Source organism: Procambarus clarkii, chromosome 12 (genome assembly GCF_040958095.1).
Source record: "Procambarus clarkii isolate CNS0578487 chromosome 12, FALCON_Pclarkii_2.0, whole genome shotgun sequence".
Taxonomy (NCBI): Eukaryota; Metazoa; Arthropoda; class Malacostraca; order Decapoda; family Cambaridae; genus Procambarus; species Procambarus clarkii.
The window spans coordinates 43288069-43341724 of record NC_091161.1 but is presented as its reverse complement, the minus strand read 5'-3'; the positions used below and the strand labels follow the sequence as shown (position 1 = coordinate 43341724).

Genomic DNA, 53656 nt, shown 5'->3' with positions numbered 1-53656 from the left:
TGCGTGACGGGAGATGTCTCCCAGACCAAGTGGTGACCAGATGGTGTGCCATGTTTAGGATGGAGGCGTATTTATTAGTGTCCTAGAGAAGAGGGTAGGAGTCAGGTGTCAGTGAGGGATAGAAGACGGGTGGGGAGGAGGAGCAAGATTATGAGAGCATATGAATATAAAAACAAAGATAACTGCAGAAGGCCTATTGGCCCGTACGAGGCAGCTCCTATTTATAACCACCCAATCCCACTCATAAACATGTCCAACCCGCGCTTGAAACAATCGAGGGACACCACCTCCACCACGTTATGCGGTAATTGGTTCCACAAATCAACAACCCTGTTACTGAACCAGTATTTACCCAAGTCTTTCCTAAATCTAAATTTATCCAATTTATACCCATTGTTTCGTGTTCTGTCTTGTGTTGATACTTTTAATACCCTATTATTATCCCGTTTGTTGTGTCCATCAATCCACTTGTAAACATAAGAACATAGAACAAAGGCAACTGCAGAAGGCCTATTGGCCCATACGAGACAGCTCCAATTTATAACCACCCAATCCCACTCATATACATGTCCAACCCATGCTTGAAACAATCGAGAGACCCCACCTCCACAATGTTACGTGGCAATTGGTTCCACAAATCAACAACCCTGTTACAGAACCAGTATTTACCCAAGTCTTTCCTAAATACAGATTTTTAAAAGTTTCCCAAAAACGTATGCAATAAAATGAAGTGTATCATTATTTATAAAATCAATAAATCTACGTAGATAAGAATAATGACGTAAGTTTTTAGAGGCGTAAACTCTACATATAGTGTGCAAGTTTCATGTAAATTGAATAATAAATAAAGGCTGTGAAACCAGATCTAGTTGTAAAAGTTGGAGTTGCGTAGCGCGCGCGACAAGTTACTCTACTCGCGGTCACTCGTGACAATGCGTGATTTACGCATTTGCGGCCAGCTCGTACCTTCTATGGAGAGCTCGCATGCATCTAGCTTTCAATGCTTGTCTCTTGTTCGTTTGGTAAGTCATATTGCAGTACAAATAACAATAATAGCATGATTTCTGGGAGATATTGTGAGAGCGCGTCAGCGATAGAACCACTCCCCACGAGAGACATACAGTCACTGAGGGCCTGAGCCACGTACCACCCTCTCTCTCACACAATACTGTTGCCAATGAGTGCGTTTATATTCATTTTATGCATAACATGTTATTTTCAACGCTATTACGAAAAATAAGACTTCTACAACATAAGATAGAATACCCCGCGGCGCACTCACGCTGCGAGGACCAGTTTCACGAAAGTTGCTGCGGGAAATTTGACTCTAATTACGTTATTTTTCAAGATATCATTAAACGGTTTGGACCACAGTGTTGCCAGAACGTTGTAGTATTTTTCGTAAATATTCCATTTTTCTTCAGGTTTTCGGTTACCATGGCTCCTTAAGCTCTTTCAGTTTAGCATCATCATAGTACTGGTTGTGTCTGACCTGTTTACCAGTACTTCTTTTTGTTTGGCGTGACTCACTATTTTTGATGGCCTCATAGGTATTATTTATGAGGTCATCATAAAACTGTTGTACATTCTCAGGCCCATAATTGTTATACCAATGTTCTATGCTGTCTATAAAGAATTTTTCTTGCTCTTTCCTTACTGTTAGCCTGCGTCTACTCAGCTTAAATTCTTACTAATCATAACTCCCAGATCCCTTTCGCAATCTCAACACCATCTAGCTCGTATCTTGTAACTCTATCATCATTACCTAACCTCAGAACTTTACATTTATCAGCATTAAACTGCATCTGCTAATCCTTTGACCGTTTCAAAACCCTATCTAGATCAACTTGAAGTGATAGTAAGTCTTCTTCCGAATTAATTTCCCTACCGATTTTCGTATCATCGGCAAATTTGCAAATGTTGCTACTCAAACCTGAATCTAAATTATTTATATATATATTAAACAACAGAGGTCCCAGGACCAACCCGTCCTCGACTCAAGTCCATTACATTCAGCGGTCAACCCCACAGACGCATTCATAAATTTTAACATGCTGTTCATTCAAAACGGGCTAACCATCCAGTGTGATGGGGAATTTTTAGCATCACGTAACTAGCTTTTTGACACTGTACTCCCCTTCATGTAGTCTAGGGTAGCTGCACAAATGCAGATGTACCTAATGTATTAATAAAAAAAGGAATACCTCCATACACCTATTCTTGTAATGGTAGTGCTTACATATTTGCACTTTAACATACACATCAAAAGTACACGCACACACACAGACCAGCACAACCCCACACATGCACAAAACCACCCACATACATTAAGCATTTTTACTTAATTTAAAATAGAAACGTTTAAAAACATTAGTTATACGTTTGCACCAAAGGTCCATGAATTGAGTGACTGAAATTAACGTATTTTATATGTTAAAAACGACTTTATATAAATACCTTATATAAATGTCACCTTTCTGCGACCAACGTCAAAAACATCAAAAAACACATTTAAGATGGTTTTCACATTTTTCATCCAGATGAAGACCCTAATTACAGCTACTCTCCAAGCACCAGGCGCTAAGATATTTAAATATTTTATTTGAACTTGAATAAAGGTACATATTATTCTTTGGGATGGTAAATAATGAGATGTAAATAATAGCATTCATTTATTACAACAGTGTTTATTAATACATAGTTCTTATAAGACAGAAACGTGAATACAGGTCTTCAAATACGTACATGAGTCCAAAGAAGGCTTCGTGTATAATTATATATATAATGATAACACAGGAAGCTTGAGGTTCATATCATGAGGCGGCAGTCAAGTGTGAGGTCAACTCATGAGAGGGCAGTGAGATATTAGTGAGGTTGCAGGTCAAATGGAGCACTGTCAGCTCCTACCACATCCTCAAAAAGGTATCTCATTTACTACGTCCACTGCGATATTGTTTTCCTTTGCGTTCACAACGATTCCAATCCCTTCCTCTCTCTCTATTTGATTCTCTTTCTCCACGATTTTTTCGGTGATGGGGATGATGGGCTGGAGATCCTCGTCGCTGACGTTGTTCTGATCTGCTGCGATGTCTCTTTCTCGACCTTTCCTTGCCTCTTTCATGATCTGTCTTCTGTGAGTGACTTCTGCGAAGCTTTTCTCTTTCTCTGTCACATGGAAGGCCTCGGTGTGGGGAGCTAGAGTGGCCTCTGCCATCCTGGTCGTCACAGAGTGTTGTTCAGAATGGCTGTACTGGATCATTTCTTGGTCTTGGTGGAGGAAAGATGTCCTCCTCATCACTTTCCCTCTCGTGGTTGTCCAAATCATCATTTAATACGGATACTCGACCTTTAAGCTCGTTGTTGGCTTCAGGAATCGGTCTCTTTTGGATCCTCGGTAAAATTATATCACATGAACATTCATCTCTTAATAAACAATCAATATATTCATCCATGTGAGTAAACTGGAACTGGCCGGAACGGTCAATAACGCGTAGTTTCCTAAAGTCATTAAGGAGAGGTTCCAGGAACTTGTAACAATTCAGTGATCCACATACAAGTCTCAAGTAAAATGCCCCCAAAGCACGAGCATACTTAAAATCCTCTTGTGTGATGAATTCTATAATTATGTCAGTCTCAGGTTGGATCTGGAGCATCTTTAGCACGAGACATAGGAATGGCGTGGGTATGCTGTTGGCTCCGTGAACACCACCAATACACCTGAGGGCTATTGCTTTGTCGACTAGTAATTCCGCCGAGAGGGCAAAGCATTCTTCTTTCCAGTATCTAGAGTCGTATATCCTAGTTCTTATAATTTTCTCAACTAAATACTGGGGGTTTGTGCCGTGAGTGGCCCGGGCTTCCCTGATCGTGCGGTTGGCCATGTCGCCTACTGATTACAGAGGCCATGTTTAATTTGATTGATGAGAGAGAGAGAGAGAAGATTAAGACACCCAAAAGGTGGCACGGGCATGAATAGCCCGTAAGTGGTGGCCCTTTTGAGCCATTTCCAGTATCAATAGATGATACTGGAGATCTGTGGAGGTACGACTGCACCCTGCGTGACGGGAGATGTCTCCCGGACCAAGTGGTGACCAGATGGTGTGCCATGTTTAGGATGGAGGCGTATTTATTAGTGTCCTAGAGAAGAGGGTAGGAGTCAGTGAGGGATAGAAGACGGGTGGGGAGGAGGAGCAAGATAATGAGAGCATATGAATATATAAACAAAGATAACTGCAGAAGGCCTATTGGCCCGTACGAGGCAGCTCCTATTTATAACCACCCAATCCCACTCATAAACATGTCCAACCCGCGCTTGAAACAATCGAGGGACACCACCTCCACCACGTTATGCGGTAATTGGTTCCACAAATCAACAACCCTGTTACCGAACCAGTATTTACCCAAGTCTTTCCTAAATCTAAATTTATCCAATTTATACCCATTGTTTCGTGTTCTGTCTTGTGTTGATACTTTTAATACCCTATTATTATCCCGTTTGTTGTGTCCATCAATCCACTTGTAAACATAAGAACATAGAACAAAGGCAACTGCAGAAGGCCTATTGGCCCATACGAGACAGCTCCTATTTATAACCACCCAATCCCACTCATATAAATGTCCAACCCATGCTTGAAACAATCGAGAGATCCCACCTCCACAATGTTACGTGGCAATTGGTTCCACAAATCAACAACCCTGTTACTGAACCAGTATTTACCCAAGTCTTTCCTAAATACAGATTTTTAAAAGTTTCCCAAAAACGTATGCAACAAAATGAAGTGTATCATTATTCATAAAATCAATATATCTATGTAGATAAGAATAATGACGTAAGTTTTTAGAGGCGTAAACTACATATTGTGTGCAAGTTTCATGTTAATTGAATAATAAATAAAGGCTGTGAAACCAGATCTAGTTGTAAAAGTTGGAGTTGAGTAGCGCGCGCGACAAGTTACTCTACTCGCGATCACTCGTGACAATGCGTGATTTATGCATTTGCGGCCAGCTCGTACCTTCTATGGAGAGCTCGCATGCATCTAGCTTTCAATGCTTGTCTCTTGTTCGTTTGGTAAGTCATATTGCAGTACAAATAACAATAATAGCATGAGTTCTGGGAGATATTGTGAGAGCGCGTCAGCGATAGAACCAGTCCCCACGAGAGACATACAGTCACTGAGGGCCTGAGCCACGTACCACCCTCTCTCTCACACAATACTGTTGCCAATGAGTGAGTTTATATTCATTTTATGCATAACATGTTATTTTCAACGCTATTACGAAAAATAAGACTTCTACAACGTAAGATACAATACCCCGCGGCGCACTCACGCCGCGAGGACCAGATTCACGAAAGTTGCAGCGCGAAATTTGACTCGAATTACGTTATTTTTCAAGATATCATTAAACGGTTTGGACCACAGTGTTGCCAGAACGTTGTAGTATTTTTCGTAAATATTCCATTTTTCTTCAGGTTTTCGGTTACCATAGCTCCTTAAGCTCTTTCAGTTTAGCATCATCATAGTACTGGTTGTGTCTGACCTGTTTACCAGTACTTCTTTTTGTTTGGCGTGACTCACTATTTTTGATGGCCTCATAGGTATTATTTATGAGGTCATCATAAAACTGTTGTACATTCTCAGGCCCATAATTGTTATACCAATGTTCTATGCTGTCTATAAAGAATTTTTCTTGCTCTTTCCTTACTGTTAGCCTGCGTCTACTCAGCTTAAATTCTTACTAATCATAACTCCCAGATCCCTTTCGCAATCTCAACACCATCTAGCTCGTATCTTGTAACTCTATCATCATTACCTAACCTCAGAACTTTACATTTATCAGCATTAAACTGCATCTGCTAATCCTTTGACCGTTTCAAAACCCTATCTAGATCAACTTGAAGTGATAGTAAGTCTTCTTCCGAATTAATTTCCCTACCGATTTTCGTATCATCGGCAAATTTGCAAATGTTGCTACTCAAACCTGAATCTAAATTATTTATATATATATTAAACAACAGAGGTCCCAGGACCAACCCGTCCTCGACTCAAGTCCATTACATTCAGCGGTCAACCCCACAGACGCATTCATAAATTTTAACATGCTGTTCATTCAAAACGGGCTAACCATCCAGTGTGATGGGGAATTTTTAGCATCACGTAACTAGCTTTTTGACACTGTACTCCCCTTCATGTAGTCTAGGGTAGCTGCACAAATGCAGATGTACCTAATGTATTAATAAAAAAAGGAATACCTCCATACACCTATTCTTGTAATGGTAGTGCTTACATATTTGCACTTTAACATACACATCAAAAGTACACGCACACACACAGACCAGCACAACCCCACACATGCACAAAACCACCCACATACATTAAGCATTTTTACTTAATTTAAAATAGAAACGTTTAAAAACATTAGTTATACGTTTGCACCAAAGGTCCATGAATTGAGTGACTGAAATTAACGTATTTTATATGTTAAAAACGACTTTATATAAATACCTTATATAAATGTCACCTTTCTGCGACCAACGTCAAAAACATCAAAAAACACATTTAAGATGGTTTTCACATTTTTCATCCAGATGAAGACCCTAATTACAGCTACTCTCCAAGCACCAGGCGCTAAGATATTTAAATATTTTATTTGAACTTGAATAAAGGTACATATTATTCTTTGGGATGGTAAATAATGAGATGTAAATAATAGCATTCATTTATTACAACAGTGTTTATTAATACATAGTTCTTATAAGACAGAAACGTGAATACAGGTCTTCAAATACGTACATGAGTCCAAAGAAGGCTTCGTGTATAATTATATATATAATGATAACACAGGAAGCTTGAGGTTCATATCATGAGGCGGCAGTCAAGTGTGAGGTCAACTCATGAGAGGGCAGTGAGATATTAGTGAGGTTGCAGGTCAAATGGAGCACTGTCAGCTCCTACCACATCCTCAAAAAGGTATCTCATTTACTACGTCCACTGCGATATTGTTTTCCTTTGCGTTCACAACGATTCCAATCCCTTCCTCTCTCTCTATTTGATTCTCTTTCTCCACGATTTTTTCGGTGATGGGGACGATGGGCTGGAGATCCTCGTCGCTGACGTTGTTCTGATCTGCTGCGATGTCTCTTTCTCGACCTTTCCTTGCCTCTTTCATGATCTGTCTCCTGTGAGTGACTTCTGCGAAGCTTTTCTCTTTCTCTGTCACATGGAAGGCCTCGGTGTGGGGAGCTAGAGTGGCCTCTGCCATCCTGGTCGTCACAGAGTGTTGTTCGGGATGGCTCTACTGGATCATTTCTTGGTCTTGGTGGAGGAAAGATGTCCTCCTCATCACTTTCCCTCTCGTGGTTGTCCAAATCATCATTTAATACGGATACTCGACCTTTAAGCTCGTTGTTGGCTTCAGGAATCGGTCTCTTTTGGATCCTCGGTAAAATTATATCACATGAACATTCATCTCTTAATAAACAATCAATATATTCATCCATGTGAGTAAACTGGAACTGGCCGGAACGGTCAATAACGCGTAGTTTCCTAAAGTCATTAAGGAGAGGTTCCAGGAACTTGTAACAATTCAGTGATCCACATACAAGTCTCAAGTAAAATGCCCCCAAAGCACGAGCATACTTAAAATCCTCTTGTGTGATGAATTCTATAATTATGTCAGTCTCAGGTTGGATCTGGAGCATCTTTAGCACGAGACATAGGAATGGCGTGGGTATGCTGTTGGCTCCGTGAACACCACCAATACACCTGAGGGCTATTGCTTTGTCGACTAGTAATTCCGCCGAGAGGGCAAAGCATTCTTCTTTCCAGTATCTAGAGTCGTATATCCTAGTTCTTATAATTTTCTCAACTAAATACTGGGGGTTTGTGCCGTGAGTGGCCCGGGCTTCCCTGATCGTGCGGTTGGCCATGTCGCCTACTGATTACAGAGGCCATGTTTAGATTGATTGATGAGAGAGAGAGAGAGAGAAGATTAAGCCACCCAAAAGGTGGCACGGGCATGAATAGCCCGTAAGTGGTGGCCCTTTTGAACCATTTCCAGTATCAATAGATGATACTGGAGATCTGTGGAGGTGCGACTGCACCCTGCGTGACGGGAGATGTCTCCCAGACCAAGTGGTGACCAGATGGTGTGCCATGTTTAGGATGGAGGCGTATTTATTAGTGTCCTAGAGAAGAGGGTAGGAGTCAGGTGTCAGTGAGGGATAGAAGACGGGTGGGGAGGAGGAGCAAGATAATGAGAGCATATGAATATATAAACAAAGATAACTGCAGAAGGCCTATTGGCCCGTACGAGGCAGCTCCTATTTATAACCACCCAATCCCACTCATAAACATGTCCAACCCGCGCTTGAAACAATCGAGGGACACCACCTCCACCACGTTATGCGGTAATTGGTTCCACAAATCAACAACCCTGTTACCGAACCAGTATTTACCCAAGTCTTTCCTAAATCTAAATTTATCCAATTTATACCCATTGTTTCGTGTTCTGTCTTGTGTTGATACTTTTAATACCCTATTATTATCCCGTTTGTTGTGTCCATCAATCCACTTGTAAACATAAGAACATAGAACAAAGGCAACTGCAGAAGGCCTATTGGCCCATACGAGACAGCTCCTATTTATAACCACCCAATCCCACTCATATACATGTCCAACCCATGCTTGAAACAATCGAGAGATCCCACCTCCACAATGTTACGTGGCAATTGGTTCCACAAATCAACAACCCTGTTACTGAACCAGTATTTACCCAAGTCTTTCCTAAATACAGATTTTTAAAAGTTTCCCAAAAACGTATGCAACAAAATGAAGTGTATCATTATTCATAAAATCAATATATCTATGTAGATAAGAATAATGACGTAAGTTTTTAGAGGCGTAAACTCTACATATTGTGTGCAAGTTTCATGTTAATTGAATAATAAATAAAGGCTGTGAAACCAGATCTAGTTGTAAAAGTTGGAGTTGAGTAGCGCGCGCGACAAGTTACTCTACTCGCGATCACTCGTGACAATGCGTGATTTATGCATTTGCGGCCAGCTCGTACCTTCTATGGAGAGCTCGCATGCATCTAGCTTTCAAGGCTTGTCTCTTGTTCGTTTGGTAAGTCATATTGCAGTACAAATAACAATAATAGCATGAGTTCTGGGAGATATTGTGAGAGCGCGTCAGCGATAGAACCAGTCCCCACGAGAGACATACAGTCACTGAGGGCCTGAGCCACGTACCACCCTCTCTCTCACACAATACTGTTGCCAATGAGTGAGTTTATATTCATTTTATGCATAACATGTTATTTTCAACGCTATTACGAAAAATAAGACTTCTACAACGTAAGATACAATACCCCGCGGCGCACTCACGCCGCGAGGACCAGATTCACGAAAGTTGCAGCGCGAAATTTGACTCTAATTACGTTATTTTTCAAGATATCATTAAACGGTTTGGACCACAGTGTTGCCAGAACGTTGTAGTATTTTTCGTAAATATTCCATTTTTCTTCAGGTTTTCGGTTACCATGGCTCCTTAAGCTCTTTCAGTTTAGCATCATCATAGTACTGGTTGTGTCTGACCTGTTTACCAGTACTTCTTTTTGTTTGGCGTGACTCACTATTTTTGATGGCCTCATAGGTATTATTTATGAGGTCATCATAAAACTGTTGTACATTCTCAGGCCCATAATTGTTATACCAATGTTCTATGCTGTCTATAAAGAATTTTTCTTGCTCTTTCCTTACTGTTAGCCTGCGTCTACTCAGCTTCAATTCTTACTAATCATAACTCCCAGATCCCTTTCGCAATCCGACTTCGCAATCTCAACACCGTCTAGCTCGTATCTTGTAACTCTATCATCATTACCTAACCTCAGAACTTTACATTTATCAGCATTAAACTGCATCTGCTAATCATCCTTTGACCATTTCAAAACCCTATCTAGATCAACTTGAAGTGATAGTAAGTCTTCTTCCGAATTAATTTCCCTACCGATTTTCGTATCATCGGCAAATTTGCAAATGTTGCTACTCAAACCTGAATCTAAATCATTTATATATATATTAAACAACAGAGGTCCCAGGACCAACCCGTCCTCGACTCAAGTCCATTACATTCAGCGGTCAACCCCACAGACGCATTCATGAATTTTAACATGCTGTTCATTCAAAACGGGCTAACCATCCAGTGTGATGGGGAATTTTTAGCATCACGTAACTAGCTTTTTGACACTGTACTCCCCCTTCATGTAGTCTAGGGTAGCTGCACAAATGCAGATGTACCTAATGTATTAATAAAAAAAGGAATACCTCCATTCACCTATTCTTGTAATGGTAGTGCTTACATATTTGCACTTTAACATACACATCAAAAGTACACGCACACACACAGACCAGCACAACCCCACACATGCACAAAACCACCCACATACATTAAGCATTTTTACTTAATTTAAAATAGAAACGTTTAAAAACATTAGTTATACGTTTGCACCAAAGGTCCATGAATTGAGTGACTGAAAAAAACGTATTTTATATGTTAAAAACGACTTTATATAAATACCTTATATAAATGTCACCTTTCTGCGACCAACGTCAAAAACATAAAAAAACAAATTTAAGATGGTTTTCACATTTTTCATCCAGATGAAGACCCTAATCACAGCTACTCTCCAAGCACCAGGCGCTAAGATATTTAAATATTTTATTTGTACTTGAATAAAGGTACATATTATTCTTTGGGATGGTAAATAATGAGATGTAAATAATAGCATTCATTTATTACAACAGTGTTTATTAATACATAGTTCTTATAAGACAGAAACGTGAATACAGGTCTTCAAATACATACAAGAGTCCAAAGAAGGCTTCGTGTATAATTATATATATAATGATAACACAGGAAGCTTGAGGTTCATATCATGAGGCGGCAGTCAAGTGTGAGGTCAACTCATGAGAGGGCAGTGAGATATTAGTGAGGTTGCAGGTCAAATGGAGCACTGTCAGCTCCTACCACATCCTCAAAAAGGTATCTCATTTACTACGTCCACTGCGATATTGTTTTCCTTTGCGTTCACAACGATTCCAATCCCTTCCTCTCTCTCTATTTGATTCTCTTTCTCCACGATTTTTTCGGTGATGGGGACGATGGGCTGGAGATCCTCGTCGCTGACGTTGTTCTGATCTGCTGCGATGTCTCTTTCTCGACCTTTCCTTGCCTCTTTCATGATCTGTCTTCTGTGAGTGACTTCTGCGAAGCTTTTCTCTTTCTCTGTCACATGGAAGGCCTCGGTGTGGGGAGCTAGAGTGGCCTCTGCCATCCTGGTCGTAACAGAGTGTTGTTCGGAATGGCTGTACTGGATCATTTCTTGGTCTTGGTGGAGGAAAGATGTCCTCCTCATCACTTTCCCTCTCGTGGTTGTCTAAATCATCATTTAATACGGATACTCGACCTTTAAGCACGTTGTTGGCTTCAGGAATCGGTCTCTTTTGGATCCTCGGTAAAATTATATCACATGAACATTCATCTCTTAATAAACAATCAATATATTCATCCATGTGAGTAAACTGGAACTGGCCGGAACGGTCAATAACGCGTAGTTTCCTAAAGTCATTAAGGAGAGGTTCCAGGAACTTGTAACAATTCAGTGATCCACATACAAGTCTCAAGTAAAATGCCCCCAAAGCACGAGCATACTTAAAATCCTCTTGTGTGATGAATTCTATAATTATGTCAGTCTCAGGTTGGATCTGGAGCATCTTTAGCACGAGACATAGGAATGGCGTGGGTATGCTGTTGGCTCCGTGAACACCACCAATACACCTGAGGGCTATTGCTTTGTCGACTAGTAATTCCGCCGAGAGGGCAAAGCATTCTTCTTTCCAGTATCTAGAGTCGTATATCCTAGTTCTTATAATTTTCTCAACTAAATACTGGGGGTTTGTGCCGTGAGTGGCCCGGGCTTCCCTGATCGTGCGGTTGGCCATGTCGCCTACTGATTACAGAGGCCATGTTTAGATTGATTGATGAGAGAGAGAGAGAGAGATTAAGCCACCCAAAAGGTGGCACGGGCATGAATAGCCCGTAAGTGGTGGCCATTTTGAACCATTTCCAGTATCAATAGATGATACTGGAGATCTGTGGAGGTGCGACTGCACCCTGCGTGACGGGAGATGTCTCCCAGACCAAGTGGTGACCAGATGGTGTGCCATGTTTAGGATGGAGGCGTATTTATTAGTGTCCTAGAGAAGAGGGTAGGAGTCAGGTGTCAGTGAGGGATAGAAGACGGGTGGGGAGGAGGAGCAAGATTATGAGAGCATATGAATATAAAAACAAAGATAACTGCAGAAGGCCTATTGGCCCGTACGAGGCAGCTCCTATTTATAACCACCCAATCCCACTCATAAACATGTCCAACCCGCCCTTGAAACAATCGAGGGACACCACCTCCACCACGTTATGCGGTAATTGGTTCCACAAATCAACAACCCTGTTACTGAACCAGTATTTACCCAAGTCTTTCCTAAATCTAAATTTATCCAATTTATACCCATTGTTTCGTGTTCTGTCTTGTGTTGATACTTTTAATACCCTATTATTATCCCGTTTGTTGTGTCCATCAATCCACTTGTAAACATAAGAACATAGAACAAAGGCAACTGCAGAAGGCCTATTGGCCCATACGAGACAGCTCCTATTTATAACCACCCAATCCCACTCATATACATGTCCAACCCATGCTTGAAACAATCGAGAGATCCCACCTCCACAATGTTACGTGGCAATTGGTTCCACAAATCAACAACCCTGTTACTGAACCAGTATTTACCCAAGTCTTTCCTAAATACAGATTTTTAAAAGTTTCCCAAAAACGTATGCAACAAAATGAAGTGTATCATTATTCATAAAATCAATATATCTATGTAGATAAGAATAATGACGTAAGTTTTTAGAGGCGTAAACTCTACATATTGTGTGCAAGTTTCATGTTAATTGAATAATAAATAAAGGCTGTGAAACCAGATCTAGTTGTAAAAGTTGGAGTTGAGTAGCGCGCGCGACAAGTTACTCTACTCGCGATCACTCGTGACAATGTGTGATTTATGCATTTGCGGCCAGCTCGTACCTTCTATGGAGAGCTCGCATGCATCTAGCTTTCAATGCTTGTCTCTTGTTCGTTTGGTAAGTCATATTGCAGTACAAATAACAATAATAGCATGAGTTCTGGGAGATATTGTGAGAGCGCGTCAGCGATAGAACCAGTCCCCACGAGAGACATACAGTCACTGAGGGCCTGAGCCACGTACCACCCTCTCTCTCACACAATACTGTTGCCAATGAGTGAGTTTATATTCATTTTATGCATAACATGTTATTTTCAACGCTATTACGAAAAATAAGACTTCTACAACGTAAGATACAATACCCCGCGGCGCACTCACGCCGCGAGGACCAGATTCACGAAAGTTGCAGCGCGAAATTTGACTCGAATTACGTTATTTTTCAAGATATCATTAAACGGTTTGGACCACAGTGTTGCCAGAACGTTGTAGTATTTTTCGTAAATATTCCATTTTTCTTCAGGTTTTCGGTTACCATGGCTCCTTAAGCTCTTTCAGTTTAGCATCATCATAGTACTGGTTGTGTCTGACCTGTTTACCAGTACTTCTTTTTGTTTGGCGTGACTCACTATTTTTGATGGCCTCATAGGTATTATTTATGAGGTCATCATAAAACTGTTGTACATTCTCAGGCCCATAATTGTTATACCAATGTTCTATGCTGTCTATAAAGAATTTTTCTTGCTCTTTCCTTACTGTTAGCCTGCGTCTACTCAGCTTCAATTCTTACTAATCATAACTCCCAGATCCCTTTCGCAATCCGACTTCGCAATCTCAACACCGTCTAGCTCGTATCTTGTAACTCTATCATCATTACCTAACCTCAGAACTTTACATTTATCAGCATTAAACTGCATCTGCTAATCATCCTTTGACCATTTCAAAACCCTATCTAGATCAACTTGAAGTGATAGTAAGTCTTCTTCCGAATTAATTTCCCTACCGATTTTCGTATCATCGGCAAATTTGCAAATGTTGCTACTCAAACCTGAATCTAAATCATTTATATATATATTAAACAACAGAGGTCCCAGGACCAACCCGTCCTCGACTCAAGTCCATTACATTCAGCGGTCAACCCCACAGACGCATTCATGAATTTTAACATGCTGTTCATTCAAAACGGGCTAACCATCCAGTGTGATGGGGAATTTTTAGCATCACGTAACTAGCTTTTTGACACTGTACTCCCCCTTCATGTAGTCTAGGGTAGCTGCACAAATGCAGATGTACCTAATGTATTAATAAAAAAAGGAATACCTCCATTCACCTATTCTTGTAATGGTAGTGCTTACATATTTGCACTTTAACATACACATCAAAAGTACACGCACACACACAGACCAGCACAACCCCACACATGCACAAAACCACCCACATACATTAAGCATTTTTACTTAATTTAAAATAGAAACGTTTAAAAACATTAGTTATACGTTTGCACCAAAGGTCCATGAATTGAGTGACTGAAAAAAACGTATTTTATATGTTAAAAACGACTTTATATAAATACCTTATATAAATGTCACCTTTCTGCGACCAACGTCAAAAACATAAAAAAACAAATTTAAGATGGTTTTCACATTTTTCATCCAGATGAAGACCCTAATCACAGCTACTCTCCAAGCACCAGGCGCTAAGATATTTAAATATTTTATTTGTACTTGAATAAAGGTACATATTATTCTTTGGGATGGTAAATAATGAGATGTAAATAATAGCATTCATTTATTACAACAGTGTTTATTAATACATAGTTCTTATAAGACAGAAACGTGAATACAGGTCTTCAAATACATACAAGAGTCCAAAGAAGGCTTCGTGTATAATTATATATATAATGATAACACAGGAAGCTTGAGGTTCATATCATGAGGCGGCAGTCAAGTGTGAGGTCAACTCATGAGAGGGCAGTGAGATATTAGTGAGGTTGCAGGTCAAATGGAGCACTGTCAGCTCCTACCACATCCTCAAAAAGGTATCTCATTTACTACGTCCACTGCGATATTGTTTTCCTTTGCGTTCACAACGATTCCAATCCCTTCCTCTCTCTCTATTTGATTCTCTTTCTCCACGATTTTTTCGGTGATGGGGACGATGGGCTGGAGATCCTCGTCGCTGACGTTGTTCTGATCTGCTGCGATGTCTCTTTCTCGACCTTTCCTTGCCTCTTTCATGATCTGTCTTCTGTGAGTGACTTCTGCGAAGCTTTTCTCTTTCTCTGTCACATGGAAGGCCTCGGTGTGGGGAGCTAGAGTGGCCTCTGCCATCCTGGTCGTAACAGAGTGTTGTTCGGAATGGCTGTACTGGATCATTTCTTGGTCTTGGTGGAGGAAAGATGTCCTCCTCATCACTTTCCCTCTCGTGGTTGTCTAAATCATCATTTAATACGGATACTCGACCTTTAAGCACGTTGTTGGCTTCAGGAATCGGTCTCTTTTGGATCCTCGGTAAAATTATATCACATGAACATTCATCTCTTAATAAACAATCAATATATTCATCCATGTGAGTAAACTGGAACTGGCCGGAACGGTCAATAACGCGTAGTTTCCTAAAGTCATTAAGGAGAGGTTCCAGGAACTTGTAACAATTCAGTGATCCACATACAAGTCTCAAGTAAAATGCCCCCAAAGCACGAGCATACTTAAAATCCTCTTGTGTGATGAATTCTATAATTATGTCAGTCTCAGGTTGGATCTGGAGCATCTTTAGCACGAGACATAGGAATGGCGTGGGTATGCTGTTGGCTCCGTGAACACCACCAATACACCTGAGGGCTATTGCTTTGTCGACTAGTAATTCCGCCGAGAGGGCAAAGCATTCTTCTTTCCAGTATCTAGAGTCGTATATCCTAGTTCTTATAATTTTCTCAACTAAATACTGGGGGTTTGTGCCGTGAGTGGCCCGGGCTTCCCTGATCGTGCGGTTGGCCATGTCGCCTACTGATTACAGAGGCCATGTTTAGATTGATTGATGAGAGAGAGAGAGAGAGATTAAGCCACCCAAAAGGTGGCACGGGCATGAATAGCCCGTAAGTGGTGGCCATTTTGAACCATTTCCAGTATCAATAGATGATACTGGAGATCTGTGGAGGTGCGACTGCACCCTGCGTGACGGGAGATGTCTCCCAGACCAAGTGGTGACCAGATGGTGTGCCATGTTTAGGATGGAGGCGTATTTATTAGTGTCCTAGAGAAGAGGGTAGGAGTCAGGTGTCAGTGAGGGATAGAAGACGGGTGGGGAGGAGGAGCAAGATTATGAGAGCATATGAATATAAAAACAAAGATAACTGCAGAAGGCCTATTGGCCCGTACGAGGCAGCTCCTATTTATAACCACCCAATCCCACTCATAAACATGTCCAACCCGCCCTTGAAACAATCGAGGGACACCACCTCCACCACGTTATGCGGTAATTGGTTCCACAAATCAACAACCCTGTTACTGAACCAGTATTTACCCAAGTCTTTCCTAAATCTAAATTTATCCAATTTATACCCATTGTTTCGTGTTCTGTCTTGTGTTGATACTTTTAATACCCTATTATTATCCCGTTTGTTGTGTCCATCAATCCACTTGTAAACATAAGAACATAGAACAAAGGCAACTGCAGAAGGCCTATTGGCCCATACGAGACAGCTCCTATTTATAACCACCCAATCCCACTCATATACATGTCCAACCCATGCTTGAAACAATCGAGAGATCCCACCTCCACAATGTTACGTGGCAATTGGTTCCACAAATCAACAACCCTGTTACTGAACCAGTATTTACCCAAGTCTTTCCTAAATACAGATTTTTAAAAGTTTCCCAAAAACGTATGCAACAAAATGAAGTGTATCATTATTCATAAAATCAATATATCTATGTAGATAAGAATAATGACGTAAGTTTTTAGAGGCGTAAACTCTACATATTGTGTGCAAGTTTCATGTTAATTGAATAATAAATAAAGGCTGTGAAACCAGATCTAGTTGTAAAAGTTGGAGTTGAGTAGCGCGCGCGACAAGTTACTCTACTCGCGATCACTCGTGACAATGTGTGATTTATGCATTTGCGGCCAGCTCGTACCTTCTATGGAGAGCTCGCATGCATCTAGCTTTCAATGCTTGTCTCTTGTTCGTTTGGTAAGTCATATTGCAGTACAAATAACAATAATAGCATGAGTTCTGGGAGATATTGTGAGAGCGCGTCAGCGATAGAACCAGTCCCCACGAGAGACATACAGTCACTGAGGGCCTGAGCCACGTACCACCCTCTCTCTCACACAATACTGTTGCCAATGAGTGAGTTTATATTCATTTTATGCATAACATGTTATTTTCAACGCTATTACGAAAAATAAGACTTCTACAACGTAAGATACAATACCCCGCGGCGCACTCACGCCGCGAGGACCAGATTCACGAAAGTTGCAGCGCGAAATTTGACTCGAATTACGTTATTTTTCAAGATATCATTAAACGGTTTGGACCACAGTGTTGCCAGAACGTTGTAGTATTTTTCGTAAATATTCCATTTTTCTTCAGGTTTTCGGTTACCATGGCTCCTTAAGCTCTTTCAGTTTAGCATCATCATAGTACTGGTTGTGTCTGACCTGTTTACCAGTACTTCTTTTTGTTTGGCGTGACTCACTATTTTTGATGGCCTCATAGGTATTATTTATGAGGTCATCATAAAACTGTTGTACATTCTCAGGCCCATAATTGTTATACCAATGTTCTATGCTGTCTATAAAGAATTTTTCTTGCTCTTTCCTTACTGTTAGCCTGCGTCTACTCAGCTTCAATTCTTACTAATCATAACTCCCAGATCCCTTTCGCAATCCGACTTCGCAATCTCAACACCGTCTAGCTCGTATCTTGTAACTCTATCATCATTACCTAACCTCAGAACTTTACATTTATCAGCATTAAACTGCATCTGCTAATCATCCTTTGACCATTTCAAAACCCTATCTAGATCAACTTGAAGTGATAGTAAGTCTTCTTCCGAATTAATTTCCCTACCGATTTTCGTATCATCGGCAAATTTGCAAATGTTGCTACTCAAACCTGAATCTAAATCATTTATATATATATTAAACAACAGAGGTCCCAGGACCAACCCGTCCTCGACTCAAGTCCATTACATTCAGCGGTCAACCCCACAGACGCATTCATGAATTTTAACATGCTGTTCATTCAAAACGGGCTAACCATCCAGTGTGATGGGGAATTTTTAGCATCACGTAACTAGCTTTTTGACACTGTACTCCCCCTTCATGTAGTCTAGGGTAGCTGCACAAATGCAGATGTACCTAATGTATTAATAAAAAAAGGAATACCTCCATTCACCTATTCTTGTAATGGTAGTGCTTACATATTTGCACTTTAACATACACATCAAAAGTACACGCACACACACAGACCAGCACAACCCCACACATGCACAAAACCACCCACATACATTAAGCATTTTTACTTAATTTAAAATAGAAACGTTTAAAAACATTAGTTATACGTTTGCTCCAAAGGTCCATGAATTGAGTGACTGAAAAAAACGTATTTTATATGTTAAAAACGACTTTATATAAATACCTTATATAAATGTCACCTTTCTGCGACCAACGTCAAAAACATAAAAAAACAAATTTAAGATGGTTTTCACATTTTTCATCCAGATGAAGACCCTAATCACAGCTACTCTCCAAGCACCAGGCGCTAAGATATTTAAATATTTTATTTGAACTTGAATAAAGGTACATATTATTCTTTGGGATGGTAAATAATGAGATGTAAATAATAGCATTCATTTATTACAACAGTGTTTATTAATACATAGTTCTTATAAGACAGAAACGTGAATACAGGTCTTCAAATACGTACATGAGTCCAAAGAAGGCTTCGTGTATAATTATATATATAATGATAACACAGGAAGCTTGAGGTTCATATCATGAGGCGGCAGTCAAGTGTGAGGTCAACTCATGAGAGGGCAGTGAGATATTAGTGAGGTTGCAGGTCAAATGGAGCACTGTCAGCTCCTACCACATCCTCAAAAAGGTATCTCATTTACTACGTCCACTGCGATATTGTTTTCCTTTGCGTTCACAACGATTCCAATCCCTTCCTCTCTCTCTATTTGATTCTCTTTCTCCACGATTTTTTCGGTGATGGGGACGATGGGCTGGAGATCCTCGTCGCTGACGTTGTTCTGATCTGCTGCGATGTCTCTTTCTCGACCTTTCCTTGCCTCTTTCATGATCTGTCTTCTGTGAGTGACTTCTGCGAAGCTTTTCTCTTTCTCTGTCACATGGAAGGCCTCGGTGTGGGGAGCTAGAGTGGCCTCTGCCATCCTGATCGTCACAGAGTGTTGTTCGGGATGGCTCTACTGGATCATTTCTTGGTGGAGGAAAGATGTCCTCCTCATCACTTTCCCTCTCGTGGTTGTCCAAATCATCATTTAATACGGATACTCGACCTTTAAGCTCGTTGTTGGCTTCAGGAATCGGTCTCTTTTGGATCCTCGGTAAAATTATATCACATGAACATTCATCTCTTAATAAACAATCAATATATTCATCCATGTGAGTAAACTGGAACTGGCCGGAACGGTCAATAACGCGTAGTTTCCTAAAGTCATTAAGGAGAGGTTCCAGGAACTTGTAACAATTCAGTGATCCACATACAAGTCTCAAGTAAAATGCCCCCAAAGCACGAGCATACTTAAAATCCTCTTGTGTGATGAATTCTATAATTATGTCAGTCTCAGGTTGGATCTGGAGCATCTTTAGCACGAGACATAGGAATGGCGTGGGTATGCTGTTGGCTCCGTGAACACCACCAATACACCTGAGGGCTATTGCTTTGTCGACTAGTAATTCCGCCGAGAGGGCAAAGCATTCTTCTTTCCAGTATCTAGAGTCGTATATCCTAGTTCTTATAATTTTCTCAACTAAATACTGGGGGTTTGTGCCGTGAGTGGCCCGGGCTTCCCTGATCGTGCGGTTGGCCATGTCGCCTACTGATTACAGAGGCCATGTTTAGATTGATTGATGAGAGAGAGAGAGAGAGAAGATTAAGCCACCCAAAAGGTGGCACGGGCATGAATAGCCCGTAAGTGGTGGCCCTTTTGAACCATTTCCAGTATCAATAGATGATACTGGAGATCTGTGGAGGTGCGACTGCACCCTGCGTGACGGGAGATGTCTCCCAGACCAAGTGGTGACCAGATGGTGTGCCATGTTTAGGATGGAGGCGTATTTATTAGTGTCCTAGAGAAGAGGGTAGGAGTCAGGTGTCAGTGAGGGATAGAAGACGGGTGGGGAGGAGGAGCAAGATAATGAGAGCATATGAATATATAAACAAAGATAACTGCAGAAGGCCTATTGGCCCGTACGAGGCAGCTCCTATTTATAACCACCCAATCCCACTCATAAACATGTCCAACCCGCGCTTGAAACAATCGAGGGACACCACCTCCACCACGTTATGCGGTAATTGGTTCCACAAATCAACAACCCTGTTACCGAACCAGTATTTACCCAAGTCTTTCCTAAATCTAAATTTATCCAATTTATACCCATTGTTTCGTGTTCTGTCTTGTGTTGATACTTTTAATACCCTATTATTATCCCGTTTGTTGTGTCCATCAATCCACTTGTAAACATAAGAACATAGAACAAAGGCAACTGCAGAAGGCCTATTGGCCCATACGAGACAGCTCCTATTTATAACCACCCAATCCCACTCATATACATGTCCAACCCATGCTTGAAACAATCGACAGATCCCACCTCCACAATGTTACGTGGCAATTGGTTCCACAAATCAACAACCCTGTTACTGAACCAGTATTTACCCAAGTCTTTCCTAAATACAGATTTTTAAAAGTTTCCCAAAAACGTATGCAACAAAATGAAGTGTATCATTATTCATAAAATCAATAAATCTATGTAGATAAGAATAATGACGTAAGTTTTTAGAGGCGTAAACTCTACATATTGTGTGCAAGTTTCATGTTAATTGAATAATAAATAAAGGCTGTGAAACCAGATCTAGTTGTAAAAGTTGGAGTTGTGTAGCGCGCGCGACAAACATAAGAACATAAGAACAAAGGTAACTGCAGAAGGCCTATTGGCCCATACGAGGCAGCTCCTATTTATAACCACCCAATCCCACTCATATACTTGTCCAACCCGTGCTTGAAACAATCGAGGGACCCCACCTCCACAATGTTACGCGGCAATTGGTTCCACAAATCAACAACCCTGTTACTGAACCAGTATTTACCCAAGTCTTTCCTAAATCTAAACTTATCCAATTTATATCCATTGTTTCGTGTTCTGTCCTGTGTTGATACTTTTAATACCCTATTAATATCCCCCCGGTTATGTCCATTCATCCACTTGTAAACCTCTATCATGTCACCCCTAACTCTTCGCCTTTCCAGTGAATGCAACTTAAGCTTTGTTAATCTTTCTTCATATGAAAGATTTCTAATTTGGGGAATTAACTTAGTCATCCTACGCTGGACACGTTCAAGTGAATTTATATCCATTCTATAATATGGCGACCAAAACTGAACTGCATAATCTAAATGGGGCCTAACTAGAGCAAGATATAGCTTGAGAACCACACCAGGTGTCTTGTTACTAACGCTGCGATTAATAAATCCAAGTGTCCGATTTGCCTTATTACGAACATTTATGCATTGATCCTTTTGTTTTAAATTCTTACTAATCATAACTCCCAGATCCCTTTCGCAATCCGACTTCGCAATCTCAACACCATCTAGCTCGTATCTTGTAACTCTATCATCATTACCTAACCTCAGAACTTTACATTTATCAGCATTAAACTGCATCTGCCAATCCTTTGACCATTTCAAAACCCTATCTAGATCAACTTGAAGTGATAGTGAGTCCTCCTCCGAATTAATTTCCCTACCGATTTTCGTATCATCGGCAAATTTGCAAATGTTGCTACTCAAACCTGAATCTAAATCATTTATATATATTATAAACAACAGAGGTCCCAGGACAGAGCCTTGAGGCACTCCACTTACAACATTTTCCCACTCTGACTTGATTCCATTTATACTAACTCTCTGTTTCCTTTGGTATAGCCATGCCCTAATCCAGCTTAATATAGCACCCCCAATACCATGAGACTCTATTTTTTTAATCAGTCTTTCATGTGGCACTGTATCAAAAGCTTTGCTAAAGTCAAGGTATACAACATCGCAATCCTTACCACTATCAACTGCCTCAACAATGCTAGAATAAAAAGATAACAAATTTGTTAAACATGAACGGCCATTTATAAAACCATGTTGCGACTCAATTATTAATTTATGTTTTTCAAGATGAAGACGAATTTTATATGCTATTATAGATTCGAGTAACTTTCCCACAATAGACGTTAGGCTAATTGGTCGATAGTTAGACGCAAGTGATCTATCTCCTTTCTTAAAAACTGGTATCACATTAGCAACTTTCCAAAACTCTGGCACTCTGCCTGACTCTATTGATTTATTTAATATGGTTGACAGTGGGTCACAAAGCTCCTCTTTGCATTCTTTAAGCACCCTGGCAAACACTTCATCCGGCCCTGGGGATTTGTTTGGTTTGAGTTTTACTATTTGTTTAAGAACATCCTCCCTGGTAACTGCTAAGCTCGTCAACCTGTCCTCGTCCCCACCCACATAGACTTGTTCGGCTGAAGGCATATTGTTAAGTTCCTCTTTAGTAAATACAGATACAAAATATTTATTAAAAATACTACTCATCTCTTCATCACTATCTGTTATTTGACCTGTCTCAGTTTTTAATGGACCTATCCTTTCCCTAGTCTTAGTACGATATAACTGAAAAAACCCTTTAGGATTTGTCTTTGCTTGCCCTGCTATGCGAACTTCATAGTTTCTTTTTGCTTTCCTTATCTCTTTTTTAACATTTCTAACCAGTTGTACGAATTCCTGTTCTAAAGTGACCTCCCCATTTTTAATCCTTTTGTACCAAGCTCTCTTTTTACCTATAAGGTTCTTCAAATTCTTTGTTATCCACTTTGGGTCATTAGTATTCGATCTATTCAATTTGTATGGTATACTACGTTCCTGTGCTTTGTTTAGAATATTCTTAAATAAGTTATATATTGAATCCACATCGAAATCCCCATTTAAGTCACCTATCGCTGGGTTCATGTCTCGCTCCAAGACCGGCCCACACCCCATACCCAAGACTTTCCAATCAATTTGACCCAAAAAATTTCTTAGGCTATTAAAATCAGCTTTTCGAAAATCTGGCACTTTAACAGAATTTTCTCCTACTGGTCTATTCCATTCTATGCTAAATCTGATTTCTTTGTGATCACTGCTCCCTAGCTCACTCCCTATTTCGATGTCATTAATTTGCGTTTCCCTGTTAGTTAATACTAAATCTAAAATATTATTTTCCCGTGTTGGTTCCTTAATGTGTTGCGTAAGAAAGCAATCGTCAATTAATTCTAGAAAATCTTCTGCTTCACTATTCCCTGTTTTGTTCAACCAGTTTATTACAAGTTACTCTACTCGCGATCACTCGTGACAATTCGTGATTTATGCATTTGCGGCCAGCTCGTACCTTCTATGGAGAGCTCGCATGCATCTAGCTTTCAATGCTTGTCTCTTGTTCGTTTGGTAAGTCATATTGCAGTACAAATAACAATAATAGCATGAGTTCTGGGAGATATTGTGAGAGCGCGTCAGCGATAGAACCAGTCCCCACGAGAGACATACAGTCACTGAGGGCCTGAGCCACGTACCACCCTCTCTCTCACACAATACTGTTGCCAATGAGTGAGTTTATATTCATTTTATCCATAACATGTTATTTTCAACGCTATTACGAAAAATAAGACTTCTACAACGTAAGATACAATACCCCGCGGCGCACTCACGCCGCGAGGACCAGATTCACGAAAGTTGCAGCGCGAAATTTGACTCTAATTACGTTATTTTTCAAGATATCATTAAACGGTTTGGACCACAGTGTTGCCAGAACGTTGTAGTATTTTTCGTAAATATTCCATTTTTCTTCAGGTTTTCGGTTACCATGGCTCCTTAAGCTCTTTCAGTTTAGCATCATCATAGTACTGGTTGTGTCTGACCTGTTTACCAGTACTTCTTTTTGTTTGGCGTGACTCACTATTTTTGATGGCCTCATAGGTATTATTTATGAGGTCATCATAAAACTGTTGTACATTCTCAGGCCCATAATTGTTATACCAATGTTCTATGCTGTCTATAAAGAATTTTTCTTGCTCTTTCCTTACTGTTAGCCTGCGTCTACTCAGCTTCAATTCTTACTAATCATAACTCCCAGATCCCTTTCGCAATCCGACTTCGCAATCTCAACACCGTCTAGCTCGTATCTTGTAACTCTATCATCATTACCTAACCTCAGAACTTTACATTTATCAGCATTAAACTGCATCTGCTAATCCTTTGACCATTTCAAAACCCTATCTAGATCAACTTGAAGTGATAGTAAGTCTTCTTCCGAATTAATTTCCCTACCGATTTTCGTATCATCGGCAAATTTGCAAATGTTGCTACTCAAACCTGAATCTAAATCATTTATATATATATTAAACAACAGAGGTCCCAGGACCAACCCGTCCTCGACTCAAGTCCATTACATTCAGCGGTCAACCCCACAGACGCATTCATGAATTTTAACATGCTGTTCATTCAAAACGGGCTAACCATCCAGTGTGATGGGGAATTTTTAGCATCACGTAACTAGCTTTTTGACACTGTACTCCCCCTTCATGTAGTCTAGGGTAGCTGCACAAATGCAGATGTACCTAATGTATTAATAAAAAAAGGAATACCTCCATTCACCTATTCTTGTAATGGTAGTGCTTACATATTTGCACTTTAACATACACATCAAAAGTACACGCACACACACAGACCAGCACAACCCCACACATGCACAAAACCACCCACATACATTAAGCATTTTTACTTAATTTAAAATAGAAACGTTTAAAAACATTAGTTATACGTTTGCACCAAAGGTCCATGAATTGAGTGACTGCAAAAAACGTATATTATATGTTAAAAACGACTTTATATAAATACCTTATATAAATGTCACCTTTCTGCGACCAACGTCAAAAACATCAAAAAACACATTTAAGATGGTTTTCACATTTTTCATCCAGATGAAGACCCTAATCACAGCTACTCTCCAAGCACCAGGCGCTAAGATATTTAAATATTTTATTTGTACTTGAATAAAGGTACATATTATTCTTTGGGATGGTAAATAATGAGATGTAAATAATAGCATTCATTTATTACAACAGTGTTTATTAATACATAGTTCTTATAAGACAGAAACGTGAATACAGGTCTTCAAATACATACAAGAGTCCAAAGAAGGCTTCGTGTATAATTATATAATTATATATATAATGATAACACAGGAAGCTTGAGGTTCATATCATGAGGCGGCAGTCAAGTGTGAGGTCAACTCATGAGAGGGCAGTGAGATATTAGTAAGGTTGCAGGTCAAATGGAGCACTGTCAGCTCCTACCACATCCTCAAAAAGGTATCTCATTTACTACGTCCACTGCGATATTGTTTTCCTTTGCGTTCACAACGATTCCAATCCCTTCCTCTCTCTCTATTTGATTCTCTTTCTCCACGATTTTTTCGGTGATGGGGATGATGGGCTGGAGATCCTCGTCGCTGACGTTGTTCTGATCTGCTGCGATGTCTCTTTCTCGACCTTTCCTTGCCTCTTTCATGATCTGTCTTCTGTGAGTGACTTCTGCGAAGCTTTTCTCTTTCTCTGTCACATGGAAGGCCTCGGTGTGGGGAGCTAGAGTGGCCTCTGCCATCCTGGTCGTCACAGAGTGTTGTTCAGAATGGCTGTACTGGATCATTTCTTGGTCTTGGTGGAGGAAAGATGTCCTCCTCATCACTTTCCCTCTCGTGGTTGTCCAAATCATCATTTAATACGGATACTCGACCTTTAAGCTCGTTGTTGGCTTCAGGAATCGGTCTCTTTTGGATCCTCGGTAAAATTATATCACATGAACATTCATCTCTTAATAAACAATCAATATATTCATCCATGTGAGTAAACTGGAACTGGCCGGAACGGTCAATAACGCGTAGTTTCCTAAAGTCATTAAGGAGAGGTTCCAGGAACTTGTAACAATTCAGTGATCCACATACAAGTCTCAAGTAAAATGCCCCCAAAGCACGAGCATACTTAAAATCCTCTTGTGTGATGAATTCTATAATTATGTCAGTCTCAGGTTGGATCTGGAGCATCTTTAGCACGAGACATAGGAATGGCGTGGGTATGCTGTTGGCTCCGTGAACACCACCAATACACCTGAGGGCTATTGCTTTGTCGACTAGTAATTCCGCCGAGAGGGCAAAGCATTCTTCTTTCCAGTATCTAGAGTCGTATATCCTAGTTCTTATAATTTTCTCAACTAAATACTGGGGGTTTGTGCCGTGAGTGGCCCGGGCTTCCCTGATCGTGCGGTTGGCCATGTCGCCTACTGATTACAGAGGCCATGTTTAGATTGATTGATGAGAGAGAGAGAGAGAGAGAGAAGATTAAGCCACCCAAAAGGTGGCACGGGCATGAATAGCCCGTAAGTGGTGGCCCTTTTGAACCATTTCCAGTATCAATAGATGATACTGGAGATCTGTGGAGGTGCGACTGCACCCTGCGTGACGGGAGATGTCTCCCAGACCAAGTGGTGACCAGATGGTGTGCCATGTTTAGGATGGAGGCGTATTTATTAGTGTCCTAGAGAAGAGGGTAGGAGTCAGGTGTCAGTGAGGGATAGAAGACGGGTGGGGAGGAGGAGCAAGATTATGAGAGCATATGAATATAAAAACAAAGATAACTGCAGAAGGCCTATTGGCCCGTACGAGGCAGCTCCTATTTATAACCACCCAATCCCACTCATAAACATGTCCAACCCGCGCTTGAAACAATCGAGGGACACCACCTCCACCACGTTATGCGGTAATTGGTTCCACAAATCAACAACCCTGTTACTGAACCAGTATTTACCCAAGTCTTTCCTAAATCTAAATTTATCCAATTTATACCCATTGTTTCGTGTTCTGTCTTGTGTTGATACTTTTAATACCCTATTATTATCCCGTTTGTTGTGTCCATCAATCCACTTGTAAACATAAGAACATAGAACAAAGGCAACTGCAGAAGGCCTATTGGCCCATACGAGACAGCTCCAATTTATAACCACCCAATCCCACTCATATACATGTCCAACCCATGCTTGAAACAATCGAGAGACCCCACCTCCACAATGTTACGTGGCAATTGGTTCCACAAATCAACAACCCTGTTACAGAACCAGTATTTACCCAAGTCTTTCCTAAATACAGATTTTTAAAAGTTTCCCAAAAACGTATGCAATAAAATGAAGTGTATCATTATTTATAAAATCAATAAATCTACGTAGATAAGAATAATGACGTAAGTTTTTAGAGGCGTAAACTCTACATATAGTGTGCAAGTTTCATGTAAATTGAATAATAAATAAAGGCTGTGAAACCAGATCTAGTTGTAAAAGTTGGAGTTGCGTAGCGCGCGCGACAAGTTACTCTACTCGTGGTCACTCGTGACAATGCGTGATTTACGCATTTGCGGCCAGCTCGTACCTTCTATGGAGAGCTCGCATGCATCTAGCTTTCAATGCTTGTCTCTTGTTCGTTTGGTAAGTCATATTGCAGTACAAATAACAATAATAGCATGAGTTCTGGGAGATATTGTGAGAGCGCGTGAGCGATAGAACCACTCCCCACGAGAGACATACAGTCACTGAGGGCCTGAGCCACGTACCACCCTCTCTCTCACACAATACTGTTGCCAATGAGTGAGTTTATATTCATTTTATGCATAACATGTTATTTTCAACGCTATTACGAAAAATAAGACTTCTACAACATAAGATAGAATACCCCGCGGCGCACTCACGCTGCGAGGACCAGTTTCACGAAAGTTGCAGCGGGAAATTTGACTCTAATTACGTTATTTTTCAAGATATCATTAAACGGTTTGGACCACAGTGTTGCCAGAACGTTGTAGTATTTTTCGTAATTTTTCGTAAATATTCCATTTTTCTTCAGGTTTTCGGTTACCATGGCTCCTTAAGCTCTTTCAGTTTAGCATCATCATAGTACTGGTTGTGTCTGACCTGTTTACCAGTACTTCTTTTTGTTTGGCGTGACTCACTATTTTTGATGGCCTCATAGGTATTATTTATGAGGTCATCATACAACTGTTGTACATTCCCAGGCCCATAATTGTTATACCAATGTTCTATGCTGTCTATAAAGAATTTTTCTTGCTCTTTCCTTACTGTTAGCCTGCGTCTACTCAGCTTAAATTCTTACTAATCATAACTCCCAGATCCCTTTCGCAATCTCAACACCATCTAGCTCGTATCTTGTAACTCTATCATCATTACCTAACCTCAGAACTTTACATTTATCAGCATTAAACTGCATCTGCTAATCCTTTGACCGTTTCAAAACCCTATCTAGATCAACTTGAAGTGATAGTAAGTCTTCTTCCGAATTAATTTCCCTACCGATTTTCGTATCATCGGCAAATTTGCAAATGTTGCTACTCAAACCTGAATCTAAATCATTTATATATATATTAAACAACAGAGGTCCCAGGACCAACCCGTCCTCGACTCAAGTCCATTACATTCAGCGGTCAACCCCACAGACGCATTCATAAATTTTAACATGCTGTTCATTCAAAACGGGATAACCATCCAGTGTGATGGGGAATTTTTAGCATCACGTAACTAGCTTTTTGACACTGTACTCCCCCTTCATGTAGTCTAGGGTAGCTGCACAAATGCAGATGTACCTAATGTATTAATAAAAAAAAGGAATACCTCCATACACCTATTCTTGTAATGGTAGTGCTTACATATTTGCACTTTAACATACACATCAAAAGTACACGCACACACACAGACCAGCACAACCCCACACATGCACAAAACCACCCACATACATTAAGCATTTTTACTTAATTTAAAATAGAAACGTTTAAAAACATTAGTTATACGTTTGCACCAAAGGTCCATGAATTGAGTGACTGAAATTAACGTATTTTATATGTTAAAAACGACTTTATATAAATACCTTATATAAATGTCACCTTTCTGCGACCAACGTCAAAAACATCAAAAAACAAATTTAAGATGGTTTTCACATTTTTCATCCAGATGAAGACCCTAATTACAGCTACTCTCCAAGCACCAGGCGCTAAGATATTTAAATATTTTATTTGAACTTGAATAAAGGTACATATTATTCTTTGGGATGGTAAATAATGAGATGTAAATAATAGCATTCATTTATTACAACAGTGTTTATTAATACATAGTTCTTATAAGACAGAAACGTGAATACAGGTCTTCAAATACATACAAGAGTCCAAAGAAGGCTTCGTGTATAATTATATATATAATGATAACACAGGAAGCTTGAGGTTCATATCATGAGGCGGCAGTCAAGTGTGAGGTCAACTCATGAGAGGGCAGTGAGATATTAGTGAGGTTGCAGGTCAAATGGAGCACTGTCAGCTCCTACCACATCCTCAAAAAGGTATCTCATTTACTACGTCCACTGCGATATTGTTTTCCTTTGCGTTCACAACGATTCCAATCCCTTCCTCTCTCTCTATTTGATTCTCTTTCTCCACGATTTTTTCGGTGATGGGGACGATGGGCTGGAGATCCTCGTCGCTGACGTTGTTCTGATCTGCTGCGATGTCTCTTTCTCGACCTTTCCTTGCCTCTTTCATGATCTGTCTCCTGTGAGTGACTTCTGCGAAGCTTTTCTCTTTCTCTGTCACATGGAAGGCCTCGGTGTGGGGAGCTAGAGTGGCCTCTGCCATCCTGGTCGTCACAGAGTGTTGTTCGGGATGGCTCTACTGGATCATTTCTTGGTCTTGGTGGAGGAAAGATGTCCTCCTCATCACTTTCCCTCTCGTGGTTGTCCAAATCATCATTTAATACGGATACTCGACCTTTAAGCTCGTTGTTGGCTTCATGAATCAGTCTCTTTTGGATCCTCGGTAAAATTATATCACATGAACATTCATCTCTTAATAAACAATCAATATATTCATCCATGTGAGTAAACTGGAACTGGCCGGAACGGTCAATAACGCGTAGTTTCCTAAAGTCATTAAGGAGAGGTTCCAGGTACTTGTAACAATTCAGTGATCCACATACAAGTCTCAAGTAAAATGCCCCCAAAGCACGAGCATACTTAAAATCCTCTTGTGTGATGAATTCTATAATTATGTCAGTCTCAGGTTGGATCTGGAGCATCTTTAGCACGAGACATAGGAATGGCGTGGGTATGCTGTTGGCTCCGTGAACACCACCAATACACCTGAGGGCTATTGCTTTGTCGACTAGTAATTCCGCCGAGAGGGCAAAGCATTCTTCTTTCCAGTATCTAGAGTCGTATATCCTAGTTCTTATAATTTTCTCAACTAAATACTGGGGGTTTGTGCCGTGAGTGGCCCGGGCTTCCCTGATCGTGCGGTTGGCCATGTCGCCTACTGATTACAGAGGCCATGTTTAAATTGATTGATGAGAGAGAGAGAAGATTAAGACACCCAAAAGGTAAAACGGGCATGAATAGCCCGTAAGTGGTGGCCCTTTTGAGCCATTTCCAGTATCAATAGATGATACTGGAGATCTGTGGAGGTGCGACTGCACCCTGCGTGACGGGAGATGTCTCCCGGACCAAGTGGTGACCAGATGGTGTGCCATGTTTAGGATGGAGGCGTATTTATTAGTGTCCTAGAGAAGAGGGTAGGAGTCAGGTGTCAGTGAGGGATAGAAGACGGGTGGGGAGGAGGAGCAAGATAAAGAGAGCATATGAATGTATAAACAAAGATAACTGCAGAAGGCCTATTGGCCCGTACGAGGCAGCTCCTATTTATAACCACCCAATCCCACTCATAAACATGTCCAACCCGCACTTGAAACAATCGAGGGACACCACCTCCACCACGTTATGCGTTAATTGGTTCCACAAATCAACAACCCTGTTACCGAACCAGTATTTACCCAAGTCTTTCCTAAATCTAAATTTATCCAATTTATACCCAATTTATTTATTTGTTTCGTGTTCTGTCTTGTGTTGATACTTTTAATACCCTATTATTATCCCGTTTGTTGTGTCCATCAATCCACTTGTAAACATAAGAACATAGAACAAAGGCAACTGCAGAAGGCCTATTGGCCCATACGAGACAGCTCCTATTTATAACCACCCAATCCCACTCATATACATGTCCAACCCATGCTTGAAACAATCGAGAGATCCCACCTCCACAATGTTACGTGGCAATTGGTTCCACAAATCAACAACCCTGTTACTGAACCAGTATTTACCCAAGTCTTTCCTAAATACAGATTTTTAAAAGTTTCCCAAAAACGTATGCAACAAAATGAAGTGTATCATTATTCATAAAATCAATAAATCTATGTAGATAAGAATAATGACGTAAGTTTTTAGAGGCGTAAACTCTACATATTGTGTGCAAGTTTCATGTTAATTGAATAATAAATAAAGGCTGTGAAACCAGATCTAGTTGTAAAAGTTGGAGTTGAGTAGCGCGCGCGACAAGTTACTCTACTCGCGATCACTCGTGACAATGCGTTATTTATGCATTTGCGGCCAGCTCGTACCTTCTATGGAGAGCTTGCATGCATCTAGCTTTCAATGCTTGTCTCTTGTTCGTTTGGTAAGTCATATTGCAGTACAAATAACAATAATAGCATGAGTTCTGGGAGATATTGTGAGAGCGCGTCAGCGATAGAACCAGTCCCCACGAGAGACATACAGTCACTGAGGGCCTGAGCCACGTACCACCCTCTCTCTCACACAATACTGTTGCCAATGAGTGAGTTTATATTCATTTTATGCATAACATGTTATTTTCAACGCTATTACGAAAAATAAGACTTCTACAACGTAAGATACAATACCCCGCGGCGCACTCACGCCGCGAGGACCAGATTCACGAAAGTTGCAGCGCGAAATTTGACTCTAATTACGTTATTTTTCAAGATATCATTAAACGGTTTGGACCACAGTGTTGCCAGAACGTTGTAGTATTTTTCGTAAATATTCCATTTTTCTTCAGGTTTTCGGTTACCATGGCTCCTTAAGCTCTTTCAGTTTAGCATCATCATAGTACTGGTTGTGTCTGACCTGTTTACCAGTACTTCTTTTTGTTTGGCGTGACTCACTATTTTTGATGGCCTCATAGGTATTATTTATGAGGTCATCATAAAACTGTTGTACATTCTCAGGCCCATAATTGTTATACCAATGTTCTATGCTGTCTATAAAGAATTTTTCTTGCTCTTTCCTTACTGTTAGCCTGCGTCTACTCAGCTTCAATTCTTACTAATCATAACTCCCAGATCATTTCGCAATCCGACTTCGCAATCTCAACACCGTCTAGCTCGTATCTTGTAACTCTATCATCATTACCTAACCTCAGAACTTTACATTTATCAGCATTAAACTGCATCTGCTAATCCTTTGACCATTTCAAAACCCTATCTAGATCAACTTGAAGTGATAGTAAGTCTTCTTCCGAATTAATTTCCCTACCGATTTTCGTATCATCGGCAAATTTGCAAATGTTGCTACTCAAACCTGAATCTAAATCATTTATATATATATATTAAACAACAGAGGTCCCAGGACCAACCCGTCCTCGACTCAAGTCCATTACATTCAGCAGTCAACCCCACAGACGCATTCATGAATTTTAACATGCTGTTCATTCAAAACGGGCTAACCATCCAGTGTGATGGGGAATTTTTAGCATCACGTAACTAGCTTTTTGACACTGTACTCCCCCTTCATGTAGTCTAGGGTAGCTGCACAAATGCAGATGTACCTAATGTATTAATAAAAAAAGGAATACCTCCATTCACCTATTCTTGTAATGGTAGTGCTTGCATATTTGCACTTTAACATACACATCAAAAGTACACGCACACACACAGACCAGCACAACCCCACACATGCACAAAACCACCCACATACATTAAGCATATTTACTTAATTTAAAATAGAAACGTTTAAAAACATTAGTTATACGTTTGCACCAAAGGTCCATGAATTGAGTGACTGAAATTAACGTATTTTATATGTTAAAAACGACTTTATATAAATACCTTATATAAATGTCACCTTTCTGCGACCAACGTCAAAAACATCAAAAAACAAATTTAAGATGGTTTTCACATTTTTCATCCAGATGAAGACCCTAATTACAGCTACTCTCCAAGCACCAGGCGCTAAGATATTTAAATATTTTATTTGAACTTGAATAAAGGTACATATTATTCTTTGGGATGGTAAATAATGAGATGTAAATAATAGCATTCATTTATTACAACAGTGTTTATTAATACATAGTTCTTATAAGACAGAAACGTGAATACAGGTCTTCAAATACATACAAGAGTCCAAAGAAGGCTTCGTGTATAATTATATATATAATGATAACACAGGAAGCTTGAGGTTCATATCATGAGGCGGCAGTCAAGTGTGAGGTCAACTCATGAGAGGGCAGTGAGATATTAGTGAGGTTGCAGGTCAAATGGAGCACTGTCAGCTCCTACCACATCCTCAAAAAGGTATCTCATTTACTACGTCCACTGCGATATTGTTTTCCTTTGCGTTCACAACGATTCCAATCCCTTCCTCTCTCTCTATTTGATTCTCTTTCTCCACGATTTTTTCGGTGATGGGAACGATGGGCCCAGAAAGCACAACTACCTTCCAGTAGCTGGCATAACTAGTATGCTTTAACCCACTACGCCATCAGACCTTACAAAAGAAGTAGATAGTTCGAGATATATATATCTCAAACATCTCCACCTCCCGATGGCACCAGATGAGTGAGGGGTCAGTCTGCATTTTTCGTCAAGCCACTGTCAATGTGAGAGAACTCGTGTCCAGCTTATAAGCCTATACTTGCATAAACCACAAGTGAAGATAAATAATCTTTGGACAACACCCACCAGTGGGACTCGAACCCAGAAAGCACAACTACCTTCCAGTAGCTGGCATAACTAGTATGCTTTAACCCACTACGCCATCAGACCTTACAAAAGAAGTAGATAGTTCGAGATATATATATCTCAAACATCTCCACCTCCCGAAGGCACCAGATGAGTGAGGGGTCAGTCTGCATTTTTCGTCAAGCCACTGTCAATGTGAGAGAACTCGTGTCCAGCTTATAAGCCTATACTTGCATAAACCACAAGTGAAGATAAATAATCTTTGGACAACACCCACCAGTGGGACTCGAACCCAGAAAGCACAACTACCTTCCAGTAGCTGGCATAACTAGTATGCTTTAACCCACTACGCCATCAGACCTTACAAAAGAAGTAGATAGTTCGAGATATATATATCTCAAACATCTCTACCTCCCGAAGGCACCAGATGAGTGAGGGGTCAGTCTGCATTTTTCGTCAAGCCACTGTCAATGTGAGAGAACTCGTGTCCAGCTTATAAGCCTATACTTGCATAAACCACAAGTGAAGATAAATAATCTTAGGACAACACCCACCAGTGGGACTCGAACCCAGAAAGCACAACTACCTTCCAGTAGCTGGCATAACTAGTATGCTTTAACCCACTACGCCATCAGACCTTACAAAAGAAGTAGATAGTTCGAGATATATATATCTCAAACATCTCCACCTCCCGAAGGCACCAGATGAGTGAGGGGTCAGTCTGCATTTTTCGTCAAGCCACTGTCAATGTGAGAGAACTCGTGTCCAGCTTATAAGCCTATACTTGCATAAACCACAAGTGAAGATAAATAATCTTTGGACAACACCCACCAGTGGGACTCGAACCCAGAAAGCACAATTACCTTCCAGTAGCTGGCATAACTAGTATGCTTTAACCCACTACGCCATCAGACCTTACAAAAGAAGTAGATAGTTCGAGATATATATATCTCAAACATCTCCACCTCCCGAAGGCACCAGATGAGTGAGGGGTCAGTCTGCATTTTTCGTCAAGCCACTGTCAATGTGAGAGAACTCGTGTCCAGCTTATTAGCCTATACTTGCATAAACCACAAGTGAAGATAAATAATCTTTGGACAACACCCACCAGTGGGACTCGAACCCAGAAAGCACAACTACCTTCCAGTAGCTGGCATAACTAGTATGCTTTAACCCACTACGCCATCAGACCTTACAAAAGAAGTAGATAGTTCGAGATATATATATTTCAAACATCTCCACCTCCCGAAGGCACCAGATGAGTGAGGGGTCAGTCTGCATTTTTCGTCAAGCCACTGTCAATGTGAGAGAACTCGTGTCCAGCTTATAAGCCTATACTTGCATAAACCACAAGTGAAGATAAATAATCTTTGGACAACACCCACCAGTGGGACTCGAACCCAGAAAGCACAACTACCTTCCAGTAGCTGGCATAACTAGTATGCTTTAACCCACTACGCCATCAGACCTTACAAAAGAAGTAGATAGTTCGAGATATATATATCTCAAACATCTCCACCTCCCGAAGGCACCAGATGAGTGAGGGGTCAGTCTGCATTTTTCGTCAAGCCACTGTCAATGTGAGAGAACTCGTGTCCAGCTTATAAGCCTATACTTGCATAAACCACAAGTGAAGATAAATAATCTTTGGACAACACCCACCAGTGGGACTCGAACCCAGAAAGCACAACTACCTTCCAGTAGCTGGCATAACTAGTATGCTTTAACCCACTACGCCATCAGACCTTACAAAAGAAGTAGATAGTTCGAGATATATATATCTCAAACATCTCCACCTCCCGAAGGCACCAGATGAGTGAGGGGTCAGTCTGCATTTTTCGTCAAGCCACTGTCAATGTGAGAGAACTCGTGTCCAGCTTATAAGCCTATACTTGCATAAACCACAAGTGAAGATAAATAATCTTTGGACAACACCCACCAGTGGGACTCGAACCCAGAAAGCACAACTACCTTCCAGTAGCTGGCATAACTAGTATGCTTTAACCCACTACGCCATCAGACCTTACAAAAGAAGTAGATAGTTCGAGATATATATATCTCAAACATCTCCACCTCCCGAAGGCACCAGATGAGTGAGGGGTCAGTCTGCATTTTTCGTCAAGCCACTGTCAATGTGAGAGAACTCGTGTCCAGCTTATAAGCCTATACTTGCATAAACCACAAGTGAAGATAAATAATCTTTGGACAACACCCACCAGTGGGACTCGAACCCAGAAAGCACAACTACCTTCCAGTAGCTGGCATAACTAGTATGCTTTAACCCACTACGCCATCAGACCTTACAAAAGAAGTAGATAGTTCGAGATATATATATCTCAAACATCTCCACCTCCCGAAGGCACCAGATGAGTGAGGGGTCAGTCTGCATTTTTCGTCAAGCCACTGTCAATGTGAGAGAACTCGTGTCCAGCTTATAAGCCTATACTTGCATAAACCACAAGTGAAGATAAATAATCTTTGGACAACACCCACCAGTGGGACTCGAACCCAGAAAGCACAACTACCTTCCAGTAGCTGGCATAACTAGTATGCTTTAACCCACTACGCCATCAGACCTTACAAAAGAAGTAGATAGTTCGAGATATATATATCTCAAACATCTCCACCTCCCGAAGGCACCAGATGAGTGAGGGGTCAGTCTGCATTTTTCGTCAAGCCACTGTCAATGTGAGAGAACTCGTGTCCAGCTTATAAGCCTATACTTGCATAAACCACAAGTGAAGATAAATAATCTTTGGACAACACCCACCAGTGGGACTCGAACCCAGAAAGCACAACTACCTTCCAGTAGCTGGCATAACTAGTATGCTTTAACCCACTACGCCATCAGACCTTACAAAAGAAGTAGATAGTTTGAGATATATATATCTCAAACATCTCCACCTCCCGAAGGCACCAGATGAGTGAGGGGTCAGTCTGCATTTTTCATCAAGCCACTGTCAATGTGAGAGAACTCGTGTCCAGCTTATAGATGGCGTAGTGGGTTAAAGCATACTAGTTATGCCAGCTACTGGAAGGTAGTTGTGCTTTCTGGGTTCGAGTCCCACTGGTGGGTGTTGTCCAAAGATTATTTATCTTCACTTGTGGTTTATGCAAGTATAGGCTTATAAGCTGGACACGAGTTCTCTCACATTGACAGTGGCTTGACGAAAAATGCAGACTGACCCCTCACTCATCTGGTGCCTTCGGGAGGTGGAGATGTTTGAGATATATATATCTCGAACTATCTACTTCTTTTGTAAGGTCTGATGGCGTAGTGGGTTAAAGCATACTAGTTATGCCAGCTACTGGAAGGTAGTTGTGCTTTCTGGGTTCGAGTCCCACTGGTGGGTGTTGTCCAAAGATTATTTATCTTCACTTGTGGTTTATGCAAGTATAGGCTTATAAGCTGGACACGAGTTCTCTCACATTGACAGTGGCTTGACGAAAAATGCAGACTGGCCCCTCACTCATCTGGTGCCTTCGGGAGGTGGAGATGTTTGAGATATATATATCTCGAACTATCTACTTCTTTTGTAAGGTCTGATGGCGTAGTGGGTTAAAGCATACTAGTTATGCCAGCTACTGGAAGGTAGTTGTGCTTTCTGGGTTCGAGTCCCACTGGTGGGTGTTGTCCAAAGATTATTTATCTTCACTTGTGGTTTATGCAAGTATAGGCTTATAAGCTGGACACGAGTTCTCTCACATTGACAGTGGCTTGACGAAAAATGCAGACTGACCCCTCACTCATCTGGTGCCTTCGGGAGGTGGAGATGTTTGAGATATATATATCTCGAACTATCTACTTCTTTTGTAAGGTCTGATGGCGTAGTGGGTTAAAGCATACTAGTTATGCCAGCTACTGGAAGGTAGTTGTGCTTTCTGGGTTTGAGTCCGACTGGTGGGTGTTGTCCAAAGATTATTTATCTTCACTTGTGGTTTATGCAAGTATAGGCTTATAAGCTGGACACGAGTTCTCTCACATTGACAGTGGCTTGACGAAAAATGCAGACTGACCCCTCACTCATCTGGTGCCTTCGGGAGGTGGAGATGTTTGAGATATATATATCTCGAACTATCTACTTCTTTTGTAAGGTCTGATGGCGTAGTGGGTTAAAGCATACTAGTTATGCCAGCTACTGGAAGGTAGTTGTGCTTTCTGGGTTCGAGTCCCACTGGTGGGTGTTGTCCAAAGATTATTTATCTTCACTTGTGGTTTATGCAAGTATAGGCTTATAAGCTGGATACGAGTTCTCTCACATTGACAGTGGCTTGACGAAAAATGCAGACTGACCCCTCACTCATCTGGTGCCTTCGGGAGGTGGAGATGTTTGAGATATATATATCTCGAACTATCTACTTCTTGTGTAAGGTCTGATGGCGTAGTGGGTTAAAGCATACTAGTTATGCCAGCTACTGGAAGGTAGTTGTGCTTTCTGGGTTCGAGTCCCACTGGTGGGTGTTGTCCAAAGATTATTTATCTTCACTTGTGGTTTATGCAAGTATAGGCTTATAAGCTGGACACGAGTTCTCTCACATTGACAGTGGCTTGACGAAAAATGCAGACTGACCCCTCACTCATCTGGTGCCTTCGGGAGGTGGAGATGTTTGAGATATATATATCTCGAACTATCTACTTCTTTTGTAAGGTCTGATGGCGTAGTGGGTTAAAGCATACTAGTTATGCCAGCTACTGGAAGGTAGTTGTGCTTTCTGGGTTCGAGTCCCACTGGTGGGTGTTGTCCAAAGATTATTTATCTTCACTTGTGGTTTATGCAAGTATAGGCTTATAAGCGGGACACGAGTTCTCTCACATTGACAGTGGCTTGACGAAAAATGCAGACTGACCCCTCACTCATCTGGTGCCTTCGGGAGGTGGAGATGTTTGAGATATATATATCTCGAACTATCTACTTCTTTTGTTAGGTCTGATGGCGTAGTGGGTTAAAGCATACTAGTTATGCCAGCTACTGGAAGGTAGTTGTGCTTTCTGGGTTCGAGTCCCACTGGTGGGTGTTGTCCAAAGATTATTTATCTTCACTTGTGGTTTATGCAAGTATAGGCTTATAAGCTGGACACGAGTTCTCTCACATTGACAGTGGCTTGACGAAAAATGCAGACTGACCCCTCACTCATCTGGTGCCTTCGGGAGGTGGAGATGTTTGAGATATATATATCTCGAACTATCTACTTCTTTTGTAAGGTCTGATGGCGTAGTGGGTTAAAGCATACTAGTTATGCCAGCTACTGGAAGGTAGTTGTGCTTTCTGGGTTCGAGTCCCACTGGTGGGTGTTGTCCAAAGATTATTTATCTTCACTTGTGGTTTATGCAAGTATAGGCTTATAAGCTGGACACGAGTTCTCTCACATTGACAGTGGCTTGACGAAAAATGCAGACTGACCCCTCACTCATCTGGTGCCTTCGGGAGGTGGAGATGTTTGAGATATATATATCTCGAACTATCTACTTCTTTTGTAAGGTCTGATGGCGTAGTGGGTTAAAGCATACTAGTTATGCCAGCTACTGGAAGGTAGTTGTGCTTTCTGGGTTCGAGTCCCACTGGTGGGTGTTGTCCAAAGATTATTTATCTTCACTTGTGGTTTATGCAAGTATAGGCTTATAAGCTGGACACGAGTTCTCTCACATTGACAGTGGCTTGACGAAAAATGCAGACTGACCCCTCACTCATCTGGTGCCTTCGGGAGGTGGAGATGTTTGAGATATATATATCTCGAACTATCTACTTCTTTTGTAAGGTCTGATGGCGTAGTGGGTTAAAGCATACTAGTTATGCCAGCTACTGGAAGGTAGTTGTGCTTTCTGGGTTCGAGTCCCACTGGTGGGTGTTGTCCAAAGATTATTTATCTTCACTTGTGGTTTATGCAAGTATAGGCTTATAAGCTGGACAAGAGTTCTCTCACATTGACAGTGGCTTGACGAAAAATGCAGACTGACCCCTCACTCATCTGGTGCCTTCGGGAGGTGGAGATGTTTGAGATATATATATCTCGAACTATCTACTTCTTTTGTAAGGTCTGATGGCGTAGTGGGTTAAAGCATACTAGTTATGCCAGCTACTGGAAGGTAGTTGTGCTTTCTGGGTTCGAGTCCCACTGGTGGGTGTTGTCCAAAGATTATTTATCTTCACTTGTGGTTTATGCAAGTATAGGCTTATAAGCTGGACACGAGTTCTCTCACATTGACAGTGGCTTGACGAAAAATGCAGACTGACCCCTCACTCATCTGGTGCCTTCGGGAGGTGGAGATGTTTGAGATATATATATCTCGAACTATCTACTTCTTTTGTAAGGTCTGATGGCGTAGTGGGTTAAAGCATACTAGTTATGCCAGCTACCGGAAGGTAGTTGTGCTTTCTGGGTTCGAGTCCCACTGGTGGGTGTTGTCCAAAGATTATTTATCTTCACTTGTGGTTTATGCAAGTATAGGCTTATAAGCTGGACACGAGTTCTCTCACATTGACAGTGGCTTGACGAAAAATGCAGACTGACCCCTCACTCATCTGGTGCCTTCGGGAGGTGGAGATGTTTGAGATATATATATCTCGAACTATCTACTTCTTTTGTAAGGTCTGATGGCGTAGTGGGTTAAAGCATACTAGTTATGCCAGCTACTGGAAGGTAGTTGTGCTTTCTGGGTTCGAGTCCCACTGGTGGGTGTTGTCCAAAGATTATTTATCTTCACTTGTGGTTTATGCAAGTATAGGCTTATAAGCTGGACACGAGTTCTCTCACATTGACAGTGGCTTGACGAAAAATGCAGACTGACCCCTCACTCATCTGGTGCCTTCGGGAGGTGGAGATGTTTGAGATATATATATCTCGAACTATCTACTTCTTTTGTAAGGTCTGATGGCGTAGTGGGTTAAAGCATACTAGTTATGCCAGTTACTGGAAGGTAGTTGTGCTTTCTGGGTTCGAGTCCCACTGGTGGGTGTTGTCCAAAGATTATTTATCTTCACTTGTGGTTTATGCAAGTATAGGCTTATAAGCTGGACACGAGTTCTCTCACATTGACAGTGGCTTGACGAAAAATGCAGACTGACCCCCTCACTCATCTGGTGCCTTTGGGAGGTGGAGATGTTTGAGATATATATATCTCGAACTATCTACTTCTTTTGTAAGGTCTGATGGCGTAGTGGGTTAAAGCATACTAGTTATGCCAGCTACTGGAAGGTAGTTGTGCTTTCTGGGTTCGAGTCCCACTGGTGGGTGTTGTCCAAAGATTATTTATCTTCACTTGTGGTTTATGCAAGTATAGGCTTATAAGCTGGACACGAGTTCTCTCACATTGACAGTGGCTTGACGAAAAATGCAGACTGACTCCTCACTCATCTGGTGCCTTCGGGAGGTGGAGATGTTTGAGATATATATATCTCGAACTATCTACTTCTTTTGTAAGGTCTGATGGCGTAGTGGGTTAAAGCATACTAGTTATGCCAGCTACTGGAAGGTAGTTGTGCTTTCTGGGTTCGAGTCCCACTGGTGGGTGTTGTCCAAAGATTATTTATCTTCACTTGTGGTTTATGCAAGTATAGGCTTATAAGCTGGACACGAGTTCTCTCACATTGACAGTGGCTTGACGAAAAATGCAGACTGACCCCTCACTCATCTGGTGCCTTCGGGAGGTGGAGATGTTTGAGATATATATATCTCGAACTATCTACTTCTTTTGTAAGGTCTGATGGCGTAGTGGGTTAAAGCATACTAGTTATGCCAGCTACTGGAAGGTAGTTGTGCTTTCTGGGTTCGAGTCCCACTGGTGGGTGTTGTCCAGAGATTATTTATCTTCACTTGTGGTTTATGCAAGTATAGGCTTATTAGCTGGACACGAGTTCTCTCACATTGACAGTGGCTTGACGAAAAATGCAGACTGACCCCTCACTCATCTGGTGCCTTCGGGAGGTGGAGATGTTTGAGATATATATATCTCGAACTATCTACTTCTTTTGTAAGGTCTGATGGCGTAGTGGGTTAAAGCATACTAGTTATGCCAGCTACTGGAAGGTAGTTGTGCTTTCTGGGTTCGAGTCCCACTGGTGGGTGTTGTCCAAAGATTATTTATCTTCACTTGTGGTTTATGCAAGTATAGGCTTATAAGCTGGACACGAGTTCTCTCACATTGACAGTGGCTTGACGGAAAATGCAGACTGACCCCTCACTCATCTGGTGCCTTCGGGAGGTGGAGATGTTTGAGATATATATATCTCGAACTATCTACTTCTTTTGTAAGGTCTGATGGCGTAGTGGGTTAAAGCATACTAGTTATGCCAGCTACTGGAAGGTAGTTGTGCTTTCTGGGTTCGAGTCCCACTGGTGGGTGTTGTCCAAAGATTATTTATCTTCACTTGTGGTTTATGCAAGTATAGGCTTATAAGCTGGACACGAGTTCTCTCACATTGACAGTGGCTTGACGAAAAATGCAGACTGACCCCTCACTCATCTGGTGCCTTCGGGAGGTGGAGATGTTTGAGATATATATATCTCGAACTATCTACTTATTTTGTAAGGTCTGATGGCGTAGTGGGTTAAAGCATACTAGTTATGCCAGCTACTGGAAGGTAGTTGTGCTTTCTGGGTTCGAGTCCCACTGGTGGGTGTTGTCCAAAGATTATTTATCTTCACTTGTGGTTTATGCAAGTATAGGCTTATAAGCTGGACACGAGTTCTCTCACATTGACAGTGGCTTGACGAAAAATGCAGACTGACCCCTCACTCATCTGGTGCCTTCGGGAGGTGGAGATGTTTGAGATATATATATCTCGAACTATCTACTTCTTTTGTAAGGTCTGATGGCGTAGTGGGTTAAAGCATACTAGTTATGCCAGCTACTGGAAGGTAGTTGTGCTTTCTGGGTTCGAGTCCCACTGGTGGGTGTTGTCCAAAGATTATTTATCTTCACTTGTGGTTTATGCAAGTATAGGCTTATAAGCTGGACACGAGTTCTCTCACATTGACAGTGGCTTGACGAAAAATGCAGACTGACCCCTCACTCATCTGGTGCCTTCGGGAGGTGGAGATGTTTGAGATATATATATCTCGAACTATCTACTTCTTTTGTAAGGTCTGATGGCGTAGTGGGTTAAAGCATACTAGTTATGCCAGCTACTGGAAGGTAGTTGTGCTTTCTGGGTTCGAGTCCCACTGGTGGGTGTTGTCCAGAGATTATTTATCTTCACTTGTGGTTTATGCAAGTATAGGCTTATAAGCTGGACACGAGTTCTCTCACATTGACAGTGGCTTGACGAAAAATGCAGACTGACCCCTCACTCATCTGGTGCCTTCGGGAGGTGGAGATGTTTGAGATATATATATCTCGAACTATCTACTTCTTTTGTAAGGTCTGATGGCGTAGTGGGTTAAAGCATACTAGTTATGCCAGCTACTGGAAGGTAGTTGTGCTTTCTGGGTTCGAGTCCCACTGGTGGGTGTTGTCCAAAGATTATTTATCTTCACTTGTGGTTTATGCAAGTATAGGCTTATAAGCTGGACACGAGTTCTCTCACATTGACAGTGGCTTGACGGAAAATGCAGACTGACCCCTCACTCATCTGGTGCCTTCGGGAGGTGGAGATGTTTGAGATATATATATCTCGAACTATCTACTTCTTTTGTAAGGTCTGATGGCGTAGTGGGTTAAAGCATACTAGTTATGCCAGCTACTGGAAGGTAGTTGTGCTTTCTGGGTTCGAGTCCCACTGGTGGGTGTTGTCCAAAGATTATTTATCTTCACTTGTGGTTTATGCAAGTATAGGCTTATAAGCTGGACACGAGTTCTCTCACATTGACAGTGGCTTGACGAAAAATGCAGACTGACCCCTCACTCATCTGGTGCCTTCGGGAGGTGGAGATGTTTGAGATATATATATCTCGAACTATCTACTTCTTTTGTAAGGTCTGATGGCGTAGTGGGTTAAAGCATACTAGTTATGCCAGCTACTGGAAGGTAGTTGTGCTTTCTGGGTTCGAGTCCCACTGGTGGGTGTTGTCCAAAGATTATTTATCTTCACTTGTGGTTTATGCAAGTATAGGCTTATAAGCTGGACACGAGTTCTCTCACATTGACAGTGGCTTGACGAAAAATGCAGACTGACCCCTCACTCATCTGGTGCCTTCGGGAGGTGGAGATGTTTGAGATATATATATCTCGAACTATCTACTTCTTTTGTAAGGTCTGATGGCGTAGTGGGTTAAAGCATACTAGTTATGCCAGCTACTGGAAGGTAGTTGTGCTTTCTAGGTTCGAGTCCCACTGGTGGGTGTTGTCCAAAGATTATTTATCTTCACTTGTGGTTTATGCAAGTATAGGCTAATAAGCTGGACACGAGTTCTCTCACATTGACAGTGGCTTGACGAAAAATGCAGACTGACCCCTCACTCATCTGGTGCCTTCGGGAGGTGGAGATGTTTGAGATATATATATCTCGAACTATCTACTTCTTTCGTAAGGTCTGATGGCGTAGTGGGTTAAAGCATACTAGTTGTGCCAGCTACTGGAAGGTAGTTGTGCTTTCTGGGCTCGAGTCCCACTGGTGGGTGTTGTCCAAAGATTATTTATCTTCACTTGTGGTTTATGCAAGTATAGGCTTATAAGCTGGACACGAGTTTTCTCACATTGACAGTGGCTTGACGAAAAATGCAGACTGACCCCTCACTCATCTGGTGCCTTCGGGAGGTGGAGATGTTTGAGATATATATATCTCGAACTATCTACTTCTGTTGTAAGGTCTGATGGCGTAGTGGGTTAAAGCATACTAGTTATGCCAGCTACTGGAAGGTAGTTGTGCTTTCTGGGTTCGAGTCCCACTGGTGGGTGTTGTCCAAAGATTATTTATCTTCACTTGTGGTTTATGCAAGTATAGGCTTATATATATATATATATATATATATATATATATATATATATATATATATATATATATATATATATATATATATATATAAATATATATAAATATATATAAATATAAATATATATAAATATATATAAGTATGTATATGTATGTATATATAAGTATGTAAGTATGTATATATAAGTATAAGTTCCTGTCCAGAATAACCTTTAAGCACCTTTTTGCATTATTATTTTTGTATCAACCCATGTATATCTTGTAACCAATATACATAATATATATATATATATTGTGACGGTAACGCGTTGGTGTTCGGCTGTTCAAAGCTAGGGGTATGGCCTCGTCACATAGTATTAAAAAAAAAAATAGAAAATCTGGAACTTCGTCTGTGGTAAGGTAAGGAGAAGACACACAAAACAGAAGTAAATTTTAACAATGGAATTTTAATTACGTTAAAGAAATAAAACATGAATAAAATGGTCAAACAAATTCGTATAATAAAATCAATCAATCAAAATAATAAGAATAATTAAATGACACAATGAAAAGTTACGTTAAGACAAAATAACAAGAAGTGCAATATACAAGTATATGAAAGGTGCTGGAATATTGGCTTTAAGCTATCACCTCTCTCAGTATACGTACGCTAAAGCTTACGTCTAGCAGGGAGAAGTGTTAACTGTGAAAGCACGGAATATTCTGAGGACTGAGGTCGTGGCGGCCCCAGACATCAAGTAGTATGGGGGGGGGTGAGTGCAGTTGCAGCCCGACCGGCGACCAATCAGAGGAGCCGGCAGCAAGACAGGTAGTTTGGCGGTTTGAGTCTGAGCAGGTGTTCTTGGCTGCATACGTTTTGCGCTCTGGCAAACCTTGCTGGTGTTGTTGTCGTTGTTGGACATTTCTTCCATAGTAGTTATATATATTTGTTGCGACGTATTTTTGGAGGGAAGAGCAGGCTCAATCTCTTGAAGGAGATTATCGTCACAACTCTCCCCCGAAGCCTGCGGTTCTGGAAGAAGTACGTCGTTATGTGGTGGAATAATAGATGGAGTCGCTTCTACTTCATAAACTCTGGAGAGATCATGGGCTAAGATGTTGTCGGAATCTTGGTATAGCGTGTCTCCAGGTGGATTTTCTGCAGTTAGCAAGCCCATAGTAGAAGACGTTGAGATGAGAAGTGGGCGTGCTGCAGGAGGTGTAGGGTGGTGTGGTCCGTGTTGATGGTGGACCGAGCACTTTGCAGGTGTGGAGTGGTGTGGTCCGTGTTGACGGTGGACCGAGCACTTTTCAGGTGTGGAGTGAAGTGCTGGAGCTTCAGGATGAGGAGGAGTAGCTCCTTGCCAATTGTTCCGTAGTTCCTTGTAGCAGTAGTCGCTGACAGGTGTGTTCTCCTCGCCTCGTTGCTGCATCACGACACCACCAATGTCGGTACCATTGGCGTCGACATGGAGGATGAAGGGCTTATCTGACGAGGTGAGAGTGGAATTAGAATAGGGCAAAGGAGCACGATTATTATCCTGAAAGCATTTGGGAAGATCATTAAGGATTTCGGAATTAGAAAGCGCTGACTCCTTGTCAGTGCTTTCGGGAGGAGAAGCTGGGAAGGTCTCACTGTGGATGTAGGGTTCTGTGAAGGTGGAATAGTTAATTAGGACAGTGGGAGGAGTACCATTATATTGCTTCAGGAGGTTGACGTGGCACAGCTGGGTCTTCCGCCGCCTATCTGGAGTCTCTATTACGTAGTTGTTATTCCTGCACTCTTTGACGCGGTAGGGTCCTGAAAACCTGTTTTGTAAAGGTGAACCTGGGATAGGGAAATATGCAAGGACGAAGTCTCCCGGCTTGAATTTTCTTACTTTGCTGGTCTGGTCATAATGAGTCTTCATTCTCTCCTGGGCTTTCAATAGATTATCATGGGCAAAGCGGTGGACTCTCTCGAGAATGTGTTGAAGGTTTTGAAGAAACTGGGGCACATTCTGATGCTCACTGAAGGTGGCATCTCGGAGAGAGTCTTTGAAAGCCTTAAGGGGAGTACGGCACTTACGGCCGTAGAGCATCTCATAAGGAGATACTCCTAGGGACTCATTGGGGAGACTTCTGAAAATACACATTATAAGGTCAATCTGCTTATCCCAATCCTTCGAGGTTTCACTACAAAACTTTTTCAAGAGTGCTTTGATTGTCTGATGACTACGTTCAAGAGAACCCTGTGAAGCAGGATGATAGGGGCTGGACAATACCTGTTTGATGTTGAACTCCTCCAGTGTCCTTTTGAAGAGATCACTGGTGAAGTTGGTACCACAGTCGCTCTGAATCTCCCTGGGAAATCCGTATTGAGTGAAGATCTTCAATAGATGTTTTATAACCGTAGCAGCCGTGATGTTCTTCACTGGAACTGCTATGGGAAATCTGGTGGTAGGACACAGGATGGTTAGGATGTAGGCGTTACCTGAACTGGTCCGAGGTAAAGGACCAACACAGTCTATTATGAGTCTGTGGAAAGGTTCCGCAGGCACCTGTATGGGAATCAGTGGCGCTCTGGGAATGGAGATGTTCGGTTTGCCTGCCATCTGACATGTATGACACTGTTTTACGTACTGTTTGACGTTATTTACCATACCTAGCCAGTAGTAGTCTTGACGAATTCCATGGTAAGTCTTGTTGAAGCCGTAGTGGGAGAGCGCTCCGTGGGCCAGGTGTAGAATAGTGGGCCGCAGGCTGGTGGGAATCACAAGTTGTTCGATGTTGGCCCAATCGTCCTCCTCCTTCAGTTTACTGGGTCTATATCTGCGGTAGAGCAAGTCGTTCTCTAGGAAGAACCCAGGAATACTGTCGGGTTGAGTCTCAGCCTGGAAAAACAATGGTGTTAAAGTAAGATCTTCCCTCTGCAACTTACGGAACTCCAACTTGGTCAGATGCGGGGGTAGTTTCTGAGGGTCTTGAGGGACAGCGGTAGCAGTAGAGTCAGCTGGCTGTGGACGTGCGGCTTGTGCACGGGTGGTCACGAGAACCGGAGGAGAAACTTCATCACTCTCTTGAACCTCTGCTGGAACATACTCTAGAATAGGGTTACTTGGCACAGAGTTGCACACCTGGGGTTTGTCCATGACGATCAGGTTGGTCGGTTGCAGGTCTTCTGCCAAGTCGTTGCCTAGGAGAAGTTGCACTCCAGGCATGGGAAAAGGCTTTTCCCTGACGGCGACTTGGACTTCTCCGTTCACGTAGGGACAATCCAGGTGGACTCTGGCGAGAGGGTATGGAGTGGTAGCAGTGAGGTCAGTGATGAAGACAGTTTCTCCGGTGTAGGTGATGTTGGGCACAGCCGACTTCAAGATGATCGATTGAAGAGCCGCTGTGTCCCTCAAGATCTTCAATTTGAAACGTCCCTCCGGATTTGAACCGTTGGCAGAGACAGTTCCAGTATACAGGTGGTTACTGAAAAGAGAAAGATCATTAACATTAACACCAACATTCATCACAGGCTTACCGGACTTAGGAGGAGTTGGTTTGGGTTTTTGTTGGTCAGTGGTTCCCTTGTATTGAGACTTACCACACTTGTCTATGGTATGTCCATAGAGTCTACAATACTTGCAGTACAGTTGTGAACCAGCTTGATCGGGGCTCACTTTCTCGTAACTGTACCACGACTTCTTACTGGAGGATGGTTCGGGTGTCAGCCGGTGGATGAGGCTGTAAGTGTCAGCCGACTTAGCACACTTCAGGTAGTCGGTTTCTTCTTTATCTGCTAAGTAGAGGCGGACAGGAGGCGGCACACGTCTCAAGAATTCTTCAACAAGCATCAGGTTGACGAGTTCTGTAAAAGTAAAGACATGTGCTGCTTCCAGCCATTTCATGAAATACCTCCGTTTCGTGTTAGCAAACTCGAGGAAGGTAGTGGTACTTGCCTTCAGGTGGTCACGGAATTTCCTTCTATAACTTTCTGTGGAAAGTAGGTAGGCGTCTAACACTGCTTGTTTCAGAGTGTGGTAGTCATTCTCAGACGCCAAAGTACTGAGTGTGACTGCAGCTCTACCTTTAAGATGAACTCTGAGAAGTGTGGCCCATTGGTCGACAGGCCAACTGAGTTGATTAGCAAGGGTTTCAAAGGTGGTAAAGAACACATCAACTTCTGCTTCTACAAAGGATGGCATTAACTTACTTGCATGTGATATATTAAAACTGACGGGAAGATTGGCAGTAGCTTGCTGGCGTTGAGTGAAGTGTGAAGTTTCCAAGGCGATTTCGCGTTGACGACACTCTAGAGCCAGAGTCGCTTGTTGCTTGTCATGTTCGCGTTGTATTTCCAACTCGCGTTGTTTGGTTTCAAGCTGTACTCGTTCACGTTCACGGAGTAATGCGACCTCACGTTCGTGTTCTTCTCTCCTCAAGGCAGCTTCGCGTTCTTGTTCGTCTCTCCTCAAAGCAGCTTCGCGTTCTTGTTCGTCTCTCCTCAAAGCAGCTTCGCGTTCTCTGAGGGTGATTTCTCGTTCTTGTTCTTCCCTCCGTATGGCAGCTGTTCGTTCTTCAATCTTGGCCAGCTCTAGTTTGAGTTTCATCGTCGCCAAATCAGTTTTAACTGTAATATAGTAAGTTTCATGAGTTTCAGAGTCTATCTTACCTTGCTCTAAATAGTAATCCAGCAACAGGTTGTGTAGGTCATTTTTGTTGGCTTGGTAGGGAACTTCTAGTTGATACTCATGTGCAAGAGTTTGTAATTCAGTCTTCTTGGCACGACTTAAAGTCCCTATTTCACCTGCTGGATTTGCACGGAAAGCTTGGAGACGAAACATGGTGAAATTAGCAAATAAAGGTACACGAATATTCAATAGTGAATGTCAGAAACAGGACAACGTGGCAACTGATACCTATCCTGTGAGATCTTTAACAATTAAAGTTAAGTAAAAGATGTTAAATGATTAAATTAAATCAAGGGCGCAGGAAATCTTGTACCCGGTACTCAAGTAAGAGGATAAGGGCAAGAAAATCCTACTAACAAATGAAACAGAGTTTCGAAAACAAATGAAACACTAAATTGCCTCAAAAGTAAAATTGGTAGTCCAAGGATGTAGGCATACCTTGCCAAGTCTCTATAGGACATAAAGCAAGTTTTTCCTACTGAATTTAATATGATACTTACAGAATTAGCGAACTTTTGTGCTCTGAAAAAGTAAGCTAATTCCCTACCGTTGTATGTATCATCATCTCTGACTGACGTGTAGGGGTGCGAGGTGTCAACTGGTGACGAGAACTGCTGCTGAGGTCCCAATTCAGCAACTAAAGTTCGAGCTAGAGGAACTATGGCCCTCTTTGTCCTCCTACAGTCAGATTGCAGAAGATTGGGTACTCTTGACCCGGGGCAGACCACAGTACCAGGATACCAATATGATGATCTGTCAAAATGAGAAATATCCAAGGGACAAAGATGGTAAACACGAGTAATAACACGGAGGGAGAGATGACCAATTAAGAGTATGACTGCGGCCTACAGTCACCACGTAATCCAAAGTTGTCTCACCTTCACTATATGTTACTCTCGTAATGCACAATACACCGCACCTTATAAAAAATGAAATTGAATATGAAAAATAGTAAAGCTACGTTAACAAAGTTAAATACGCTTACCATAAATTACCACTTGGCACCAGTACCTGAGTGAAGCTCCTAGGACAGGCCCCCATATAATATGTGACGGTAACGCGTTGGTGTTCGGCTGTTCAAAGCTAGGGGTATGGCCTCGTCACATAGTATTAAAAAAAAATAGAAAATCTGGAACTTCGTCTGTGGTAAGGTAAGGAGAAGACACACAAAACACAAGTAAATTTTAACAATGGAATTTTAATTACGTTAAAGAAATAAAACATGAATAAAATGGACAAACAAATTCGTATAATAAAATCAATCAATCAAAATAATAAGAATAATTAAATGACACAATGAAAAGTTACGTTAAGACAAAATAACAAGAAGTGCAATATACAAGTATATGAAAGGTGCTGGAATATTGGCTTTAAGCTATCACCTCTCTCAGTATACGTACGCTAAAGCTTACGTCTAGCAGGGAGAAGTGTTAACTGTGAAAGCACGGAATATTCTGAGGACTGAGGTCGTGGCGGCCCCAGACATCAAGTAGTATGGGGGGGGGGTGAGTGCAGTTGCAGCCCGACCGGCGACCAATCAGAGGAGCCGGCAGCAAGACAGGTAGTTTGGCGGTTTGAGTCTGAGCAGGTGTTCTTGGCTGCATACGTTTTGCGCTCTGGCAAACCTTGCTGGTGTTGTTGTCGTTGTTGGACATTTCTTCCATAGTAGTTATATATATTTGTTGCGACGTATTTTTGGAGGGAAGAGCAGGCTCAATCTCTTGAAGGAGATTATCGTCACAATATATATGCAGAATAACCACATATGAAAAATAGAAAATGCTTAACGCGTTTTCGGCTAATTCGCCTTCATCAGAGCAAAGTAGAATCACATTGTACTTTGCTCTGATGAAGGCGAATTAGCCGAAAACGCGTTAAGCATTTTCTATTTTTCATATGTGGTTATTCTGCATACTTGGATCAGTGTTTTTGTGATCATTGTTGCATATATATATATATATAAATATATATAAATATATATATATATATATATATATATATATATATATATATATATATAAAAATATAAATAAATATATATATGTATTTATAAAATATAGTGTATTTGCAACAGGGTGGAAGCAGACCAATATGGACTGCGTGGGTTGCATTGCGGAAGCACAAAGGGCTGGCATGCAAGACACAATGAGGTCAATGACATCATCAAGAGAAGCCTCGTCTCGGCTAGGTGCCTAGCGGAGACAGAACCTCGCATCCTAGGGGTCCAAAACCCGGATTTCCCCGCACTTCGCCCTGATGGCATCACCATATACTCATGGAAGGAGGGTAGACAAGTGGTGTGGGACTACACATGTGTATTGTTACGGTGCCCTCTCCTATTTCTTTCGTTTGCCGGCTTAAAGAGTCATATCAGCTCTCCCTACTGATTCTCTGAGGTTCAGGGAGTCTAATGATATATGTGGTGACCAGACCGGCTGCCAGTTAAAGGAAGGAAGTTACATTATAAGTTGTAAATAAGGGGAAATTGGCGCCCTGATATAAAATGAAAGAGTATCCCCTAAGGCAGATATGACCTTTTGGAAGGGACACTAGCCGATCGCGGATTGGCCGACTTAGGACGCGGGCGACCAATCAGGGCCCACCATGACGTCACCGAGTGCCCCGGGTGGCGCCAACGTCAGAGTTGACTTGACCTTGGAAGCGACAGGACGCATCTCGGTCTGCTCTCAAGGATTAGAGGCTCTACAAGCCTTTCTTAGTGGATTAGTGCTGGCTATTGCAGCCCATCTGCTGTATTGGAGACCCCGCGCATCTGGGAAGCAAAAAGGAACCAAGTTTATTGAGCGAAAGAGTGCCAAACTTGGAGAATATTCGGCGACGACGCTGGGCGGCGATGCTGGACGTTGAGGGTCTGAAAAGGTGTGGCGGGCAAGCCTAGCTGTGACTGGGTCACATCCACTGAGGGTTTTGGAAGGACGACACCGTGCCTAGGACAAGGAGCAAAGCCTTGTGGAAGGGGCGAGTGTGGGAAAATAGTGATTAGCTCAGCGCCCATCAATGAACCAGGATTGGGGTAGCTGAATCTCAGGGATTGGAACGGCGACGACGCGAAGGCTCCACGGCACCTGAGGACCTGTGGAACGTTCCTGGATCGTCGAGAATCGACTCAGTAAGCGTGGGAACCTCACACCATCGAGGGACAGGCGTCGTGAGCCAGGAATGTAAGGTAGATCATTTTCCCTCCCATTACCTCTTGTGTGAGTAGGCTAGTTAGGCCACAATAGTTACTTATGTATGTGGCAACAGGACATTAATACTTTAGTAGTAGAATAGGCTGCAAGGCAGCTTGTGTCCAGGACTGTCAGAGGGGACAGTGTGTATGGATGGCAGGACAGTGAAGAGGAGGCGCCGACGTGGTGAAGAGGCCTTCCTGTGAGAGAGTGTGGGACTCCTGTCTTTCTGCCCAGTTGAAGGAGTGTTGGAGGTCGTGGAAGAAGAGGCTGACGATCTCCAGACTTATTATCCTTATTTTCTTATTCATGTATTACTTGTGATTGTATGTGTGATCATGTAATTTGCATCAGTAAATTCACACATTTTATCATTGTGTTTAAGTGTGCCTCCATTTATAACATTTCTCTATGAGCATACACGAAGGTTATCATAGTACCACCTAGGGAACACTACGTTCTCTATAAAAGTTCTTATTGCCTGGAGAGTGGTAAAGACAGCACGGACCTATATAAAAGTGTACCCTTAGCCATCCGATCAGTATCAGTGCCTGAATGGTGGCAACTATTAACGTAGTGGCTATAGAGAGGTAAAGCCACACAGACCTTCCTGGGAGAGTACCCTGGGCCAACAGTCTAGTAGCAATCTTCTGGCCACAAACAATATATATAATACACCCACTGAACTGCATTGCTGGGG

The 53656-nt window shown here is 41.7% G+C and overlaps 2 protein-coding genes and 5 pseudogenes across 2 annotated transcripts; all 7 read right to left on the bottom strand.

Moving 5' to 3' along the window:
- Positions 1-3236: 3236 nt before the first annotated feature.
- On the bottom strand, positions 3237-3881 carry LOC138364023 (pre-mRNA-splicing factor 38-like). The gene has a single exon (XM_069323459.1). The coding sequence runs from the start codon at positions 3879-3881 to the stop codon at positions 3237-3239; it is 645 nt and encodes a 214-aa protein (XP_069179560.1).
- A 3092-nt stretch (positions 3882-6973) lies between these two features.
- LOC138364022 (pre-mRNA-splicing factor 38A pseudogene) lies at positions 6974-7927 on the bottom strand (annotated as a pseudogene).
- A 3120-nt stretch (positions 7928-11047) lies between these two features.
- Positions 11048-12001, bottom strand: LOC138364021 (pre-mRNA-splicing factor 38A pseudogene; annotated as a pseudogene).
- Positions 12002-15118: 3117 nt separating this feature from the next.
- LOC138364020 (pre-mRNA-splicing factor 38A pseudogene) lies at positions 15119-16072 on the bottom strand (annotated as a pseudogene).
- A 3117-nt stretch (positions 16073-19189) lies between these two features.
- On the bottom strand, positions 19190-20137 carry LOC138364019 (pre-mRNA-splicing factor 38A pseudogene; annotated as a pseudogene).
- A 5898-nt stretch (positions 20138-26035) lies between these two features.
- LOC123748729 (pre-mRNA-splicing factor 38-like) lies at positions 26036-26680 on the bottom strand. The gene has a single exon (XM_045730878.1). It carries the CDS (start codon positions 26678-26680, stop codon positions 26036-26038), a length of 645 nt encoding a protein of 214 aa, XP_045586834.1.
- A 3119-nt stretch (positions 26681-29799) lies between these two features.
- LOC138349528 (pre-mRNA-splicing factor 38A pseudogene) lies at positions 29800-30753 on the bottom strand (annotated as a pseudogene).
- Positions 30754-53656: the final 22903 nt, after the last annotated feature.

Bases quoted from the DNA above. Each gene is read 5' to 3' on its own strand.
- LOC138364023 (XM_069323459.1), bottom strand. From the start codon at position 3,881: ATGGCCAACCGCACGATCAGGGAAGCCCGGGCCACTCACGGCACAAAC.
- LOC123748729 (XM_045730878.1), bottom strand. From the start codon at position 26,680: ATGGCCAACCGCACGATCAGGGAAGCCCGGGCCACTCACGGCACAAAC.